General features: G+C 35.3%; 1 protein-coding gene across 1 annotated transcript; it reads right to left on the bottom strand.

Moving 5' to 3' along the window:
* Positions 1-26983: 26983 nt before the first annotated feature.
* Positions 26984-62299, bottom strand: LOC131038504 (uncharacterized). Its single transcript, XM_057970952.2, has 14 exons — positions 61844-62299; positions 60299-60436; positions 59656-59737; positions 59076-59152; positions 51036-51142; positions 43828-43954; positions 42136-42252; positions 41938-42029; positions 40475-40541; positions 39208-39286; positions 38978-39069; positions 35535-35678; positions 27560-27651; positions 26984-27415 (listed from the first exon to the last, which is right to left on the bottom strand). The coding sequence occupies exons 1-13, from the start codon at positions 62126-62128 to the stop codon at positions 27625-27627; spliced, it is 1434 nt and encodes a 477-aa protein (XP_057826935.2). The 5' UTR covers positions 62129-62299; the 3' UTR covers positions 26984-27415; positions 27560-27624.
* Between the last annotated feature and the right edge of the window lie 9790 nt (positions 62300-72089).

The following is a 72089-nucleotide window of genomic DNA, read 5'->3' as shown; positions in this document are numbered from 1 at the left end:
GATATATTGGGTCAAGTATGAAAAAAAAAATGCTACATTAGCTAGCCGATGGGCTATTCCCTGTGGGGAAGCTCCCCACCGAAAATATGTCTCACATTGCAATAGTCTATTGTTGAGAACTTTCATGTCGAAATAAATTTGTCAATAATAAACTTGTCACAGAAAGCATAGTGCATCGGTGATAAATATATCCACTGCCTTATTCACTGATAAAAGCAGCGATTGTATGAAGATAAAAGAAACTAACAAAATTCACTTTTTTTTTAATTATTGTGAGTCGATTGACACACAAGAAGTTGTCTGCCACATATGAAAATTGGATCTTCCCATATCATTTTGAATTTTGCCCTAGAGAAATCATGGAACTTATATAAGAAATAGTTTACAGTGAGATTTTGACTCATGGGGGACAAAACTCTTGGCAACCTATTTGTGGTTACAAATTCAACTCTGAACTAGCAAAACTGACTAGGTTTAGCACTCAATTTAGATATCATCTTTCATGGAGATTAATAGTTGTATTCTTTGAATATAAAGACTTACATCCATCATTATCAACATATTTAAACATAATATTTTGTCAAACATGAATGTTTAGTGATTTTAATAAGTAGGTTAAGATATTTAATTCTATTTTAATCTTAATTATAGATTAATTTCTAGCCCCTTGGATCATTGATGTAATGTGATTGTGCGTATTTAAATTTTTAACTAGCAATTAATTATTATGTAAGTTTAGATTCAAGTTAAGGGTTCTCATTAGCTCACAAGAACAGTTCAACCACTAAATGTTTTTCATTTGTACTATATAAGGCCCACCAATCATTTCAAATAGTTATTGTTCACTTGTGACCTTCAATTATTGATTTTCCTTAAACTAGATGTTCACACTCCTCAAGAAAATAAGCTTGCACATTGACAAACTCAAGTAGGAGGTGACTTGCATAAGAATATACAAAGAGACTCATGCATGGCCATCAAGAATTACCTCATGGAAAAAACATGTAATTGGCACCTTATAAACTTTATGATTCAAATTTTTGGTCAATAATTTGACACATGCCATAGTTAGGTTTCTCCTTTGTAACTGCCTTGACTAGATGGGACCCACCAAAGTCATATTCAACATTACAAGCGTGTAGAGATACTACATACAAAAGGTAGTTATTTAATGCACACAAATGGAATCGATGTATGGGCTAATCACCCAACTAAAAGATATAAATTAGTTAATTTAGTCTTATTTTCTTATTCTTTAAACACTTTAGTAGGATGTCAAATATTTACAATGCCAATGAATTATGAAATAATCAAATTAAAAATATACTTATAATTTAAAGGTAGAATCTAAAGAATATTTATGAGAAGGAATATTTATATTTGAACTTGTTAGAATCTCATTTAAAGTTCATTGAAAATCACTTGAACAAGCAATGCATAGAGACCCCTAAGTTGTTTTAGTGTAGCTAAAACATTGTAGCATAGGCCTTGGGTAAAGAAATTCTTTATATAGAGGATATAATTTTATTTATAAACTTAATATATCATTTCAACCAACAACAAATATATAATCCAAAGTTTATATTAAAGTAGTTAAAAAGAATGGGCATGAAGATGGGGAGTCCAATAAAGGCTTTCTTCATTCTAACTTTAAAAGATATAAATTTAGAATTGAACACCTTATTAATTTGAAATGTAATTTAATAGCTTTAATTATTTTTACAATACTTTAATGAGAGTAAGACATTGTAAGTATTAAAAGAATAAATTTAGAATTCAGCATGTAATTTGTTCAAAGTCATGAGAAAATTATTTTATTACAATATGTAGATTATCATCTTTATGAATTAAATTAAAATCATCAATTTGATGTAAATATTAAATAATATATACCAAATTTTAATAAATAAGATTAGAAAAAAGTCTACAATATATATTTTAGAACAAATAAAAATATATAAAAAATAAAATCAAATTGATATTATATTTATTTTTTTATTATTTGTTATTACAAATTTATATTATATTTGAATTATGAAAAAAATCACAAATTGATATTTATTATAAATTTATGATTGATATTTATTATATTTATTATATATTTATCAAAAAAAATCAAATTGCTAAAGTCTAAAAAAAATTTGTCAATGTTAGGAGATTAGTTGAGTTCCTCTTTAATTGTGGAATTAAAATATATAGAAAATATTGCAAGGGTTGGGTGTAAAGTGAATGGATTGAATTATGTTATTATTTAAAGAATTTAATATATTAAATGAGTAGTAATTGTAATGCCCCGCCAAGAAACCCTAAAGGATACAACTAAAAACACTCGAATAAAGTGCAAAATGTTTTTTTAAACAATATAACATTGCAATAGAAGCTGCACAAGTGGAAGACTTAACTCAAACTCCTAAAGGGTTTCCTAACGTGAATTACTTCATTAAACTAATCCTTACATAAGATCAATTAATCCATTTAAGAAATACATTTAACCATTAGAATCTTAATTACACTAATCAATGATTGTTTCATACTTTGCATGAGATAACACTAACATTTCCATACTTCATTTATGATTAAACATTCAATTACATTGCATTAATGAACTTAATTAAAGATATAAATCCTAACATCTAACTCACATCATTATACATTGCTTTTACATTGCAAGGATAACATAGTATTACAATTGCACTTAATACACCAAGTCTCATAAAAATTACATAATGGTTACATCAAATTACAATTGTCGTGAAGGCATACATATAGCATATGATACAACCGAAGAAACCACGGCCGAAAAACAATGCCCTAATGTCGGATGCCATTGTCGTCCTGCCTCCTAGTCAATCTCTTGGTGATGTTGTCGTCCTGCCTGTGGCTCCCATTCGCTCCCCTAGTGTCGGAGGTGTTGAATCCCCTCGGTGTATTGTGAATGGGGGATCTGTGGGGGCTTCTATTTGTGCCAAGGCGGGTGGTTTGGCTTCTCCTCCCACTTCGAATGCTTGATTGTTGCCTTCTACGCAGACTATTCCCTCTTCGGGGGTGGGTGTTGTGTCTGCTCTGCCTCCTGGGGGTACCTATGCTGGGGTGAAGAAGAAGTTTGCCCCTGTGGCTGAACATTTTCCTATCTGCAGGTCCATTGCCCTGGAGGCAGATACTGAGGCTGAGATTGATCATGCTCTTATCGTTAATGCTGCGAACGGTGGTGTTTCGGTGTCTTCAGCACCCTCTGCTGCATATTGGGTCGCTCATGACTTGGTGCCTAAGACTGTTCCCGTGTGCAACCCCTTGGCTTTCAGGGTGTCTGCTGACACTGAAAAGGAGATCATCCACAACTCCTCTTTGTCTAAGTCTCATGGACTGATTTGCAGGTTTCGGGGCTTTTGGCCAAGCCTTCCTTAGCTGCACACTTGGATTTCCCAAAGTTGGTAACCGATCTTAAAGGGTACATTAAACATTTATCCTTTAGCCAAGGGCTTTTTCATTGCTAATTTTGAACAGGCGGAGGATAGATTGAAAATTTTATGTAACAATCCTTTCAGCTGGGAGGATAAATTTGTTTTGATGGTTAAGCTCTGGTTCTTAGATTTTAACCTATCTATTGATTAATTTAATAAGATTCCTATTTGGGTTAGGCTCCCTAACCTTCCCCTTTATCTATGGACGGACTCTCTGCTAGAGAAAGTGGGGGAGGCTTTAGGAGACTTCTTAATGATTGATAAGGATTCTAATGATATATATCATTCTACTTATGCTCAAATTTTGGTTAACACTGATGTTTCTAAAGGGCTCCCAACTGAGATAAAGATTGACTCTTCTTTGGGATCTTGGGTCCAACCGCTTGACTTTGAAGGTATCCCCTTCAGATGTCAAAATTGCTTCCAGACTGGGCATGTTGCTGCACGGTGTGAGTCAGAGAAAAAGAAAAAAAATAAGTTTCTTGGTGGAAGGGTGCCTCTTCTAAACACTACTTTGTTTGAAAGAAAAGCTTCTCCCAGGTAGTTGTGCAGGTTCCTCAGGCCGATTTGGGGATGGTATTGCGCCTCTAGCTACTGCCCCTAGTTCTGGTGTTGCTTTGCCTCAGGTGTGTGTGGATGCTTGTGGTGGCATCCTGGCTGATCGTTTGAAGGATGTTGGATCTTCTTCTTTGGTGGATAACCTTCCCACTTTCCAAATTGTTGTTGGATCTTTGTCTGATCCTTCTGATTCTCATATTTATGTTGTCCCTGCCTCTTCGAATGTTGTCTCTGTTCCTCCTGGTGGTGGGAGGTCCTTTATTTTGGACTCATCTTCTTGGCAAAGGACTGCTACTAGGGTTGAGGAGGGATGGATTATCGTTAAAAGTAAGAAATCTAAATTGTCCCAGTCCTCTTTTGATATGACCCTTAGATCCCACAAAAGTAGATCAAATTCTTGATCCGTCCTGGTAGGGTTGGGGTTGCTTGTTGGTCTTTGGTTTTTGCAGCCCGTTGGTTCTTGTTGGGGGTCCTTCTTGTGTTGCCCCCCATCTTTTGTATGGTTTTTCCATGTCTTATTTGTGTTCTGTTTCATTGGGTGGACTTTTAGGCTTATCTTAAGGTTCGAGTTTCAGGTCCTTCCAAAACTTGTTTTGTATGGGGTTTCAGATCCCTTCAAACCTTGTTTTCCCTTAATCAAAAACATATGATACAACCGACCACACAAGGTCCAAGAGATACAAATATGATCCAAGGGAAACAAAGAGTATCCAAGGGAAACAAAGAGGATCCAACTGGCACAATGGAATGAAATGAATCCAAGAGAAACATCTAGAGCATCTGCAAAGCTAATCCCTCGCGAGAAAGAACGAACAAAATATCCAATGGAAAGTGGCACTACCACCCAACCATGTGGCCCAAAAAGGAACCACCCCTCTGTGCTAGGAGATAGTAATAAGGCCCTCAAGCAAACCACAATAAAGCATCACATGGTCTAACATGGACATCAAGTACTCACATAAGGCATAAGCATACAAATAAGACTCCCACAAGAGTGCTCCAAGTAAAGTCAACACAAGACTACTCACTAGTGTACATAAGGGAAGAGTGTCATCGCATAGCTAGTATGGGATATCTTGGCAAGCCTCCATAGGCCCTGGCCCCCATCCTGGGTTATCCTGGTAGCCTCTCCCGAACTCCCAGCCCCCATCCATGACTCATGCAGACCCAAGAAACCTTTCGTGAAGACAAGGTAGTTGGTTTGTCATTTCAGGTCTTCCCACTGCATCCTAAGTCTATACTAGCACTCAACCATGAGTGGGGCACAATTAATCCTGATTAATGTTTGAAACCCAACCCCGGTTTATTAATTAAGTTACCACTTATTACTCAACTTCCAAGGGGTTATCCTGGCAGCCACTTTGGGGCCCGACCCCCACTTGGAAGCCACTCTTCCTTATGACACTACACAACCTCCAAAGAACCCCAAGGCAAAACACAAAAGCCAACTAACACAAGGAGTTCAAAAACAAAACTAAAGAACAACTTGGTAATACAAACCTTCTACCAAGGTTAAACCAACTAGAGGTGTGAAACAAACAACTGGTCTATTCACAAGGCAAGACCACAACCCAAAATAAAGCAAGTACAGCCACAATCAAAACTTAACCAAATCAACTTGCATGATAGACTCGCATTCAACAACATACCAACATAACACGAGAATGACTCTTTCAAATCAACACCAAAATCCATCAATCAGAGTAAATATTCAAAAGGGTACACTTGCACTCTAAACACATCCATGTTAAGGAATCATAACAATCACTCAAAATATAATTAAAAGTTAATGTTATCTAATTGCAGCTCTTTCAATAAACTGACTCCTTCATGATAAGAAAATCCACAATACAGAATAACGCATAAAAAGGGTCTAAGTATACATACACCCAAATAGACTTGCACAATGCTTGATTTAAAAACCATACACCCTTTAAAAACAACTCGTATACTAAATAAGCCATCATTTAAAACAAATATAAATCTTTTCAATTAAAGCCAATTTGGCTATAAACAAATTCCATTTGCATTCAAAGTTCTAATTAAGAAAAATAACAATAAAATATATTCGAAAACTAAAATCATTATTTAAGTCCAAATAGATCTTTCCAATTAAAAATCATATTAACTAAATTTAATTGATGGTTATCCATATAACCTTTATTTTCACAAAATAAAATGCGATTACATCCAATCAATCTTTAACATTTAATTCAATATTTCTAATTCCAAAATACATTTTATACACACACACACATATATATAATTATTTATTTAATTTAAAATCTGATACTCATTTTAAAAATCAATATTCCACTAAACACCATGTTAAATTAAAAATAAACCTATATATATATAATTGATTTATTAATATATATATATACATTGGCTGCCTAAAAAATTAATTTTTTTCACCGCAAAGAGAACGGACAGCAAACAAAGTACCCTTGGCCATACTCCCCACAACGTGGAGGAAGGAGCCCCCACGGCAGTGGAGAGCTCCCCCCCATGGTGTGGGGTGAGGAGCCTCCACATGTCGCGGAGAGCTTCCCCCCCACGGCTGTGGTGAGGGGACACCACAATGTGGTGGCTCTCCCCACCATTGTGGGTTAAGAGGCATCAGGACTGTGGTGCCCTCTCTCCACAACGTGGGGTTTGGGCTCCACTCCCCCCAGCCCCATGTTTTCAATTTTTTTATAATTTTTTTTAATAAAACCCTCTCTGTGAAATTCGATAGAGGTATATTTTTTCTTATAATTTTTTTTTCAAAATGAAGTTTCCAGCAGCAACAAAAACAGTCCTTTGCCCAGAAATGGGGTATGGACATTTGGCAACAAATTGAATGGTAAAAACATTCATATTATTTATTTAACAGTCTGCATCAAAGATTCAGATACAAAATTTTGAAGATATTTCACAGTCCAATATTTATTCCCAAACATAAAATTGAGAAATTTCAAAACCCCATGATCCAATTTTACCCAAAAAGGAAAGGAATCAACTTCTTCCAATTTCACTAAATTTAGATTGAAACCCAGCTATAAGAGAATTCTCAACAACAAATTATTTCAACTAGAGGGTATGTCCACAAAGATGGTGGTTAGAAAAGTGGACACCACCCAAAAAAAACATGAAAAAACAAGCAGGGCGTACGCGGTTATAAAATTTGAAATCACCCCGTATGCGCTTAAGTCTATTGTTCCTTAACCTAAAAAAGGTAGCGCGTATGTGCTACTTTTAGGAAAGTGAGTGCATATGCACTCATAAGCCCTAAAGAACTGCGTACATGGTACTTGTCAAAAAAAAAAAATTTAAAAACTGGGTCTTATTTTCTCGTGACCACAACATTTTTTTCTCCATTTCCTCCACGAAACTACAAATGGGTTGCCTCATTTCTCCTCCAGACGCTATGGATCAAGGTTATTTTTTCTTAATTTTTGTCTTTCTTTCCCGTTTATTCAATTTATTTTACGTTTTGAATTTAATTTCGTTAATTTTGATTAGGTTTTTTTTTTTTGTTTCAAAAACTAGATACTGATAATCCACAACAAGAACAACAAACTGCACCTCCTGAAAACCCTAAAGAAAACCCATAAGATACACCCTCAGTTCCTCCTTTTGACCGCACACCTGAAACAGAGAAGCAATTGATTAATCAGTTAGGGCAAAACACATCTAAAATAAATAGACTGATTAATAAATTGAAAACATATGAGCTTGAGCAACATAAATCCCTCGCCACTAGCCTAGAAACATTAGCTAGTGGTGCCACAGTCGTTTCCACACAAATTACAAAATGGGGAAACTTTAGGGATAGGTGTCGTCAATACTATGTTGATGGGTTATCATACAAGGGAGTGAAAAACAAAAATATTAGTAAACAACAAATATGTGCCCTTTTTGTGGATCATAAAACCAGTGAATCGTTACCTCTTAATGCAAAGAGGTTTCCCATACATTGGTGTACCAATGTGCAGATGAAGAATCTTTTTGGCAGAGGTGGTGGATGGTCTTTGATGATCCACCTTGTAATAATTATGAGGTGCCATTGTATTTTTTGACAAAAGTATACTGTGATTTTGTCCTCAATGTCCGGCTAAACTATTTTGACATAAGAGAGTTCCATGGTAGAGGTGGCGACTCTGCCCAAGATAGACCTGGAGCCCATAGGCGAGTAGCCCCAAAGAGTCATCGCCCCTAGCACCCAAACCCAAGGTGCATCAAGTTGTCCCAGTAGAGCTGAAAGAGTTGATGGAGCTATAGACTCTTCAGGCGGCCACAGCATTGACTAGTGTCATCATCCAACATGGGACGTTGTTAGCACACCCTATTGTACTGGATGATGAGCCATTAATTGCTCCAGGTGGCGACAAAGAGGCCATTCAGCATATGTGTGTCAATTGCTCAGGGATGGAAGGCGTGGCCATTGCAGATGGATCCACAACTCATTCATGCACGATTTGCAGAAGTAGATGTCAGGCCCGCATGGCTAAGGATTTGGCACTGACAGAGGAGTTGATGGACATGGTGTTTGCCCATCAGCAATAGACACAGCTGTGTTGATTTGAATTCATAGCATTTTATTTATCAGTCACTTTAAATTTGTAATTACATAAATGAATTTTCATTTATACATTGATTTAAATTGAGACAAATAATATGCATTTCAAGATGCAGCAGCGGTATCCCATAATCCTCTCGCAGTTACTACAGCTGCAACTTCGATGTCTGAGATATAAATTTTGTAACATGTTAAAATAGAATAGTACACTTTCAATTCAAAAAAATTACAAGATATACTAACTATCTTTAATGCTTGGTCCAATTTTTGGTTTGTAGGTGTTGAAAGGGGACCAAATATCCCAGATTGATGACATCGCGCTCTCAGAGATCGAATTTGGCCTACAAGGCTATACAATATCATATTTTGTACAACCCTTTTTTATGTATTGTTTTGATGGAATATGCAAGTCATTTCATTTTAGATTTTTTAAATTATGTTTAATATATTATTTGTACTAATATCTCATGTTAATTTTGTTTTTTTAGGGTACCCCCTCCGCCACTAGGCCTCATCCTAAGAAAAAGAATTCCTCGAAGATGCCAAAATGTGGGAAGAAGGTAATTGAACACATTTTTAGTTGTACAATTGTTTGAAAATGTTGAAATCAAGTCTTAGTTGGCGTTTGTAGATTGATTGGCGTTTTTTGTCTATTTTACATGTACAGCAACCATTGAGCTATGTGGATTTGTTGAATGTACCTGATTCGCTCGTGGATCAAGAGAGGGTGGAGGTATGTATCTCTACTTTATTTTCTTGATTTCATGATTATATGTACGTGTACATGTGAACTTGTGATAAATTATAATCTTATAATTTTTTCATACAAGAAATATCCATAGTTGCTTCATCAATGGTGAGCCCTCCTCCGTGCATTGGAGAAGCATCTTAGGATCCTGACACTTTTGTTTGATATATTACATTAATTGTTTTTAAGGTACAATACTTATCATTATATTAATTGTATTTAATCTTTAATCATTTTTTCTATAGGTAATAGCAGCAGTTTTTCCATCGATAGTGAGCCATCCTCAGTCCATTGGAGAAGCATCTCAGGCACCGGTACGTCATTGTTCTCTATATTATAGCTTTTGAGTGTTGTATTAATTTTATATTTAATCTACAATAGACCCCTTCGCAGTTCGGCCATACCGTGGATCCTTTTAAGTTTGTCTTCAAGAAAACTCCTAAGAGTGACAAGGAGAGGACAACGAAGACATTAGCTCCAAGATCAGCCGATAAGGTAATCTACATTTCAATTGCAAAGGAATTATAGTTAAATGCATAGTTATGTTGTTAATTGTGAACTATTTTCTACAAAAGAATTCTAACTTGGCTTTTGAATTGTGGTTTTGCAGCCATCTACAAAGTCGCGTACTGCATCGAAGAGGCTCGATTTTGATGATCTACCACAAGTTTAGGATCATATAGTGTTAGTTGTGGCCATAGAATGACCAATACATGTAGATATATTCTACGTTTTTATTGTATATCAATTCAGACATGGCATATGCCACATTTTTGTAATACTTCTATTGACTTCACAGACATGCCTTTATGTGTGTGTGTGTGTGTGTGTGTGTGTGTGTGTGTGTGTGTGTGTGTGTGTGTGTGTGTGTTGATATTTGATCCAATAAATGTGTACTGAGTTAATTATTGTGTATTCGTTGTATTTCGTGGCTGTCCTTTTATAAAGTTAATTGATCATTTGCCTATGTAATCAACAATATGAATATAAACAACAAAAATCTATGATATAAAACATTGCAATCATGGAATGTGATTTGATAAAATTTCTAAAATGTTGAATTAACCCTACAAAACTCATTGTATTCAGTTCATTATTGTGTATTCGCTATATTTGGTTGTTGCCCTTTTATAAATTTATATGAATATTTGCCTATGTAATCAACAATATGAATATAAACAACAAAAATCGACAATATGAATATAAACAACAATATGTGTGTGGTGCGAGAGTAGCCTCATGCTCGCAATGATCAAATTTTGGTACTCGTGTGAACAAACCGACGTGACGAGTGTGTCTGGGTGAGAAGGTTTACGCTAGGCATTCTCCTCTCATGAATCCCAATGTTGGAACGTCGAGAATCATACCCTACCAATGCGATCTCTCAAGTGCCCTAAGTCCAAAAAATTGTCAAACTTTGACAGACAGTTTCTTCCAATCCAGGACACATATGACCGATCCGTTTGAACCTGTGAGGTCGTGTGAGGCTCCTCTACAATGGCCTATCTCGGTTTTTGATGACTCGGAGCCATTTTCAATTGGTTCATCGTGTGCACAAGCTGACATCACGAGCACGTCCGGGTGGGCATGTTTACACTAGGCATACTCCTCTCGTGCATCTCAAAGCGTCGAAACGTCGAGAGTCATACCCTACCGGCGCAATCTATCAAGTGCCCAAAGTCCAAAAAATTGTCAAACTTTGACGGACTGTTTCCTACAATCCAGGACACATATGATCGATCTGTTTGAACTTGTGGGGTCATGTGAGGGTCCTCTACAATGGCCTATCTCAGTTTTTGATGACTCAGAGCCATTTTCAATTGATAGCATTTTTTCGCCTGTTGCAAAAACCGTCGGTTTCATGCAATGCAAAGTTGCAAGATAGGCTAGAATTGATTCAGTTCGTCATGTGCACAAACCGACATCATGAGCACGTCCAGGTGGGCAATTTTACGCTAGGCATGCTCCTCTCGTGCATCCCAAAGCGTCGAAACATCAAGTCATACCCTATCGGCACGATCTCTCAAGTGCCCTTAGTCCAAAAAATTATCAAAATTTGACAGACTGTTTCTTCCAATCTAGGACACATGTGATCAATCTGTTTGAACTTGTGTGGTCGCGTGAGGCTTCTCTACAATGGCCTATCTCAGTTTTTTACGATGGGGCCATTTTCAATTGGTAGCATTTTTTTGCCTATTACAAAAATCGCCAATTGCATGCAATGCAAAGTTGCAAGATAGGCTATAATTGATTTGGTTCATCATGTGCACAAACCGACATCACGAGCGCATCCAGGTGGGTAGGTTTACTCTAGGCACGCTCCTCTCATGCATCCCAAAGCACCGGAAGGTTTTCAAAATAGTTTTGTCATATTATTTTAATCATTCTCCTACAAGTTCGTTCATTCATTTTATCGGGCATTGGCTTCAATATATTTTCATCAATGTCAATTAGATACTTTGGTTTCCTACGAATGATTCTAGGAGGTGTTAACATCGATACATTGTGTACATTCAATTCATCAAATAGAGAAGGTGTATGTTCATCATTTAATTGATTATTCAATGTGGTATCTTCTTCAATTGCATTAGGTTCATATGGTAAATCAAATGTCTCTTCTTCAATTGCATTAGGTGCATTATGTTCGTTTGGTAAATCGAATTGAGATGTTGAGGATGACATACCTTTTTCTCTCATTGTTCTTATGTCACGTAATATCTTCATATGATGCCTTTGTCTTTCCTTTTCAGCCTCTCGTTGTTCCATCATTCCTCGCTTGTTCTTTCCCATGGTTGATATCGGTTGTCCTAAATAGAATCATATTACATATATATGTAAACAAAAGTTCACAAACAAACAAATAACCATAAATATACATCTTATCATTATTTTTTTTAAATCAAAACTATTAAATAATCACAATAATATTGACAAAACTAATAAGAACAACAATTCAATCATTTGAAATCATGCAAAAACAAAAAATTCACTTACTTTTATATATAAAACAGTGATAGAAGTGCAGACACAGTTGCAGTGGGGCCTTCAACGACCTCAAAAACTTCTTTTGAGGTCATTGAGGCTCTTGGGAAAATAAAATTATGTCTAAGTACCCCGTACGCGGTATATTAATAATCGTGTGCGTGCTATTAGTCCCTAAAATGTTGGCAAGCCCAACGGTTTTTTTTTTCACCCTGTACGCGCTTAGAACTCATAATACGCTCCTACGCTTAAAAATGTTATGGCAGGGCAGTGAACTAATAGGCTCAATACCCCATACGCGCTATTTGTAGTAAAGAAAATGTGAAGGAAGAGGGAGGGAGAGAGGGAGAGATAGAGGAAGGGAGATATAGAGAGAGAGGGAGGGGAGAGAGAGAGAGAGAGAGAGAGAGAGAGAGAGAGAGAGAGAGAGAGAGAGAGAGGCACCTTGTACGCACTTGAGAGGGGGAGAGAGGGAGACAATACACATACATACACATATGTGTGTATATATATACTTAATATAATATAAAATATATTATATATTATTATTATATATATATATATATAATATATTATATATAAATTATATATTATATGTATATACACATTATATATACAATATCATATTATACACACTCCCAAAATTTAAATAAATGTAGCGCGTACGCGCTGTTTATAGTTAAGATACAGTGTATGCGTTTTTTTATACCATAGATACCCCGTACGTGCATTTGACTATTTAGGCTTGGAAATAGGTCTAGATGACAAAGCTACGATTTGGAAGTTTGATTTCCCTCCATTTCCCTCCTTTTTGACGTGTTTTATTTTATCAACTTGGTTTCTCGACTTTGTCATCATCAAGTTTACACTTCATCAAGTGGGTATTTCTAAAATTGCCACCATATTTTCACCTATCTTCTGAGCTTTCTAACCATATAATTTTTAAAAAATTTGAACAACAATAACATATTATTATTGAATTTTTTTTACCAATGTCTCCATAGTTCTCAAGAACATACGTGCACCATTTTTTTAATAACGTTTGATATACTTATCCAAATTTAAAAAACTTTATATATTATTGTAGTGCACTTGATTCTTTACAATTTAAAAAAAAATGTATTTTCGATTTTTTTAGTGCAACTTATGCTTCGCGCATGAACAAGTACCTAATTTTCAGGATGTGCTCGATTGGAAAAATCATTAAAAAAAAAATACAAAATTACAAAAAAAATGCACATCTTCTAGTGCTCACTCTTAACTATCTTTCTGCCAAAGAATTTGTCAAAATACTAAATCTAACTATGACTTTTTTTATGCACACGTCAGACACTATGTTATGTTTTTCAGAAAAAAATCAAGGTCTGTTTTTCATGCGTGAAGGATTTGACCCCCTTAATCTTATCCAGTTTTGAAAAAGTTTAGTAGTTTGGAAACTATATTCATAGTGATGCAATATTTGTTCTTTTATTATCTTCATATCTTGAGTGGATGACTTTCAAATTTTGCCTCCAAGTTCAAGTTCACCTGATTTCAGAAGAAGAGAAAAAGTGTCCATTTATACCCCCTTCTTTACCGCCATCTTTGTGCACTTACCCTAGACAAAGGAAGAAACAAAACAATCACACAATCTCAGAAAATTTTAAAAAACAGAACAAAGCAGAAGAATCAAACATCCAACCTGCAAATGTTTTCCTGGAAGAAATTTGAGGAAGAGTTATCCCAATCCTCCCAAAAATGCCAGAGTTTCCACCAAAACCCCAATAACCAACCAAGAGAAAGAATTTCTCCCGAATGAGGAAAAGAATCCCCCTTTTTTTTTTAATTCCAATTATATAAAAATTTCACCCAAAAATCTCTTTTAGGGCACAAATTCCCTTTTCTATGAAAATTGAAAATCTAATTTTTTTTTTAAACATTTACATTTTTCATTTAAAACATTTGTATGACATACTTAAAAATTTTATCATTCTTTTTAAAACACCAAAAGTCGTTAAATAATTTAATTACTAAAAAGTAAAAATTAACTTTCTTTCTTTTTTTTTTTAAAAACAAATACTCAAGACAAAATATGAAGTTCCACTAATAATTCAACAATCACTTTAACTAAACAACTAAAAATAATTGATTATCTAATTAACCACAAAAGTGCTCTTAATTTAATTTATTCTCAATTCAGTTTAATAAAGACAACACACATTAATTATTAATAATCATACGATATTAATAATTAATTACTCACTAACTAACACAAAAAGAGAATAATTAAATTCACAAAACACATAACACGCAAAACTCAATTTAAACAAAATAAGGACATGACCCACATACCAACGTCAAAAAAGTGGCCTACTTGGCGATCCAACAGAATTGGCAAAAGACTGATGATGCTCACAATCGAGCAAGGCTAGGGGTGACATTTAGGGCCTTAGAACTATCTCCTTCACTTCCATCGGGTTAATTAGGTACGCTCAGACTTGTGGAGCCAGGGGGAATCGGTACCTTATACTTGCAATTCCTGCATCACCAAACCATGCATACATATATATACAAACATGGTAAATACACCGATGAAGGAAAATCGTGACTTTCCGTGTCTCACCGAAGTGAGTGACAGAAAATCATCTCCTTGCACCCCATACACTTTTGACACATGCATGACGACATATACATAGAGCAACTCACACGTGAAGTAAATGTGTTAGTCCATCGTTAGTAACACATAAAAAAACTTAACATTACATCATTTATAAAATACAATGCATAAGCAGAATTAACATCTACTCATTCAAAGAAATAGCGCCTAATCAACATCTACTCCTCAATAAGCAATAATGCATAATCATATTCACCAAATCACACTCCAAAGCATCATATCAGAATAACATATCACAATCATAATGGATCAACTATCCATGTAAGCCACTAAAAAGTCAACCATGGTCAACGAGGTAAAAAAGGGTTTGATTAGGGTAGGGTACTACAGTAATTAAATAATATTAAAATTAAGGGTCAGTAATTTTTATTTTTCAAATAAGCATTTACATTTGTAGTAAAGGTGTATGTCTTATATTCAATTAAATATGTGAAATCTGATTAGTATAGCTTCACAATACAAGAAATAATAAACTTAGGAGAATCATTTAAGCCATATAATGAAGCTATCACATGTAAAGAAAAATTATTTATTCAATGGCCCTTTTTTAAATTGTTACAAAATATATTTGGACTCAACCTTGCATAATGTGTAATTTCACTTTGTTGTTTGCTTGGATGGTTCTTACTTCCATTATGTTGTTTTTTGAAAATTGAGGGATAGTGATATTCTAAAATACCTACAAAGGATGGTCATTATATCTCAAGAACACTTCTCCTAGATCAATCCTCAATAAATTGTGTTAGTTGTTTGGTTTCAATCCTTATTGGCTAAATATTACAAGGTTGCAAAATATAAAATTTGATCTCTGAGTGATATTGGATGCCCTAAAATCTCATTTATTGGGGATAGATTGAAGCAACAACTGTGGGGAGATTCATTATATTAAAATTTTCATGCAAACTCTTACCATTTTTCCTCAATGACATTGATGACACTATAGTAAAAATTGTGCAGAGCCTTGAGGTAAGGAACTTTCCATGGTTAGCGAGGCAAGCCACTTGCCATAGTTTCAATTAGATTTATATTTTTAGAATTTGTGCAACAATTGCAAGGAGATTGGTTTTTGTTCAACTCATTTAATGATGAGGATTTAGCCACCTTGAATAAGGCATCTGACAATAGTGACTATAGTCGTATGGAGGAGAATAGATATATATGGGCTTCTATAGTCTAGGAGCCATAGTGGTGAATTGCAATTTCAACTTTTGTTTTGCATTCTTAAAGCCTTAAGTTGTAACCCTACTTGATTGACAATTTGATACTTATCTTGAATTTTAAGAGCAATTAAGAACAATACAAAAATTCTTTATTCATATCTTATGTTTGTTTTTCTTCCTATGTATAATATTTGGTGTGAAATAACAATCGCAATTTTCCCAATATTTTTATGTACTTTTTAGCATCTTTTATTTGTCGGGTTTTGCTCATACTTTTCCCCTTTTATATGAACCTTTTGGCATCTTTTATTTTCTTGATTTTGCTCATGCTTTCCCCCTTTTAAATCGAAGCAATTGAATTATTTATACTATAAATTTACCAGGTCAATGCTTTTTTTAATGGAATGCCAATATGGTTGTATTAAAAAATTAGGAGGCATCATATACAATGTTACTACTTGCAATTTTTAAAAGATAGTTCAAGTTAATATGGTTATATAGTTATTTTTGTAAATGGAAAGCTAATATGGTTATATCGGCACATTCGGAGGCACCATATACAATATTACTATTTATTTATAGAGAATACAGAGTAAGATTGTAGTGCACTTAACAAATTTAGATAAAGATGATTATAGACAATTGAAGTCATATATCTCATTTGTGTGTAACAACTATTTAGTTTAGTGCAACACTAGTTCCAATATGGTCTTGTACCTCTCATCGAACATCAAAAGTGCATTAGTTGCTCAACCAATTGTGTCAAAAAGATTTTTTAGTGAGTCGACACCATAATTACTAATATCTCTACAACTTCACCCCCACTCCAAAGCTCTAGACTACTATTATTACTAACATTAATATTATTATTGATCCTCCAATATAAGCTTGACCGTGTAGATTTTAGAAATTAAAATTTCTTGAAAATTTCTTGAAAATTTTATATAAATTACTATCGATATAACCATTGCACCTCTTTCCTATGCAAGCAGTAGTTATTATATTCTAACAAATTTTATGAAAAAAATCAATTTCTTATCACCTAAGTACGTTTATGGCCGAAGCTATTCTTGCTCAGACCTTTAGTACAGCGTGATAGCGATGTGTTAGTCAATCGCAGCCATTTATTGCAAAATCGACAGTGTAAAACGTGCGACCCGTACTACCGTTTTGGAGCCAGAATAGACGCATCCTATGTTTATGACAGATGTCAGAAGAAATCAATAAATTAATTAAAAGGCCCATTTACTCACTGACCAAGCACAAGTACAACAATGCTTGGCTCATGTCTGATTCAGATATGCTTGCACACAGCCTGAAGAAACGCTAATTTTGGCCAAAGAGAGTTTACATGAAATCCAACACAGTTTTTTAAAGAAACTCAATTTCTTACAACCTAAATAAAAATAATTGGCCGAGTTACTTTCACAGTACAACCCCAAATACAACAATGTTTGCATACATATTGTAATTATCAAACTTGTTTTTACTTGTATTGTATATAATCGACGAGTATAATTTTAGATCACTTATTGTCGTCCTTTGATGTTACATTTCTTGTTGGGGAGCCTTATTTAATAGCTCTTTCTCACCCTGCCCCATTGCTCCCAATAAGAACATAACTCTAGTAAGCTCTTAAGAGGATAGCATCTTCAATGGTTGAAATTTCCCAACTCCTCTTTCGTTTCCTATTTTGACATTATCTTTTTAGAGTACCTAGAGAATTTTGTTGTGGATTTCTATCAAGCTTCACAGAATCGAGCATATATTGAGAAGAATACCCGTTGATTTTTGGTACTAATCACAGAACTTAAAGCTTAAAAAATAATGTAATCCTATGGTCTTTCCGAACTATCCTCGGAGATTTCGCTAAGATTTTAAGTAGGTGAAAAATAAAATTTAGTAGTCACTTATAATATTTACCACATCCTCAAAGTTTAGCAGCCAGCCACCTATAACTTTTTCCCTGAACATAGGAGAATGAAGAAGATGTGGCATGTCGTCCCAAACATCACCACAACAAAAATCAGGGAGAATGGGATCTCAGTAACTCTACAATTGTTGCTCTGCAAAGTCAAAACTCAGCCCCAGAAAGAGAAGTATCTTTTATTGCTCTCTCTCTCTATCTACACAGATTATTTGCACAGAAGCAGATGCATACTACGAGCTTCTTCATTACTATGGGAGTCACATTGGCCTTGAAAGTTAGGAGTTGATTCTAAAAGGAATGCCTAGCTTCCTCTTAAAAAACACGAGCTCGGCCCTTCTGGCCTTGGACACTCCTCGATGAGCAGTATCAATTTTCTCAGAGTTCTCCATTGACAACATCACTGCATTTCAAGGCCAAACAAAGATATTCAATCAGACCTTTCTCCTTGGCTTTTAAGCTCTTTGGGGTTCTTGTTCCCCCTTGGTTGTTTGTATTAATATAATTTCTTTCCTTCTAACGGTAGCTGCATTTGGGTTTGGGGTCGGATTCACAAATTTAACAAAAACAATTTGAGGGTTGGGTTGTTTTCATTTTGTCACTACATATTATATTGAGGAATTCAATCTTACATTTGATTTTTTTCAAAAATACATATATAAAGGCTTGTATCTCATGTAGAGTCGAAATTAGTATTGGTCAATTAAAAACTAACTTTCATCAACTCCAATGTGAAACAAGGTTGTAGAAAAGGTTGAAAGAAACTTCGGAAAGAAAGGAGGTGTATTTTTTGCACTTTCAGGACAATTGAATCTAAAAGACACTTCATTTTGGAGATTGATGCTTTCAAAGACATTAGAAGCAATTATGTCTTGACAACTGATTCTTGGTTATGTCCCCACTTTGAAATATAATTTAATGATAAATAATAATAATAAAATTAATATACAAAGGAATAAAAATTAAAAAATTAAATTAAAATATAATCAAATATTAATACACTTATTTAGTACTGATTAATCATCCATTTATTTCTATCAGCAATATAATATGAATTGAATTAGTTAAGCAATGTAATATTAATTGAATTAATTAAGCAATATAATATTAATTAAATTAATTGATTAAGCAATATATTTATCTAATATTAAAAGATTGTCTAATTTATCCTTCTTATTTTATGGGACATCACCATTGTCAATTTATCTGTTAAGTCTTGGACAACTTTCTTTAACCCTCTCACTGAACCGCTTAATGTGTGTCCAGTCTGGGTTCACCTTCCAAATCTCCCTCTTCATTTTTGGGAGCATTCTTGCTATGAGGCTATTGGTAACTCTATTGGCCATTTCTTGAAGGTTGATGATGCTACGTCTTCAATGGATCATACAACCTTTGCCCGCATCTTAGTTGATATCGACATCTCCTTGCCTCTTCTAGGAGATGTGGTTCTCATGTTAAGGATTGACCTTGGACGCAACTGTTGGATTTTGAGGGCCTCCCCTTTCGCTGCCGAAAAAAAAAATTTCTACAGGTCACCTTGCTTCACACTTCTCCATTTCATGCCACAAAGGTGTTGCTACTTGGTAGAAAGATGCTACTGTTGATCATCTGACCATCCATGTTGTTGATCCTAGTTCAAATACCTCCTTTTAGGAGGTTGAAGTGCCTCTTACTGTTGATGATGTTGCGGTCGATGCCCCTAACTTGCAGCTCCACTTTACACCTACTGGTTCTGCTCCTCATGTCGCTCTGTAGCAACTTGTTGTTCTACAATAGACCCCTTTTGTTCTACAGCAGCCTGTTGTTCAACAATAGACCCCTCCTATTCTATTGTTGCCCCACAGCAACCTTGTATTGGCTCTACTGATTGTTTCCATATGGGATTTGTACCGCCTGGTCATTCCCTTAATGGCCCCAATGACAGTATCCCCTAGACTATTTTTTGTCGTAGGCGAAAGGGGAAGTCCTCCCCACCCCCCCAAGGCTTGGGTGTCCTTACCCCTCCTTCAGTTGGGTCTGAGTTGTTGAAAGTTGGACAGGTCTTTTCTTTTGTCCAACCTTGCTTGTACAAGGCTTGCTTTGATGTGTTGTTTTTACTGCTTGCGAGCTTTCCTTTTTGATACTCTCTAACTATGTAAAGGATCGACGCCCTAGTTAACATTGTTTTTTAATCAAAAATCATTGTCACTTAAAATTATATTAACTAATAATGCAATCGTTAATTGAACAACTACGACAATTATTCATTAATTAATCATTCATAATATATCATTTGTAATATTTAACAAGACAAATCTAATATGCAACTGGTCAAACAAATGAAGAGACTTGATTATGATTAAGAGGTTGTGGTTCTTTGTCTTCGGACATGTAGTGTCACGGTTAAAACACTTTGTTGGTGAAGCGGCCACCAAGGTTCAAACCCCTACTGGGCCATTGTGCTCGCAAACCTTGTGTCTTTGTTGGGTCGTTGTACTCGCGGGTTTGAACAAGTGAAGTGAAGTGTGGGGATGAGGTCCCCCAGTTGTGGCCTCACTGGTTCATAGCTCCGGGTCAAAAGTGTTTCACGTGGAGCAAGAAGGCGTGTCATGCCAGCGTCGCTAGTCACGTTAAAAAGTTTACCATGCATTATTTAAAAAAAAAAAAAAAGAGGTTGTGGTTCTACTCAGAATTAGTACCTGCATTAAAAAATGCAAAAAACAAAGGCACCATTCGCAAAAGGACAAAGGAAGAGGCATGTCCTTCCCTTTCCACTCAACAACACAAATATTTAAGGCAGCAAATCACTATGACTGGGAGAGGGGGGAAAAAGAAATAAAACATCACGACGAAAATAAAAGAGCTTCGGAAGGAAGAAAGGAACCCATGTTGCTAGGCATAGAATTGAAGAAGTAAAGAAGTCAATGATAAATAATATTTAGTAAGTAAATAATAAATAATATTCAGTAAGAAGTAATAAATAATAATATGGTATCGTTTTTTATTAAGTGAAAAAAAGGTTTTGAAGGGGCCCGAAACCCTTTACAAAACAAACAAGGGATAGAACTTGACCGCTTAGCCAAGAGGAGAGAGTCACAACCAAAAAAAACAAGGACTGCCTCAAAAGATAGCAGGTAACCCAACCAAAGACAGGGCCAAGCAGGCCAGCCCAAACATCAAACTACGAGGGCCCTCAAGATTTGCAATTGGACTTGTGAGAAAGAAGAGTCATATCAAAAGAAGGCTTGGACGTCTTTGAGTGGCTCCCCTTAACAGTTATCCACCCTTCAACTTTGGCTGCCTCAACTGACCAATCCGGAGGGCCCAACACCGATCTTTCTGGATTGGAAGAAAGAGCGTCATAAGAGGGAACAGCAACCATTGTGGACACAAGACCGCAACCAGCAGGTGGGGCAAAATTTGTGTCTAACACACTGAAATTGGCGAGGTAAGAGACAACAATCCATTTTCAGTAGAGGGGACAGCAGCATCTTTAATCTTAGAAGCATCCTTAGTGGCAACCGAAGAATCTTTCATCGTCAATAAAGAATCTAATCCATCCAAAGTAGAAACCCTAGCAACCAACGATTCTTTAGAAGTGTCAAGAGATTTCCTAATCGTATAATGTGGGTAAGAGGCCCCCGACCACCATGAGGCCATAGAATTTTTCTTCTCAAGCCCACAATTCCCTGTCGCATGGCCACTTTTGAAGCATCTACGACACCTGAAAGGAATACCCTCATAATCCAAGGTATTGTTAATAATGCAATAAGATAAATATAATAGGATGTTTTTTATTAAGTAAAAATGGGTTTTGAAGGACTCAAAACCCTTCACAAAACAAGTTTTAAAAGGGCTCCCGCAACCCACAACTTGAGATATTCAATAAGGTTCACAAAACGAAACAGGACCAAGATAAAACGGAACAACACAAGGAAAGGGTAGAGACCCCGAAAAGAAAAGTTGCCTGGAAGTAAAACCAAACCATGAGCCAACTACAGGCAGACCAGCAGCAAAGAGAAAAAGGCAACAAATTTCCAACTGCCCATAGGGGTAAAGACAACCCCATAGCTTAGGATTTCCCTTTAGAACCCATCTTGTGGGATCAAAGGGTCATATCAAAAGAAGGCGATGGCCGCTTAGAATGTTTTCCTTTAACCTTAATCCAATCGTCTTCAACTTTAGCAGCCTCATCTTGCCACTCAAACGAATCTAATGCTGGAAACCCAGCAACCATGGAGTGACTCACATACAACGCAGCTCTAGCAAGACCAGCAGGGCAAGGGCCAGAATCAGCCCTGGTAACAGAACCAAGCAAAGAGACCACTCAAGCAACCTCCCCAGAAACAGGAACAACCTTAGCAGACCTATCAAAATCAGAGACAGCAGGGGAACAAACAGCAGCAGTGCCAGAGATATTCCCCAACTCCATCGAAGGAACAACAGGAAGGATAGGAGGAAGCGAACCAACCTCAACAACCACACCAACAGGAGACAAATCTACCTGAGAGGGGGCCACACACTAAGGCACAATAAACGTAGCAACCCCACCATCGAAAATAAGAGCCGATTGAGAAGAAGTCGCAGAGCAGAGAGGGTCCTATGCAACCCCCTGGGAGAAACTTTGAAGGGAGACAAAATTCTTAACAACCGTATAATGATGGGTAGTAGCATCTTTCCACCATGAAGCCGAAGATTTCTTTTTCCAAATTCCACATTGAGCAGCCACATGTCCTATTATAAAGCATCGTCAACATCTAAAGGGAATACCTTCATAATCCAAGGATTGAATCCAAGAGCCTTTGGAAGATTTGATTGAGATCTTCGTCGAAAACCCCTTAGACACATCCATATCAACCAAAATGCGGGCATAAGTGGAGTGGAAAATATCTGATGATTCATTATCCACCATCAGAAAAACCCCAAGAGAGTTACCAACTTCTACAAGAAGAGAGTCAACCCAAAGGTGAAGAGGGAGGTAGGGTAACTAAGCCCAAATCGGAAGAGTCTTGAAAGAATCAGAAGAATGGTTGAAATCATATTGCCATGGCTTGACCATAAGCATAAATCTATCCTTCTAACTAAAGAAGTGATCACATAAAATTTTGTTCCTATCCTCAATATCTTCAAATTTAGCAATGAAAAAACCTTTTGCCATAGGATAAATGTGCACTGTACCCGCCAAAAGAGGTTCCCAATGTTGCAGGATCCGGTCATATAGCTCCGGGAGACTGAGCCAGATGCCTTTGAATCGACATATCAAAGCATGCTTGGAGAAAATAGAAGAGTTGTGATCTATCTCCATCTCAATCTCTGCATCCAGCAAAATGGAAATGGGATTTGAGACCGGAAAAGGCCTAAGCTCATAAGACTACATCTTCTTAGCACCATTAGCATCCCTTGAAGCATTCGCAATGACCACACTAGGACGCTTTCCCCCAACCGATGTTCCCGATGAGGCCAAAACATCCCCATCCGCCTTAGCAAAATGAGAGGCCCGAACATGAGACCCACCAATCTCGATCCCCTTGGTCGTCGACAACAAGCGAACAGCATCCACGGTCGCACCAGAAACGGTCGCATTCACCTTAGCCGTCAAAGTGGGCGACAGGCGAACAGCATCCACGGCCGCACCAGAAACGGTCTCATTCCCCTTGGCCGTCAAAGTGGGCAACGGGCGAACAACATCCACGGCCACACCAGAAACGACAGGCCCAGCCAAGGAAACCCTAGGTTCATCGCAAACACACGGCATCGTTCCCCTTGGCCGATAAGTGAAAAAAAATTAGGATGTTATTAATAAGAATAATATAATATAATATAATATAAATGTAATATGATATCTTGATATAATATAATAATATGGTATTGTTAATAATGCAATAAGATAAATGTAATAGTGTTGTTAATTATAAGAATAATATAATATAATATAAATGTAACATGATATCTTGATATAATATAATAATATGTTATTGTTAATAAAACAGTAAGATAAATGTAATAGGATGTTATTAATAAGAATAATGTAATATAATATAAATGTCAAGATATCTTGATATATGTTCACAACATAATAAGCTTAGAAATAACTAATATTCGGGTCTGGTAACACCATTAGAACTGCACGTGTTTGAATTAGTCTCATACAATTAAGTTTTATACAAATTGACAATGAATATCAAATTGAAACTCTTTGCAATATAAAAACATTATTTATCTATTTTCATATAAAATGTATGTAATCTATCGTTGCATCTTGTAGGGGAAGGTTAGAGGTGTAATATAGTGGTAACAAGGGGCTCACCAAGGGTCATAAGTACTCTAGGAGTCAAGGAACCAACTTGCACTCTCTATGCCAAATTCACAAGGTGAAGTGTGCATGGATAACGGATGTGAAGGGCAAGCAACGTGGGCCGCCAAGTCTCGCAAGGAGGTTAGAAGCAACATTCCTTGGGCTTGGTAGACAATGGACCCGTGCAACCCCACTCATGTTTCATATACCAACTTTTGCTTGCTTGCATTAGGATGGATTAGGACTGGTGTTGATTAATCATGTATGTAGGTGTTTGCCTTACATTTTGGTTGTAGATTATCCTTACAAGACTCCACTCATCTCACATACGGTAAGTCTCAAATCTTAATTTATGTACTTATAGTTTTTTTATTATAATCATATTGTTAATATTGAGATAACAATTGGCTTTGTAATAACATTAAGTAAGAGTTATTATTAAAAGTTTTAAGTACAGTAATTGTCTCCTAGTTAATAGTCATATATATATTAAAATTATACATTAAGAAAGAGTTCTTATTAAAAGTTAAGTATAGTAATTCTCTCCTAGTTAATAGTCATATATGTATTAAAATTATGTATTAACTATTGTTTAAAAGGTCTATAACTAGTAAGGGACATTACGTTCTTGGAATAGTTGAGAGATTGGGTGAGCTCATCATCTTGTATAGAAAATAAAACTGAACTGCAAAAGTTGAAGATGACAAGGCTTACTGTCCCAAAGACTATTTAATATTTAATCTTGTTGAATTAAAAGTTTATATTCTTCTATGGATTGTTTTAAGTTTCTCTATACAAAAAAATATAAAGATTTTAAAATTATAATAAATATAAATTATAAAATTATGGTCAGAATATTATGTTAATCTATAACTATTAAAATAGAAATTATTAAAACTCGAATATGTTACTCATGTTTACCAATTAGAATATTATTTTATTCAAATAAAAATTAAATCATGTCATGATGAATAAAAAATGGATAAATACCATATGAATAAGACATTTTCTAAAACAAAAGACGCAATTATTCTGGCTCCAAAATATGATTATAAAATATGTTATTGACTTTTAAGAAAAAACACAGCTGTTGTTTGCACATTCAACGTATTACTGACTTTCCGTGATACAACAATTACCGTTTTGGAACCAGAATAGCTCCGGACCAAAACAAAATCGCAACTGTCGTTCTATACGAGGATTTCCCATGTAGGCCGCATGCGAATCAAGTGCTTTATTTAGGACGCACGGCTACTGCAGTTCTATTACATTCCTACATACCTAAAATCCCAGATGGGATGAAGATCCCTAAATATTCCTTGCAGGACTTTTAATTTGAGGGCAGATGGAAGTGGTGGCACGGTTATGGGGAATGGAACCACCTGTACACACCCTCCCCAGGCCATCAACATTTGTTTGGCCTATGCCATGCAGTCTACCATCAATCTCAAGCACGTATAGAGCTGAACAGTTTTAGGGCTAGAATAATGATTAAAATTTTGATTAAAAAAAGTACTTTTCTGCACGGGTTCATTTTGAGTACCATCGGTTTCTACTGGATTCCCTACGGCTACAAGGAGGTTCATTCAGGACAAACCCAGTCACATGCACGCGCCCTGACAGAATCCCCTAGTGAATTATCCCCGAATCCAGACCGGGTACAAACTGGACATAAATCTAGTCATGGGAGGGGATGAATCGGTGACATAACGATGTTTGAAGAAAGGAGATTTTTCAAAGTGCCATTTGCATTTCATTGATAATTTCTCCACATTTGTGTGATAACCAGAGTCAAAACTCAAACCAAGCGCGTAACTGAATTATGTGCCCCCTATTTCCCACCAACATGACAAGAAAGGAGGTGAAGAAATTCCTCATATCCTACCACTATGTTCTTCCACAACCGTTTCAAAATCCCTCAATGCTACTACTTTCAACCACTTGCCCTGGTAAGTGAATCTGATCGATGAATGAGATCTGTTTCTGGGAGAGCTTTCTTTTTTACCTCTTTAGCTATGGATTAATTTCTCAACTGGCCCCATTGCTCATGACGCCTCATTCAAATGCTCGTGGCAAGAACGGAACTGTGGTAAACTCTTAAAAGAGCCGTGCATCTTCACTGGTTGAAATATCCCATCTATTTAGTTTCCTATTTTGACAACATTCTTATGGTGCATCTTGATGCCTTTGGAATTCCTAATTTGGCAATTTTCATTGTAGTTATTCTACTGGTATTATAATATTATTTAAAATCGTGCCATTGGCTTCTGACACCCTGCAAAGATTTTATATCGAGCTTCCAAGAAACTAGAATTTCTAAAAACCCCTTTTATGGGGGGCGTAATACACAACATCAAAAGAATTAAAATATATAGTCCTCTGAACCATCTTCGGAGATTTCATCACAATTTAACTTGGTGAGATATGCGTCGTAAATTCCATATCGTGAATTTTCATTAGTTATCTATATTTTTCTTACAGATTTGACATGTCATCCTGACAGTACGAGGGTGGAGAAGATATGATATGTCATCCCTAACATCACTATATATGATATGTCATCACCAGCATAAATCAAACAGAAAGGAATTTATAGCCCTATCAAAACTGTTGTAAGACTAAATGAAATTCAAATTTCTGCTGACAATAATGCTACTTCACAAGAAAAGCAAAAAATCTATCTATACACGTATATGTATGCGTAAAAATAACAATGTTTCTATTACAAAGATCAATCAGATGCATATATGAGCCTCTCATGATTCTGTACTTTAAATATCCTTAATATTCTGGATGAATTTTCGTACTCCAGAAACCAAAAGAAAGGAAAACCGTGAAATAAATGAGCCAGCTTTGCCATTCATAATCTGAATCCTCGTTACAGATTCTCCATTGACTTTCACTGCATCTCTTCAATGCCCCACCCTCCTACAGATACTCCGTAACAACCATTAAATCAGACTCTCCATGCCCTGCTCTAATTTACCTTATGCACCACATCTGTTATCTCGCATCTGCTTTTTTTATTCTTTTAGTTAATGTTGTTAAACATTAAAAATAATTGTTCACATTTAAGTTCTTCCAATCACTGCACAAGGGAATGAAAGCTACAAATTAGTTACTAACTGTAGCAGCACAGTAGTCACACGCTCTGGAAATGTAGACGAAAACAATGAATGTTTCTCTCAGCATTGTTGCCAAGAAATTTTTTAAAGTCAAAGAGAAAACATACCAGCAGATATTGTTTTCAGAATCGAATTCTGAAATCATTGCATAAAGTATCATCAATTCCAGTGCCTAGCGCTTGATCCCCAGTAAATTTATCTGGTAGCACGACAGGGATTCTTATCATCAAAATTCACTAAAAACACCCTATTGTCAAAAAAATGATCTCAAAAAGCAATCCCGATACTCTGCAGGTATAAATCAGAAACCCATTCAAGATGTAAAAATTATATAGATACATCACAAAATCGAAAAGAGCACAATATATAATCCTTTTCTGATATTTTTCTCAACAGCGTGAGAATTCATGAAAGCAAGGGGCACCATATTACTTAGTTCTAAAAGAAATGAAACAAAACTAATCAGTTGACATAAGGTATTTCTGCGGAATGTAGTCATCTGCACAGTTCAAAGAATATTTCAACAGTGAAAGAGGAGGAGATACAGTATTTATTGTAAAAACAAAAAATTGTGGTGGAGGTATTAGCCAGGTCATTCATATGCTCATAAAAAATAAAAAATAAAAGCACAAGCTCAAAGCTCAAGAAAAGATGCTAAAAAGCTCAATCATCTTTCAATTTAAAAGTTCTTAAATGCAGGAGTTAGGGACTGCTATGTAATGGTCGGCTATTAGTGATATAGACTTAACATTTAAAAAGTTTCAAAAACATATTTTAAAATTAAAACTAACGATATTCATTCTAAGATGAGTATTAGCAATGCAAAAGACCAACATCCAACCGAAATCAGCGAACAAATCCATTTTCAAGAGCCGTGCAAAAGGATACATATAGCGGAAGAGATTTAAGCAGGCAGATGACATATCTTGCAATTAGAACATGCATGTATTTTGCTAAGTTACCAGTTTCGGTTCGCCAGTTCAGTTATAAAGAAAAGACGAGTATATGTGTGTGTGCGAGAGAGAATATAACCTTTTTAATATATATATAATTATATATTTCGAATAAATTTAAACTACTATCTGTTAATATTAATAAAAAATTAAAATTAAGTTTAATGTTAATATTCAGACTATTTTCTTATTTCCGCCCTTTCGTCAAAGGCACACACAATTCGGCATAGTTCAGCGAAAAAATAGCAATGTGAAGGGTAGCACTAGTTATCGCGTGTTGTGATTCTGCTGGTATGGGATCACCAATCTCAAGCACTGCTACATCGAGGAAATTTCAGAATCGCGTGCCATCAAGAGTGGTGATGCTGGCGGATGCGTATTACGTGTCACTTTCACGATGGTTAATTAATATCTGCCAAGGCTCCGTAGCACAATGGTGCGAGCTGGTCAAAACCATGTTGTATTGGTGTGGAAGATTATAGACACATTTCAATTTACAGAGGCTTCATTTTATATTCCCGCGGGATTTTTAGGGAATGATTTGCACGTTCTGCCTAACGAAATGCAACCCAGAATTCTTCACTCCTTTCGCTCCTTACAAATGTTTAAAAAGAAGAAGAGATTTTTAAATGTTTTTAAAAGACGATTTACACAGCAGCAGAGGAAAATGTCTAAAATTTGTAACGGGTTCACTTGCGTTTGTCATAAGACACCCACGATGCTTTCCAAGGACCCAAAAGGGAACCCCCGCGAATCAAACCTAGATCCGTATCTGGGCAGGATCGGACCCAAATCTGCAAGTTCAGCGGGGTATTGTGTAATGCCTCTCATGTTTGCAATTTGATAGTTTTGCTTTGGACTTGGATTTGTGTATCGAGGCACTTATTACTATGCTAATTATGTCGGACTATGCTTTCCTACTTTATAAATTATGCATATATGTATGTATAATGTTTGCTTTTATATTTCACGATGGTGCAGATGGTGCATCTCGCTCAGGAAGTTCTATTGTGCTCCGGCTATCATATACATGTTGCACGTATGCTAGATGTGGGTATACTAGGTGGGAATTTTTTCCACCTGATTTACAGGTCTGTGTTATCCCCAATGGTGGCTATATGGAAAATGTCACACTAGGCCATCCCTTCTTGCCATACACAGTCATGCTCGATCCTAGTGCAATTTATATCGTGCTGAACCTGTGCTAACCCAAAATCAAATCAGCAGTGATTCCAAAATCGGTATTTGTCATAAAATGTCAGTGAATGCATGATTTAAATGATTTCTTAAATTCTGTGTCAAAATAATTCTCTGAAATGCATATATATGTGTGATTGAATTGTCAATTAAATTGTGAATTGAATGAAATAGAATGTTTGTATGAATTTTAAATTATGGAAGGGTGCATTTGGGATAGATAGATTGAAGTGAAATTTAAATTGAATTTAAAATTGTAAAATATTGAAAAAGAGAAAAGACTCGGCTATTTTGCTCATTGTTCATTTTGGAAGGATTTTGCTTTCCAAAACCCTCTCCAAGCTAAATTTGAAAATTTGAATTGTGGGCCCAATCTTTGAGTAGAAAGGAGTGGGATTTGAATTGGATTGTGTAGGAATGGGAAAGGAACTGCTGGTGTTGCATGGATTCTTCCTCTCTCCTTGTGTTTTCCAAGCTTTGTGTGATTGTGTGTCAAAAAATTTGAGGTAAGTTGCTCATTTCCCCTCCTTTGTTTCTGCCTTCTGTTTTTGAATGACATACCATTAGGGGAGCATAGGACATTCCCAACGCATTTTAAATTTTGTAATTTGAGTCGGAATTAGATATTGTTTACATTTGTCAATTTTATCCATTTTGTGCCGCCCTCGTAATGTCCAATTATTGAAATATGCACAGAAAATGAAATCGATGATTTGCAATGGCTACCAGAAAATGAAATTGATGATTCGCAATGGCTGTTGTTGACTTTTACAGCCAAATGGCACTTTTCTTTTTATTTAATTTTCATTTTTACGAAAATGCAAAAATTTAATGTATTTAAATTTTTTTCATTGAATTTGTTGGTTTTTGAAAGAAAATGTTGCAAAATTTGAATGTGAGAGTTGATTTCGATATTCTTTGGATGGGGAAAAATGTCTCCATGATTTTTTGAGTCAATTCCAATTGAGACTATATTGAAAATTTTGTTGAGTCAAACTTATGCATTGTTTGACGTGCCACACTTGATTTTAGTACGTAGGTGTTAGTAATACCGGAGTGGCTTCCAACGTTTGCTCAGCCCAAAGTGGCCCAATGGATATCTCATTGGAAAGTTTCACAAATATGTTATAATTAATAAAACACATGGGTGAAAAAAAAAACCAAGAGAACGGTACCTAGAACATACTTGAGTGCTTGTAAAGGCTTGGTATGAGTGTAGAAGACATGTCCTGTCGAGAAGCATTGGGTCTTGTATGATCAAGTATCCTCATCTCGTGAGAGGTGCACTCAATTTCACTTAGCCAATACCTTAGAGTCTTAGACTATAGCAATGGCACTCCCTACTCACTCTCCAAAATCTAGTCCTTGTGTAATTGAGTAATACCTATGAGATCTTGTACATCCTTCTCATGATGTCACTAATTGACCTGATATGCTTTGTATGCCGCATGCACTGTGTTTGATGTGAGTCCAAGCCTACACCCCCTTGTGTATTGTGTGTATGTTTGGGCCTTTGTAACCATTTCCTAGCATGATGAGGTGAACCTAGGCATTTCACATGGTTGGGTGGTGTAGAATCCGTCATTGGGGACCAAAGGATCATGGACGGAATTCAAAGATGGTCCCAAGATAGGTAAAGCCTTTGTCATGCTTTATTTCCTTTTGTTCAAATGTTGTAAAGTTCATGAAAGGACATTTACAAAAATACTGGAATGGTTTGTAATGTTCCACGTTGGGGTCAAGCACATGTATCTCTTGTATGTCTTCTATGCATTTTTTTTGTGACTTTAAAGTTTAAAGTGAATTTAGGCATTCTTTATTTGGGCTTTTGAAATGAACATTGTGTTAAGAAAATGGTAAAGTAGTGTTGGTAAAACCCTCAATAGTTAGTGAGCTCTTTGGTGTCCCTTCTATGAAGCCAACTCGCCTCAAGATCATTTAGGGGTCCCTTGCATGCTCTTGGAGTCAACACGAGGTGTGGAGTACATGGGTTAGAGCCTTGGGGACTTCATCAAGTCCTTGTGAATCTTCTCCTTTGCTTGTTGAGGTGTCTTGTGACCAAGTATCTAGTATCTCTAGGAAACTTGTGTTGTTTCGAACATTTCAGAGTCCAATTTTGTTTGTGGGCTCTCCTAGGTAGTTCCCTAGAGTTTGGCATGTCCTAGGAACCAATCCCTACCTTGGATTGCTCACTGGCCAAAACTCCAATGCTAAAATTGGACTTACAACACCTAGGAAAGACTACAGCACTAGCTCAAGATAGGGGATATCTTCCATTTCATTCATCAAATATCTTCCATCCTACCTACTACCACCCATCTTGAGCAAGAATGCACCTACACTGTCTATTTTAATCTATTACATTGTTGTGGATTAGGGTTTCACTCTATTGTTCATTAATAGGAGATTTCCACTATTTCCAAACACTCGGAGGCTATTAGAGCTCCCTAAAGGGCAAACTCTGCCAATCTAACCCATTTTGAGCAGAATTGTGTGTTCTTCAAGAATATAAAAATGTTTTCATATGGCATGTGTATACGATCTTTGTGGATGTATGTAGATCTTCAAGGAACTCTACTCAACTAGGGTTTCTTTAACTCCACTTGCTAATATGATTGTAATGTGAAATTGGTGAATGTAACAACATTCTAAATATTACAAACCTTGTGATGGCCCTTTGCACATTTCAAATAGGTTTATTCAGAATGTATATGGATGAAATAGTTCTATCAATTTAAGTCATTATTCTGGTGTACATGAATGCATAGTTGTTTTCCTTGTTTTATATTTTGTTGTTCAATCTAATCACTGACTCTGTACCCAATAGATAGACACCGGTATATAACTGTTTTGACCAATCCCACACATTTTAAAACAAATCAAAACATTAATGAGTAATTTAGAGATAGGACCATCTTTTGTGCATTCATGATCTTGTATTACAACTAGGGAATCAATCTTGAGAGAACTTTGAATGGTTTTATTTCATGTGGGTTACGTTTGCACAATCTATAATGTCCCTTTTCTGAATCACTTTATATTTTGCCCTAAATTCACAAATCCAAAATGAAACAAAGAGTATGATATAGTTAGAGACTAAGTCACAATGTTCGAATTCGAGCTCGAATTCGCCAACAATAAAATTCGAATAAAATTCGTCACTAAATTCGATTTATATAAATTTGACTTTTTAGAGAATATAAATAATATATCTAAAAAATATCAAAATAAACAATATATAATTTTAATTTATATATTTTAATTTAAATTTGTCAAATTTTATATATAAATAATTAAAAATTTAAATTAAATATTCTTAAATATTTAATTTTTAATATATTAAATGTTAAATCTGGCAACTTTTATAATAAATGTTAATATATTAGTTAACATTATTATTAGTGCACATTTATATTAGATGTTTCATATTAGTTAACGATTTAACATTTATATCAGGCAACAACATTAACAATATATCGGGCAACTTCTTATATGGGATGTTTAATATTATGAAATGTTTAATATTAGTTAAAATTTATATCGCACAACAAGTTTTATATTTCAATCTGGGAACTTTATGCTTTTTAATTTTTACGTTTATAACCAATGTCTCTCGACACAACCATCTACAAACCCTACTAGCGGCAAGGCATAACATTGACCAGCAGCCCTTCCACGGCCTTCATACCTCCCGACAGCATTAGTGAACTGGTCATTTGCCGACGACAAAAACCTCTGCTTGATATCCTGCGAATTTCAAACGAATTTTTTGCGAGTTTCGTACGCTGTTTATAAGTTCGCCAAATTTCGAACCTGAAGCCGAAAATTAAGCGAATGCGGTGACTATGGTTAGAAATATAATCCTCACCCAAAATAAAGATGAGATAAGTCTGTTTTTGGAAACCTGCAACCAAGTTAGATATTAATGGAGGTTAAACCATAATGGGAGTTGAGATGGGAGACACAATAAGGTGCCCTAAATATCCCCTACCCTAGGCCCAAGAGCGAAAACTCTGTCCCCCTTGGCTTCATGTGGCCCTTTGCCATCTTCATGAGGTGGTGTACCTAGTGAGGCCTGCACAGCCATTCCCCTTCATCGTGCCATTCTTCTCACCCTCTTATGATTGAGGATCCGTCTAGTTCACCTCAACAATTGATCAATACAGGGTTCATACAGGTAACTGCAATGGGGTGCCCTTAAAATGACCCTCTACCCTGGGCCCAAGAGTGGAAATTCTGTCCGTCTTGGCCCCATGTGGCCTTTCTGCCATCCAGATGGAGTGGTGTGCCTAGTGAGGGATCCATAGCCGTTCCCCCTCCTTGCATTCCCTTCCTTACCCTATAATGACCAATTATTGCAAATTGGAAATCATATAATTGTTCATAGTAGGTATGTATTTAACACAACAAGATTTTAATTTGTTTTTAAATGCCAAACAAGTTGGCCCTCATGTAAATCTATTTGTTAAAGCTGCAATTTGCCTTGGGTCGGCCCTATAATGTGGCAATATATATTTTATTTATACTTTGCTTTGTTCATTCTATATTGTCTTCTCCTCCCTAGGGTCGGCCCATGCATTCATTTATTCGCCTATACTTGATTACATAAAGCAGCAGCTAGGGTTTTTGAATGCTGCAACTAGGGTTTTAGGACAGGGCATGACAAAATCACATCAACTATAAAGAGGTTACTGCAACTAGGCTTTCTTGACCTGGTGACAATAGTTGGGGTCAAGAATGCAATTGGGTTTAGTTGTTGTTATTTTTTATTGTCCACTTTATTTGATTTAATGCCTATTCAGGTATACCTCTAGGAACATCCCACTTGAGCCTACGCTGAGCTCAAAGCTTAGGAGAGAAAACGTACTCATAGAATTGACCTTCAACCCTCCATGGTCTATAATGACAATTTTAAAAATTTTACTTTCATATGATGACCACCCCCTGGCCTTCAAAGTACAAATTTGTTCTAGAAAATGAAGCAGCTGTTTTGGGACCCAACACTCCCTACATTATTGATGAAGCATCACCAGATTGCAGCAACAAAAATATATATCGTAGCACAGAATTATAAAACAGACTTGAAAAATTATTTCAAAAAATATCATATACCACATGGAGCTTTCGGGAATTAAGAATTATACAGGGAGCAAGTGATATTTTATGAAGGTAATTTAATATTTTAAAAATCTTGCGTAAGTGTTTGGAAGAAGCTACCTTCCGCAAGCTTTGGAGTGGCGGACCACTCCACCTAGCTGCCAAAAAAATGTAAATTTACTTGTTTCCATTTCCTTGGTTTGTCAAAGGCTTAACGTTCTCAATCCAACTGTCATTTTTAAAGCCGGAAAGGAACATGATAAATGCATAAGGCAATAAAGCTCAACACTCATCAGATTATAATAAATACAGACAATCTCGGCAACAAATAAACAAGATATAGATCATATACTTTTAAAATATACTAGGAAAACTGCAAAGTTCTCTTACTAATGAAATATCTCTCAATATTCTAATCAGAGCATGTGTTTAGAAAATATTTGGAACAAAAAATTACAGTAACCAAGTGCACTAATATTGTTTTCTTTGAACATTTATAGAGATCTGAAATGGAAGGTTGTGAAGCAAAACACTGTTACTAGTGAAGCAATTATTATACAACTTTGCACATAATGAACACGAGGGGCAATATTTGGTTCTCATTTCTGCAATGTGTTCAATCCAAACTCAGCTCTCTTCCAGGAGCAACCATGTTTCACTAATCCTGATATAATTTGGTCACTATATTTCATTCTAGACGTGTGAAACCAGGCTAAATGAGTGATTGAATTTATTTTGACTATTAAAATCCAAATTCTAATTATTAAGAATGATTGAATTATATCTGAAATAAAGCATTCTAATGCACAAAAGGGAAAGGTTAATAGAGACGCACAATATTGTATTCAGGATATCTCCAATAGAATCCTTGTAGTGCTGCAGCAAAGACATTGCATGCAGCCAGGACATATATAATCAACGCATTCATCCCCATCCATTCCAGTATTTTTGTAACACATCTATATCCATATACGTCAACCTGCATAATAAACCAAAAGAATCATTGGTATTAGTAATCATTCTCTATAATAGATTGTAAAACAGAAACAATGAAATTAACCTTTTAAATAGCTCATACGTTAGCATTCAATAGTCTGTTTAGGATTTTGCAATAGGTTTGTGTAGAATTTTATAAATAAATAAAAAGTACAAGTTGTACCAGTTTCTGATGTGAATACTTTTACATACTTTCCTGTCAAAGACGAGTGTCTTCTAGAGATGTGACAACACAAGATGCAAAGTTTTCTTGCAATAGGCTACACATTGGCCACTCAAACTCCACTAAAGAATTGTTTGACATGCATGGTCAAGACGCATTGATGCAGCAATCATAGACTTTTTTTATACAAATGGAATGCAATTTAATGTTGCTTCCTCACCTTATTACAATGCGATGGTCCAAACTATTAAATAATTGACAAACATTTTAGAAACCATCTGGGTATGCGAAGCATTGCACAATTCTAATCAATAAGGAAAAGTGCGGCTAGAGCAACAAACTACACAAATGAAAACGAGCAATGTCTACAAAAGGATGCATATTGTGATGGATGGGCGGATAGATGCTAAAAAACATCCACTTCTTAATATCATAGAAACATGCAACAAAGGCCCTTATTTTGTTTAAGGCAGTAGATTGTTCAAGGCAAGAGAAAACATGGAGTTCCTTCAAAACCAATGATGTGATGTCATGGAGGTGGAGGCATTGCATTTAGTCCAAATTGTTATAAATGCTGCCCATGTTTGTAAATGGCCAAGCTTGCTGGTGCAAAAGTTGTACACAAAATTATATTTTGGACACCATGTTGTGTGTGTTTATTGAATAATGCACCCAGAGATATTGCAAGTTTCAATGGATCTCGATTCTAATTGAAATGGCTACAAAAGTACAAATGTTCATATGTAATCATCACCACAAACAAGTCATTCATCAACAACATAGGAAGGTGGAACTCCTGAAACCTACTAAATTACTAATACATGGTTTACTTCTTATTTTATACTTCTTGACCATCGTTATGTGGTCAAAGGAGCTTTGTGTTCCAAAGTAGTCAATAATGCATGAGCAACTTGGAGACAATCTACATCAAATAATTCAGTTGAGGTGAAAGGGCTAGTCCTTGACAAGTGTTTATGGGTTAATATTAAATTTTTTGTTGCTTTTATCCAAGCCCATTTTATGAGGTGATAAAAATTGCAGATTCAGGCAAGCCACATTTGGGAGAAACTCATGGAGAAACAAATTCTGTGTGTGAAAGAATTAAGAAAATAACAGATGTTAGAGATTTGTTATTTAGTATGAACTCTTGAGTTACGAGTCTTGAAAGTTGACAATATCTTTAATATTAGTCTTTGTGTTCTATTTAAAAATTAATTTATAATTATCAAGGTTGCACCAAGACAGAGGTGCTTGGAGACTCCAGAGACTGGTACCAGTATTGGTATGGCTAATTTTCAAAAATAGGAGACACTGGTACTTGGAGATGCCAAAAAATTTTAATTATTTAATAATTTATAAATAATAAAACTTAATTATATATTTTTATGGTTTATTTGGTGGTTTTTTAAAATCTCATCTCAAGTATAACTACATACTAATATAGTTTAATTTAAAAAAATTGTAATCCACAATTACTATGAGTTATTTTATGGTTTATTTTGTGGTTTTTTATAATCTCAAGTATATCTACATACTAATATAGTTTAATTTTATAATTTTATAATCTACAATTACTATGAGTTACTAAAAAATATTCTATACGCAATCATTAATTTAATTTAATAATTTTGTACTCCACAATTATTCTATACAAAAAAATAAGTCACTAAATAATAACAGACTTGTAAAAAATTAAAAATACAAATATTGTCGTTAATTTAAAACGAAGTGGCTTTTGATTTTTCATTTTTGCTTTTAAATTGTGTTGCATCTTCTGAAAACCCGGAAATAAAACCCTCGTATAGTGTGGTCTTTCCTCTCCCATGGCGTTTCTGGCTTCCCTAACAAAGTTCACTGTTTAGATTTTTACCATTTTTTTTTTGGCAAAAACGGCAACAGGACATCTCCAACGATCAAAGACGCCCCTCCGCTTGCATCTCCAAGATGGGAGACGTGTCCCAGTCACTGAGACTCATCTCTGTGCAACCTAGATAATTATTATAGACTATAGTGATCAACTTGAAACTTTAATGTTTTGAATTTTAATTGTTCACGAGTTCAGATATTATATCATGAAATTGAATGTTAAAGAAATATCAAACAATTAATCTTCTTCTTTTCCTCTTGTTGAACTTGACATTTATTCAAAATTTCGATATTTTATTATTTGTAATTTTATTAATTATATATTTCACTTTTTTTATTTTTTTATTTTAGCAAATTGCATATCTATAAAAATTTTGGCATCTTTGAGTACCTGTCTCCTAATTGTTCAAAAGATGACATACCAGTATCAACACCCAAATGTTAAAGATAATGATTTATACTATTGCATCTGCCATCTACACATATAAAATCAACAGAGAACATCATATCATTCTTCATCAAGCGCATTAATGTCATTTTGTGTCTACATGTATGCGAGTGTATGACAAAACACTCAAGAGGAACTATGGAAGCTCCTGCTGTACCATACCAGTTCAGTCCATGCCTCCAGATATTCTTGACCAAGCATGATCTCAGTATCTATGCTAGTGTTTCACAGATGGTTATGAAAAAAGCCTTGATCAACATCACCAAAACAGGGAAAGCGGGGCATGCCAACAATGGTTTGCTCTCTTAAGGAACAATAAGGGATGCAGATTAATGGTGCCTGCCAACAAGGAATGAAGACCACCAAACTTACATGTCTAGCAATAACCAGTTAGAAATCTGTCAATATCCTGTTATTTTTTTGTCCTCACTTCATCAGTGAATGTTTGTCTATGATGATTTGGACCGATCACTTCGATTTTTCTATGGTTCATATAAATAGCCTTATCGGTCTTAAGGTGTAAAGATGTAAGAAGAAATTCTGATAGTGCTGACATGCACTCTAAAATTATATGTGGAAAAATAGATATGGTTGAGTACTGTGATCTTTCAGATAAGACTTGAGACTTCAATGTGAATATTAATATTTTCTAAACATAATATAAATAATTTTTTCAGCTGGCAAATACAAAACCCATTGCTTTAATGTTTACCCACGGCTGTTGAAAGCCAAAGTTTTGTTAAGTTATACACATCTTATTGTATTTAAAAGTAATGGGGCATAGAGAAGAGAATGCAGAACTCACAAACAAGTAGGTCCCAGCAAGAAGGAGGCCTGCTGTGCCTGAAGTCACACACATATAGCTGAACGTATAGAGAGACTTGTTCAAGTGCATTCCTGTTGCAACTAAATAGCATCATAAACTGCATACTACTACTACCTATGCCCTATTTTCTACATGCACAATGAAACTAAATTCTGAACATGAATTATGTTTAAATTCACCTGAAAAAATTCTAGTAGCAATGCACTTACCTAAGGCATCCAACAAACAACCAAACATTATGAGTCCTAAGGAAGGAACAATCCACTGCACCATTCGCTCTTTGTGGCCCTGCATTCAGTTGAAAATCTCAGAGCAATAAATTTTTCATAACTTGCACAAAAGCAATTTTGAATTTTCAGTACATTTGTTTATAAACTTTCTCAAAATGGATAGACGATTAATGTATTTGCTCTTGATAAAGTGCAGAATTAGATAGAATGCAGAGTTAGTCTCCCTACAGTTATTGTCAAGTCTCACATATGGAAAGCTAATACTGAGGTTTATTCACAAGTTATCCTGAATGCTTTTAAAATGGCTTAGTTTGTGTTTGAATAACATAACATAAATGTAAACTTTGATAATGTTTGAAATGTTGACAGTGTATTTTCTGTCTGTTCCATCTAATCTGAATCAGAACTTGCAAAATTCTCTAAGCTGTCCATATCAAAGCTGCAACCCAAATTCCTCAAACAAAATGTACTTAGCAGAAAAGAACTGGGATGCTGTTGACATCCACAAGCTTGAGTAGTCTTAAATCTGCAGAAATCAAGGGATGTTGTTTTTGGGTCTCTGCAATCTATCCCAAAGTTTTGTTTCCCTTAATCCCTAGTTTGGTTTGCACTATTGCTTCATGATTTTTCTCCCCCATAATTTTTATTGACCTTTTCATGTTTTCTTCAATTGGACCTTTTTCATTCTTTGTCAGTTTACCTGAATTTACCCTAAACAAAACTTTGAAATTGCACTTGGTGTCACCATCAAAATAGAAACCTAAAAAGGGATCTAAGTTTTGATTTCAATAGATTTAACTATGAGCAATTTCACAAATTGAAAAGTGGTTTTTGCATTTTTAAGAATCAGAAGTTCTTTTCTGCAACAGATTTCTGTCTCTGGACAGACTTTCTTGAAACGTATATTGCAGGCATAGGGGGCAAGGAGTGAGGTATTGAGGTAAATATAATGTATGTCAAGGACAGACCTCTTGAAATGAGTGATTTCTTATTTCTGATGCTTTTGGGTTGTGAGAATATACCAGGAAATAGTGACGAAATACAGATGTAAGTTTTTCAAATTTGTGAAGAAGGCTTTATCATGTGAATATAATTTTGACTCCATAAAATGTTAACTACCAGAGAGGCAAACCATGTCGCAATCGAAATTCATAAAACTTTATTGGATTAGCTATTTAAGTTTGATATCAAACAAGAGTCAAAAGATACAAGTGGTTGGGCTGAAAACCTGAAACATTGACCATACCTTGAAATGGACAAGAACATGGCCAAAATGCAATCCAACAAAACATGTAACAGCTGCCATTATAGAGCTGCAAAGAAGGAATATCAAACCATCAGCTAAACTTAATATCTAATTAAAAGATTCTAGAGATGATTCAATGGCGACAAACAGCATTGCCTTTTACAAAATGAAAAATAGTTTACGAAAAATGTTGAGAAATAAAGTATAGATAGCCAAATCCTGTTGCACATTAAATCAATATTTGTGAAGCTAACACAACTTAGTTAATCCCATTTTTATAAGATTGTGGGTATAAATTTGTTAGCAAGTATCAAAAACTACTAAGCTGGAAAAAAAATTAGGAGAACAGAAAACAGCTACAATAGATGATATTGTCCACAAAAAACTAGTGTGTTTCATTTAAAAGCATTTGTAATAAGTCCTTTGTGTTACATGAATAATATCAACAACAAAAGGTAGCAGCAGTCAACATGGACATTAAAGAACACATATGATAGTTATCATTAAGCTGAGCCTTGAAGTGTTGACTTCACATTCAAAAATCAGATTTCATTCACGAGGACTCTTTTAACCTCTAAGGTTCAAGGGAGTAGGGTTCAACCTCTCCATGTTTCAAGCTTACACTATATTTTCCTGTGTCATGCCACATTCCATTACAACTCTATCTACTGGAAATCAATTCTATGATGTATTAAGTGCAGAATATTGTCTTAAGCAAACTGATCCAGGAAAATCCAACAAAATCAAGATTTTAAAATGTTAAAACTTTTTTTTGTTATAGAAAAATCAGATCCATCAATAAAACCACACAGCACAAAAGCTTAGACATCCTAAGAGAGACAAACAAGGTAGTTAGAATAATATTAAATTGAAGATCTGATATCCCAAGGATATTAAAGGCTCAAGGAGTATTTAGTCGGACAAATCAACTGAAATAAGCAAAGCATCTAGATTAACGATTCAGAATATGACATCCTAAAATTAAATAAAAATTAGATTTTCACCACTTGTTTACCCACTCAATTCTATTAACAGAATTGTAAAATATCCTCTAACAAATAGTAACTGTGCACTGCACAGGTTGTGCATCAACCTATGGACATGTCTAAATTTCACACTGTCCCTCAGGTGACTTAAATCTCCCAGTCATATGAAACAATATATCTGAAATCAATAAGATATGACATGGTCGAAATTTCACACTGTCCCTCAGGTGACTTAAATCTCCCAGTCATATGAAACAATATATCTGAAATCAATAAGATATGACATGTCACTAGTCGCACCTTTTCATCTCTAGTACATATTCCTAACCTTGATATTTGATATTTCTTACTCTGGAATCAAAATCTTCTAGAATGAATCAAAATATAAAAATATGCATACCAACACATAGCACGCTTCCTATTTTTAAAAATAAAATTGATTTAATCCGTATACACAATTATTGCAAAAATAGAGACCTCAGAATTCCTTCAGGATCAAAAGGAGCCTGGCACCATGAAGGAGCATTTGGTGGAAGCGGACCAGATTCAGGTGAGGTGACACTGCATTCCTACACAAATGGAAAGTAATTAGGATTCTTCAAAAAAGTGAAATTTTGGTCTCCTAATACATACTGTATAACAAGAAAGAATAAGCTGCTAGAAGATTTGTGTTACCTTTGTACGCCTATATACTGGACGCTGATAGATATGTCTAATGCCTACAACATAACGATCAATCATACCAACAGCATTACAAGCTGGTCCCACATCACCCCTTATACCACACTTCACCTGAATATTAAGCAAAGAAGAACTTTTAAACGTGTAAACCATAAGTCATAATAAGTAAAAGAAGAGGCAATATAAACATGGGTGCCAGAATTAGCATTTATTTTTAACATTAATCTGTCTGTTTCACATCACAGACAAACAAAAGGGGAACATATAAGCCGAAAGCTGAAAAGGACCAAACCACCAGTTGGTTTCATAAGCAGACCATCACTATCCTACAAAGGACAAGCTGCAATTTGATAAAATAAAAGATGTGGTTAACAAAGTAAATATCAAGAGCAATGACCCCATAAAATAAGGGGAAAAAGTTGATGGTGTAACATCCAAACCATTTAAATATACAACCAAGTAAAACATCAAGTTTAACCTCCAGATTTTCAGATTGACAAGACAAAAATTTATGTTGTTTCTGTTATGAAACATAAAGATCTTTGTATATTTGATGTCGTGAAATAAATCTTTACTGCACCCAAAATGAGAAGATGAATGGTTCTGCAAACATTAAATATTCAATATGTGCATTCCCTGTACAGATCCAACCATCATTCACCTACATTAGGTTAAATCCATAGATTTTTCTTTCATTCACCTGCCAAGATTAAATTACTTACACCCTCAAGTATTGTAAAAGTAATGTCAGAACTTCTCTCGACTCCTGCATTTTCCATTCTCCATGTAAGATATAAGATATGTGCTCAACAAATTTTATCATGAGTCAGTTCATCAATTTTCCAACTTAAACAGAAAAGAAATTGTCTTTTAAACAGCAATAAGTTATCTCGATTTCACAAACTAATTTGTCCTCTTATTAATTTATCAATTATTGCATGTATATCAAAGTACTCCTGGCTTTCTATTAGATAAATAAATGAACAAAAATATGTTTTAAGATCATTGACAGTATGAAGACCAAGTAATCTTGATAAAACCTTGTTTTAGGAAATGAGATACAGACTCTTCCTGAGTCAAAGTCTGTCTAGCTCTTAAATGCAGAATCCAGAGCAGACTCCACCAAAAACTTCATCATTGGGAGTGTCCATACCAGTCTTCTGGTTTACAACCCATTGCCATGAACTAAATTGTGTTTCATAAACATCTTGAAACAACAATCATATAGGATAGCAACCTCTGTATGAGCCTCCATACAAGCACAGCAAGACCCACAGGATTTAAAAAACCAGCAAAGCTTCTCGTAGTCCTGAGCTTCTCAATTGCTATATGCTATGTCTTTTCTGAGAAATGCGAGCTGCGCTGAAATGATTATTGATTTTCTATCCCTAGTCCCTTGTTTAATATATCTATATATAACTGAAATCAATGTTCTGTTTGTCGTTAATCTGTTAAGTAATCTTTAATAAACATTCTTACTGAATAAAGAATATAATTTCTAATTAACAGAAAACTAGTTATCATACCATTTTCTTATGCATCATTACACACATAAAATTCTCTAATGCATCACTTTTTTCAAGTACGTACGAAAAAATTCCATAGACTAACATGGTGACATACCCCTTGGATTTGCAAAGAATCACTTATATAAACCAGGATACACTGTAGAAAAAAGGCACTTACAGTAAATGTTTCATATCCTGGATCCAATGGAGAAGATTTTATTACTGGCACTTCATATTGCCAATCAGGAACATATATCCCATACAATAACCCCATGTAAAGCAGAGTTAATATCAAAGCGACTAACCTACACAACATAAAAGAATTATATCAGTAATGGAAATTATAAGTACTAAGTAAAAACTATTGAAGCACTGAAGCTATTTTCTATCTTTGCTCAACATGCTTCTACATTATCCACTTCTGCAAACTTTTCCACAATATTCCACATGATGCAAAATTCAAATATTAACTAACATAACCATGAAGAAACATAAGGTTGAATGTATCATCACTTATTCCCAACCTTGAAACTTTTTGCATGCAATATGTATTTGATCTTGTACCAGGTATATTGTCACTGGAAAAAGCTGCAATTTCCATTCTATTCAATTACAAATGGGGAAACAGGATTGTAATGAATGATGTTCAGCCAGTTTTCAAAACATTTAGGAGACGGGAACAACAATCAAGACAAAAGAGTAAAGGTAGCTGCTTAGATTTCAATTATCCAGATAAAGCTGTAGGTCAGCAAGAAGAAACACTCCTTTGACATTGATTTGGCATTGGACCAAAGCAGATAGGTACAATTTTTGTGGTAAAATAGGAGTCCACATATGGATAATATTGAAATATGAAGAAAAGAAATCAGCAACACCTACTCGTATTCTCCTCCTCAAAAGGCATGAAATCAACAATTGAGAGTTTCGTTAATATTTAAAATTTAGAAAAAAAAATCATAAAAGATTTGGTAGAATATTTCAAGTCCAGATAAGGTGCAAGTACAAAGTTGTTGACTTTTTACCTGTAGGCACACAAGCAGATAAATTTGTTTTCCCTCTTTTGTGGGGAGAGGACCTCTTGAAGGGTCTTAAAGGTTACACTCCTTTGTGATTCTTTTGTATTCCATGGAGTTATATAGAATACACAGTTCCAACAAATAGAATATATTGGTACTGAACAGGAAGAATCCCATGGGGCAATGGCAGTGCTTATCAAGTTAAACTTCCATGGATCAACTGGGCTTCCTAGATCATCCTATTTGCTGCAGGAGTGCAATAATAAGCTACTTCCCCTTAACGTGATCTGGAATGAGAATTATTTCTAACCCTCCTCAAGCCACATTTATGTGCTCAAGATTCCTAGTCTGCCTCTGATACATGCCAAATTTCCATGGAACATCTAGGGCTTGAACCTCAGACCTCCCATTTGCTGTTGGGATGCTTTATCACTGAATCACGCATCCTCTAGGTGGTCCAGAAAGTGAATTGCTTCCAACATATCAGGCACTCCCACAACAAATATCTTTTCAATTGCCATTCAAGACTTACGCATCGTCTTGTGCAAATGATATTAAACATTGATGAGGTCAAGGAAAAGAATAATGGTTTGGAAGAAAGGTTAGAAGAAAAAAATAAATAAAGATGAAAGAAATCTTAAAATTAAAAGAAGAAAATGAGCAGTTGGTAGCATACAATGAATGTGTAAGGTCAAAACCATTGGTACAATGTGATGATTCAAGTGGCTCAAAAGATTTATGTTCTTCATTTGATAATTGTGATTTTGATGAAGTTGTTTGTAAGCAAGGTGATAATATGTTTGAGTATGCGAATCTTCAAAGATGTGATTATGCAACTGTTGCTAGTTGTTTTGAAGATGACGTTGGTTTAAATATCATGAAAAGAATGGGATATAAAGGTCAGGGATTAGGAAATAATGAACATGGAATGAGAGAGCCAATTGAGCCAACAATGAGGCCAAAGTATGAAGGCCTAGGATATGTCAAAGGTAAAGGAAATGTTACAGATAATAATGTTCCAGATGCTAGATCAATTCAATGATCTCACTGAAACAAGAAAGGGCATATAAAGGACAAGCTTTGGGATTTACATCCCTATACCCTATGCGGATTGACGAATCATTGTGAGAAAACATGTTGGAACAAGGAATTGAAAAATGAATCTATATCAGGGTGACTGAAAATGTTGTGGATGGAGTTATGGATCGAGTTGGCACAAAATAACAGGTAAGATCAAAAAACTATTCAAGCACAATTGTTCCTATATGAAAAAGAAATCATTGTCTTGCCAGATGTCTACAAAAAAAAAAGTTGGAGGAAAGCGATTTCTATGATTTGTTTTGATGATGTCGATGCACTTGTTTTTGCAAAAGGGTTATTTATTGGTATGTGTATAACAGATTCAAGTGGAAATTTCACAGATATGAATGGTGTATGATTCAGATAATTTGCAGATTTGTTGATTTTGTGGCATTGTTGCTGATAGCTTTTGGCATTGTTTGGTCCTAAAAGTTGCAGATTTGTGGTTGGACTGTAAGATAGGTCCCATATTATTGATATTCAATTTGATGAAGATTTTGAGATTGCAGGTTCTACAGTTATGGGAATTGCAGCTAAAGAAGAGATGGCCATGTATGGTCCTGATTGGAGTGAGCACTAGCAAAGTCACTCACGATGGTCAATTGTAGGTTGATCATTCTTGATTTCAGATTGAATGCATTGATGCTGGAAGAATGCTGATAGTGCTGCAGCACATCTTTTGGGTTTTTTTTTTTCCAAAATGCTCATTATGGGAGAGAAAAAAGGATTGAATAATGACCATTTTTAATCAATGTACATTATGGGGGAGAATGAAAGATAATAAGCATTGATTAATATATTTAGTTATTAGTTTATAGGTGGTTGGAGATTTCAATTATATTTCTGTATCTAGATTTCAATTATATTACTGTATCTATATATATGGAAATGTATTATGAGTTTGTAACAGTGAATGAATGAAACGAAATTATTTTAAGTTTGATATATTCTCTGTATTATGTATGTATTATGAGTTTGTAACAGTGAATGAATGAAACGAAATTATTTTAAGTTTGATATATTCTCTGTATTATATATTATGTGTATTTTTCAGTTTTATATTTGTTTGTATATTCCTTCATAAATTTGAAATGGCATGTACCAAGATTTGGCTAAGTACCTCCTTTGGAAGACGAAAAGGTGAAAGAAGGGTTTATGAAAGCCCTTCAAAAGATGTACAACACTAAGGAGACATCCAAACTTCAAGAGCAGTGTATTGTTTTTGTCGATCTTCATGATCCAACATTCGAGAAACCAAAGGCTAGGATAGATAGGGCATCATTGATTCAAAATGACCCTATCAGATAGTGGAAATGGCATGGCAAGAATACCATGAAGTCAAGGACACTTGTCACTCACCTTCTTTCACAAGTCAATTCCTTTGCTAAAAAGAGGAATTGATCCACATGTAGCTTCCTTCAAGCTCACCTCACCTCTCAACAATTGGAGAATTTTGTGGTCATGCATAGTACATTGAGACTTCAGAATCAATAGACTCCTACGCATTGTCCAACTCAAGCCACACATTGCAATGCCACACAAATTGATGAGAAGGCAGAGTAGGCGCTGGTTGGGGTTATAGTGGATGAAGTAGTCCCTCATTTCAGGAGTGATTCAAACTCACTCTAATTTTGATCCAATGTTAGCAAATGGAGATTAAAGCACAGTGGCAGATTTTATATGTTTTGTCATTTTGTAGTTATGACTTGTAGCACAAATGCAGTGGTTAGCTGATGATGATTAAGCACAATGGCTACTTTTCTATGTTTTTGTCATTTCATTGCTGTAACTTTAAGCCTTTGAACATTTTGTTGTAATATAAAATAGTTCTACAATGTATATGATGAATGTCTTCTATATGAATAAATAAAATTTCCTATATTTTTTAGATCTTCCTTTTTTCTATTCTCACTTCCTTAAAAAATGGCCTCCTACGCCCTACCATCAAAGAACGCCATATAGCATAAGTTCACCCCTATTTAGTCACAAGAATTTTCATTTTCAATTACCATCTATAATACCCTTTAAAACCTATTCATTTTTGCATTGAGAAGAAGTATTGCCCTTTACCAAAAGCCTTTTGTGTGATTTAAACAAGTACAAGTTATTAAATTGAATATAAGTAGCACACTTTGCTAAAAGTGTTCAATGCAATTTGAATGTGTATTGGTAAGGAAAGCCTTGTATGTTCCTTCACATATTCTATACAATCTTGCGTTTCACTAAGGTAAGATTGTCCCCCAAAACTCCTCTAGGTTGTTGGTATCAAAGCTATGTTTTTACATGCATGTAAAAGTGTGTGTACAAGAGCAAAAGGAAGGTCGTCCCTTAGTTTAACTAATGAGTACTTTTGAGAACATTGTAGTAAGAGCAAGATAGCCAATGGTCAGAAACATACACCTAAGATCCATATAGATGTTCAAAGAATAATTCAAGATGTAGTACCAAGAACTCTTCAAACAGTTCTACAAAATTGTGGTTCAACTTAGACCAATGATGCAACACACCCCCAAATAGCATGATCCTGCACAACATCAAAGCCCTTCTAGAGTACAAGTCAATATGGATATCGCAATGTGTGAAGGTAAGATTAATGCTACAACATTGGATGATTGCACCAAACAACTTAAGGCATGCTTAGCTAGCAGACACTCAACCCACAACCAAGAGGGATCTTGATCCAATATGAACTTGGAATTCCTTTGCCAACACTTTGCAAGAGGAATACTACCACCTCAAACACTATGAGGACAAGTACAAGAAGTTTCAACACTTGCGATAGAATAAGGAGAACTCAAATTTCAAGAGTACACTGTTGCATAATGTCATGTTGACTTTTTAATAAAATTCATGTTGAGGATTGAAAGCCCTTTTTCCCTTATTCTTGGTCTCATTTCCATAACTTTGGTCACATTTTTTCTCTTGTATTGAGGATTTGTGTTTGGGTTTCTATATGTGGGCCTTTTGTTGGGGTTTCAAACTTTTTCCCACCAAACTGGCATCTCCTCACCTTGCTGACCTCCCACTTTCCTACCTTTTTATTTTATTCACCTCACCTACCTCTCTACATGGCTTGACCACTAATAATGCCCCATTTTAAGTCATTGCTCTAGGAAGGGGTAGCTTTCCCCTCCCCAAACAAATGCTATTTTCATTTTAAAAGACAGATTTGACTATAATTGTGGTGTGCATGGTGTTAAACAGCTATATTTAATTTAATGTGATGATTGGAGCCCATGAACCTTGGATCATTTAATGTCAAATTGATATATTATTCAATTACACAGCAACCAACTGATATCCTGACAAAAGTACTTTGAAAAAACAAATTTGAAAAATTTGGAAGCATGCTTGATCTTAGTATAATACCAAGACAACAACGGCACAAGAAAGCAAGTACACAAAGCTACACAAACATCGCGGCAGCAACAATCAATTAACAAGGTACTATAATAGTACAATGATATCTTTGAGGGGCAAAAAGATCTTCCCACACTAAATGGTAAAACAAGGTTGATTTGGTTTCCAAACCCCCTCTTTTGAATAGCCCACCATATCACAAATCTATTTGGAAGAATGATGAAGTTTGATGCCAAATCCAGGAGCTAATTGATCAAGACAAGATCAAACCAAGCTCTTCTACATGGGACAACCAGATAGTCCTTGTGCCAAAGGAAGATGGCACTTGGCACATCGACATTGACTATCACCTTCTCAAACATAAACAATTGCTTGGACTAGTTCCAAGGTGCCCAATAATTCACTAAGATCAACCCAAGTTAGGACATCATTAGGTACCAATCCATCCTAAAGACATACAGAAAAGGGCATTCAAAACAAAGGAGAGATTGTATGTGTGCATGGTTATGCCTTACAGCCTACCAATGTACCAACAACATACATTCAATGCACCAAATAAATTGTATGATGCATCTCATATCTTTCATCAATTCCATCATTGTCTACTTGGATGAAACCCTCATCTTCAACAAGACTTGGAGGAGCATGTTACATCCTAGACATTGCACCAAAACAAGTTGCAAGCCGACTTAAGCAAGTACACCTTCAGCACCACACAAATCCACTATCTATGCTAAATAAATGATCGAATAGGCATCCACGTAGACCCCAAGAAGCTCCAAGTGATTTGAGACTAGCCAACTTCACACAACATTGATTTGTGCAACTTTCTCAAACTCACAATATTTTACTACACATTTGTTCTTGAATTTTTGCACATCACTTAGTTGTTCAATTAAATTGTGAACACCATGGCACCATTCATTTGTATAACTACACAACAATGCACATTAAAAGAGCTCAAGCAATGCCTCTACACAACACATGTTTTGGTAATCCTAACATTGCATACCCCTTTGAATTTTACACTAATGCATATTGATATAACTATGCACTTGATGCAACATTCACACATAGGCATTTGACCACATATCACTCATAAACATCCAATGACACAATTTGGTGCCACTTGACCTATGAGAAAGAATTGTAACCCATTGTCCAAGCATCAACCAATGGTGCCACTACATTCTAGGTAAGGAGACATTCATTGAGATCATAAGCCACTTCGGTTTTTTATGACACAGAAAGATTCAGAATATTTGTCCCAAGAAATGTAGGATATATTTGCAGCAAGTCCAAGAAGGGGAAAGACAATAAGGTACTAAATTGCTCAACCTCCCACCAGTTCAAGAGCTCATCATAGTGTTGGCTCCCACATATGGCCACAACTTCTCTGATTGAGATTTCATGCAAACCTACACAAACTTCATGCAAACCTAAACCACAATTGTGCAAAGGTAAAAAAGTTGATGTATTCTATATGTCCAACGAGGCAGACTATCATCATACCTCACAAATTTCAAAGCCAACAATGACAAAGAAGAAGTTTCCTCTGTTGCACGGAGGATAAGCACTTTGTAGGATGAAGGCTGCACTTACTTCCCTCTCATGTCAGTTCTAAATGTATAATGTGGAATTCTAAAAACCATATTCCCATTACCAATTTATATGCGTTAACTTGAAATTTGATCAGAAAAAGTGCACAATGACAAGAAAATATACTCTGAATTCATTGTAACATTTTAAAGTAAATAAATAAATTGAAATATACACACAGACTAAGAACACAATCTATGATGATTTTCTCATTTACGATGCTTATAAACAAAGTATCTTGAAAAAATGTGATGCCCCATCTATTTCATCTTGTTACTCATATCTTCCTTAATCTCTTACATATTTGCAGAACAGATATAGAAAAACTGACCACTGCATGTAGTATTTCTTCATAAGCCCCAAAGAAGAATCCATATCACAATTGCTTCTTAGCCAAATTTCAGACAATGCTGCAATTATATATCCAAATGCTATTCTCTGCATGGCAACAAAAATGTCAGGCAGTATTTTAAATATAAAAAAAATTAAAAATAAGGAGCTTACGTAAGGTTTCATCCGCCTATGAAAAGATACATGTCCCCATATTTAACAGTTTATCCAATAAACTTAATTTCAAAAGAAAAATCTAATGCTTTTATGCCTTTTAAAGTTCTTTTCTTCCCTGCTATTGTTCTATTGTACTATTCTCAAATCCCATCAACCTAGTTCGATCACTTTTGGACATCAATAAATTTCTTTCTTTCTCTCTTCTAGACTTCCCATGCTGATGAACAAATGATTAATAATATATTTTGCTGCTATTAAATTCGTATGAAATCATCAATCCTGACAAATATATGGCTGTAACTTGTCATTTAAAATCTCTAAAATTTGTTGCCTTCCCATAACTTGCAACTTCATACACTCCAGCCATCGATTAAGCATGTACTAGAGAATCGCTAAAACACATGATGTAGGTAAACAGCCATATTAAACCAGGCTATAATTCAATTGTTTATTCCTCGCACTTCAATAAAATCTAGAAACACTGCATTACAGTCAATTTGCCTACATAAATCAAAACTGGAAACATATTCTTGTATATGACATTTAAGACCTCCTATCAAGGAAAAATGATCTCATTATGGAAGCATGAGATTGTATCTCTTGCCTTCTAAAGGATGATCCTACAGCACCATAAGATTAAAAATTACTTAGTTGAAATCAAAAGTTTTTACTTATGATCCATAAATGGATCTAATTTTGTTTTTGACTCCATGACAAAGTGATCACAGTTAGTTGACATTTGTGTTGCAAACTCAAAAACAAGTCTTCAATGCAATCAAAACCTGAATATTTGTTCATATTTAAGTGATCACGGTTATTGACATTTGTATTGCAAACTCAAAAACAAGACTTCAATGGAATCAAAACCTGAATGTTCGTTCATATTTGGATTCCTCTCAAATACTTATGACATTTTAGCAAAAGGTACCTTGCTTTGAGTCTGTATGCAACAGTTGCAGCTTTTAATAGTTGGACAAAAACTGCATGAAAGTGGTGATTTCAAAAGTGGCAGCCATGAAACACCCCTGCTAGAAAGAGATTGTCACTGCAACAAAGAAAACATCTCTTGGCATTCCAACTTATTGGTTTTTTCAACATCTGGTGACTATTAGACTATTGTTCAAGCTTATAAAGCTACACATGCCATTATAAATGGCATTCTAAACATCAATTGGAGAGAATCAAAAAGCTTATGATGAGAATTGAGTTGAAATTCTCAAGAATTCCATAGTTCCTAGTGAGCAGTTTGCCATAGTAAGCTACTTTGACTAGTAAGAAAACTGTGTTAGAGGTCTTTGGTTAGGACTAAAGCCACTGAGATTCAGGTTGGTTATCATACAAGTGACCTAGCACTATATTTGTCATTGAAGTTGTGGATTCTAAGTGAGTTATAGCTCACATTTTGCTGGAGTTTTCTCCCACGCAGAGATTTCTCTAGGTTAATGTCTTCTTATGGTGTTTTCTCTCATCTAAACATTGCAAGTTAATATAATTAATGAACGAGTTTACAACATTTATTTGAATCAAATGTGGATATTTGTGCATAGTTTTCAAACTTGTGGAGTACCCAACAAGTTAACAAGTACACAGAACCTTTTTTTCCCGGACAAGTTTCTGCAAGTCAAACTTGCCACTCATTCCAGCAGAGTTCTTGGTAAGTTTCACTGCTGATCTCACATAAGTATTCAACAAGTCTGACACTGAAACTTTCCATATGCAGACTGTACACTGAAATGCAGGAAAAACAAAGAATTTACATGGAAAAACAGTCATCTGGAGTTTTAGTTGACAGTGCTAGATGATGCATTGGTTTTAGATAGCATGTACTTTAACTAGACAGGCTCTTAGGTGTGCTGTTTGCAGGGGCATTGTTATTGCAAGCAAATGGTGAGGCCCATTTGCAGGCAGCATTGGCCTTCAAAGGTTGTGGGAAGACTACAAGGTGCAAGTAAAATTCTTACACACTTTCAAGTAGTTGGTGCTTGAACTTGGCATACCTTTGCACAGAGGCCACAACATGCCTCTAAAGGTTTGAAATCACCTTTGAAACATTTCTAAAAAAATTTATTAAACCTTTTTTAATTACTTTTTGGAAACTGCCTCCTCTAATTGACTGTTTGGTCACATGTTGCATGAGCTAGCCCCTAAGTGCTTAAGTTTTTAGCCCCTACTTGCATAGAATTTGTTTGTTTTTTCTAATTTTTCTTAAATCGCTGGCTTTTAGTGAGTTTTTTCCGAGTTGAATATTTTTGGTCTGTTATGTCTGAGTCAAGTCTAAGTTGCAACCTATTGTTTAGCATATGGAATAATCATCTGAGCTTACAGATCAACTTATAACATAGGAGGAATGCAATTAAGATCAGATCTAAGAGAGCTAATTTATTCAAATACCACACTAGACCGAACTAAATGTTACCAACCAAAATAACCAATAACATAGTAACAGGACCTCTCTCACAAGGGGCATCCACAGCATTTGAAAAAAACCCTTTAAAGTTGACAATGAACCGTAAGAACCAATTTATATCTTTTCTGTGCAGCCTTTCAGCTTCCACTTCGTATACAAGAAAGCTTTTTCAAATGGTTTCTTTAAATAAAGACAGAAATAAATAATATAAAAAATTGTGAGGCCACAAGCATATACAGCTCTATGAGAACACTGATCAAATAAATGATGAAATTATTCAACAAACTAAATGCAAAGTTGATAAAGTTTCAAATACTTTAAAAGCATTAATAATAATTGATCATAAACCAATAAACTTCTTTGAAGATCCTTATTAAATTAAAACCATTGAAGAGGTCAAGTATATGTCGTTTTGTTTCCAGACTCAAAAATTGGACAGTTTAGATTCCAAGCTGTTTGGGTTGGTTCCAAAAAAAAATGTCTATGAGAATTATCCATCAGAACAAGCCGAACTGGCTGGTCGTTCCAATACTACTTACAAATATCTAGTATCATTTCTCTGAGGAGTCTTGTCAACTAATCAGCCTTTCATTCCCTAAAATCTTAAAAAAAAGAATGGTAACTTTTAACTCCCAAGTATGGGTCTGGACTCTGCATCAGCACAAAGAGCAAAAATAGTAAAATAAATACCAACACCCTCAAAGTATTAAAAACTATGAAATCCTGATTAAGATTACTAGTAGAAAATTTAAAATCCATGGGAAAACACAAGTCCATCACTACTAGGAATTCTTCAGAGGGAAAAAGGAAATTGAAATTACAGACTTGTCAAACAGAACGAAAAGTGCCTGCAGATTTCTTAAGCCTTTTTGAACCATAATCAAAAAATATGTTAAGGCCTTAAATTTCAAACAAAACAAAAATTACATATTTTCAATAAAAATAACACAATAGTCTTGAAAAACACAGTGGAAATATCTACACAGTTCTGAAAAAACTCTTATAGCATTTAAAATCCAAGTTCAAACAAAACTAAAATTACATATTTTCAATAAAAATACCACAATAGTCTTGAAAAATACAGTGAACATGTCTACACAGTTCTGAAAAAACTCTTCTAGCATTTAAAATACAAGTACTTAGTGAAAAATAAACATCTTTAAGATGAGTCAATGAAATGGCTCATTCAACATAGAAAATCAGAACACTATCTTCATACATGGACCAAAGAGGCTTAAATGGCCCCAAAAGAAGTTCTCATCATTATAAGTTGCAATTACCATATATCAAACTATAAACAATTTAAAGGGCAGACACAGAATCTACTTAACTGCAACCCTATTGTAACATAAGAGTAAAGTTTGATAACTAAAAGGATGAAACTATGAACCTAAAATTCAACTACTAAAGGCATTCAGAAAAACTGGGACTGCTGAATGCTGCTAATAAGTCTGAAACCTATAATTAAGAGGACTGAATTATGTAGCTCCACTAAACCCTGAACTTGAATTTTTGTTTTTCTCAGACTGAAAAATAAAACAAAATTTTATATTACTCAAAAAATATTAAGAAAGTCTATATAAAAGAAAACCTTACAGAGAAGGCATAGATGTCAGATCAGACAATCCAAAGTAGCATGGATACCATCTAAGCCAAACACAGTATTCAGAATTGTGCACAAAGAGCTTATTTCTTCCAAACATAACTCACCCTACTCACTACCTGACTCAGAGCATAAATTAACATTTTTCCCAGTCGAACTATTTTGCCTCTTGCATGTGCAATAATTTATATGGTTCCCACACATGCAAGAGGCAAAATAGTTTAAATGGGAGGGCTAGTGAGGCAGGTTTTGGGCGACGATCCCCAGGCATTGCTGCGTTGCCTGCTTCCAGCACTGTGAAGTTATGTGGGCAGCCTGTTGGGATCAATGCTACTAATCCACCGTTAGATCTTGCTGGGAATGGAGACAAGCATCTCCCTAAATCACAGTCTTTGTTGGCCCATCCTGCTAAAAATGTCCGGAAAGTTGAATTGGGGGAGGAAGCTTTACAAGAGATGAATGAAAATGTGAATTTTTTTGCCAAACATGGATTGATTGGGAGATTTAAGGGATACTGGCCGAGTCTAGCAAACCTTCATCAATGGATCTCAAGCACTTAGCACTGCAATCTGACTGGTGATATTCAGAATTACCCCTGTGCACGGGGTTTCTTTGTTGTGGGTTTTAACAAAGTCAAAGATTGCCGCACTGTTTAGTGTGATTACCAATAGAATTGCGACAAGCATTTGCTAAGTTGAAACCCTGGCACCCCTTATTCGATCCAACTACTGAATCTTTCTCTATGACTCCTGTTTGGGTAAGATTGCCAAATCTTCCTCTGCAGTTTTGGTTTGAGTCTTGTTTTGAAACCATTGGGAATTCTTTGGGGAAATTTTTGTTGGTTGATGAGGGGCTCTTCTGAGTTTTCCCACACCACCTATGCTCACATTTTGGTTGAGATCAACATAACCAAGGATCTTGTTGGATAATTTTGCCATTGATGTCCTCTGTCCTGAATGGTAGCATCTTTCCTGTCAACAGGCTCAGAGTTACAGCCCGATTAGTGTCTATTACTTGCATTAATTGCCAAAACCAAAGAAGTAATAATGGATTGCAGAAATTAATACACATTTGTGTTACCTTGATACACTATTGCGATTGGAGTCTACTATTTCAGTTTGGATTCTAACATATTCTGTGTTGGTACCACGAGTTTCAAATCAGATTCTGGTTGTGTTGATCTTCAGCGCATGACTTTAAAAAGCATACATATGGTTAGACATTTGTATTTAAAGACACAAGTCAGTTATAATGTGGTTGATAAGTGTGACGTATTAAAAAGAAATATTATTCTGTTGCACCACAAAGGAGATATTATTCAAGTTAAGAAGTTATGATATGAGTGACAAAAGAAATAAATAAAAGTCTGAGAGATAGAAGGCATATACAGAGGTCTGAATATTTTTGTTCAGAAACCATTATTTGCTGAAGGTTTGAATTCAACATCCTTCTAAGGGAGAGAGAACGATTGGGTTTAAAGGTGATTGACAGGAAGCATAGTCTAAGAGATATATCTGGATTATAAAATGTATTGGAAGAAGTCTCTGTGATGTATGAATTCATTTCAGGTATAACACAGTTTGCAGATTTATTTTAATGATAAGTCAGAGATACAGTTTGCTGATTTAATGTGTTGATAAGTTTCAAGTTATATATAACACAGATTGCAGACATCATTGTTTTACAAAGACTATATACTTATCTCACCTTCAAATATGTGTAGTTCACAGTTCAGATTTGCAGGACTTGTTCCAATAAGCAGTATTTCATTTGAAGGAGTTTCATTTATAGATTTCTGTATATCTGAAAGGCAGTGCTACACAGTGTCTCTAAGATTGTTAACATTCAGATTGTCAAAATCTGTTCTTTTGTTTCTGCTGTTATATTTGTGTTGATATTTGAAGTGAAATATCAGTAATATTTTGAATTGGTACTCTGAGAAATCTGAGTTGGTGCTCAGATCATTGAACAGTTCGTTTTTGGTTGAGTTGGTGCTCAATAGAGAAGGGGTTTGCTGACTCCTTAGGGTTGGTGCCCTTAAAGATTGTAATTGTTTTATCTGTGAGGCTTGATTAGGACAGTAGATCCTAGCAGCATTACTCACCGTGGTTTTTCACATCTTGGGTTTCCACATCAAATCTTGTGCAGGTGTTTAATGTGTGATTGCTTTGCATTATGGTTTCAGTTTCAGTTTAAAAGCAATTTTATAAAAGGATTTAATTGGATAAAATTGTAAGTTTTATTTACTACTGATTATATTATACTTCGATATTCCAGCTATATGACTTAATGGAAGTTATGAGTTAGTTTGCAGTTACACATTTATTTCTCCCTCTTCTACCCATAAATTCTCTAGCAACAGGCCTTATTATTACTTTAGATAGAAAAAACAATTCACTCAAGTTATCAATATATATATCTATGGAGAGAGAGAGAGAGAGAGAGAGAGAGAGAGAGAGAGAGAGAGAGAGAGAGAGAGAGAGAGAGAGAGGCACAACAGGTTTGGGTCTAGTGATAGAAATGAGAATTTTCACACCATAGACCCCGGTTCAAATCCCACTAGGGAAGGGCAACCCTTGTAGCGGCCATGGGGGCATCTGGAGATTGGGATCCCACTTATGGCAATGCATGGAGCAAAGCCTACCCCTATGTATTGCTATCCGGGCACCTTGAGGTAATGTCAAGAGTATCCATACTAAGGAACCAAGCCCACCCCCATGTTTTCTATGAGATACCCCTAAATTTACCCCAAGATTTTTCCTAAGACGCTTGGATTTAGCAGAGAAAAATGAAGAGTTACACACCATAGACCCAAGTACAGATCCCACTGAGTGGGGCAACACTTGTAGTGGCCATAAGGACTCCTAGAGGTGGGGCTCACAGTCACACTCATGGCAATGCATGGACCAAAGCCCACCCCTATGTATCACCATGGAAGCACCAAGTGTGACTATATTAAGGAAGCAAGCCCACCCTCATTTCTGCTATGATCCCCAACAATTTACCTCTAAAATTGTATTCCCCATTCATGGATCTTGTGGGATTAAACCCTCTCTGTTTTTCATGTTATCTCAAAGCCAAGTTACAATTAAGTTTTATATAGAACATAAGTGGTTATTCATGATGATGCACTTGATATGACAGTCCTACAAGTGTAGCTGTAGGATTATTCCATGGTTTCCTTCCCAACAATCCAACTTGAGAACATCAAATTGTCCTCACACTAGCTATAGATCAATCAGTCAAGAAATATCAAAGAAAAAAACGCACTTTCCACAGTTTCATAAAACATAAGTTAATCCTTCTTGCCATCTTTGAACCCTTGTAAAAACAAAATATATGCATGATTTGCTACAATGAAGTTTTATAGATAAAACAGATGATTCATAATAACACAGTGGATATCACAATCCTACAAATGAAGCTATCAGATTACTTCACTGCCCTCCAATTCAACTTAGGAACATCAAATTGTCTTCCCACTGACTATGAATACATTACATTTGCACAAAAAATTGCGGCCCCAATGCAATGTTTAACAGAAATCATTCCCAAAAATTTAGAACTATGTCTGAACTCAGATATACTTGGTATCCCAGCCTACACAGAGCTTTTGAGGCTTCTCAATTAGACCGAGAACCTTGAAGGAGCCTGTCTGATATAAATTACGTAAACTAGCAATGCATGTTAAGTAATTGATATGAAGGACAGAGAAAATCAAATAACCTAAAAGCAACCTCTATTCTGTTTTGTTATGTAAACATGTCATGTAGCAACCTCTGTAAAATATCAGAATTGAAAATTCAAACTAACTAAAACAAGAAAAGCAATTCAATGGAAGGCTACCATAAGACCTGCAGTATGCCAAGCCAACGCATTTGCTCAATGTTGACTCCATATGTCAAATCGTTGATTCCATGAAAGTATCCACCTGGGCCCCAAAATAACCAGTGGACAGCTCAGTACAGGATCTTTGCTATAGTGCCTTTAGATATGACAACCAAACAAAATAGAATTTCTCTAAGGATTGCAAAACTTTGAATAAATAACTAAAATGAATTGACTTACGTGTATAAATCCTTAACAGGAAATAGATTTATAAGAAAATAGCAACCATATATTTTTCCCACTTATGTGAGCATAGCTAGATAAGCTGATCAGTGATAACCCCTCATTATGTTCTTAAGAGAATTAAAAATAAATCCATCTATTTGAAATACACAAGATTTTATACCAGCAAATATATGCATATAATATCAATTTTTAAGAGTTCTTGCAAGAGATGATTCTCTCCCAAAGGATTGCTTAACTTTCAGATTTTTGTCAAAGTTATTAGATTGTCAAGCTAATAGTACCTTAAAGATAACATTCTTGCAAATGGAATTAAAATCAATTCCACTTTCAAGAGAAAAATGCGGAGACGTGAGAGAGTACCTTGAAGCACAATTCCCACTATCAAAAGCTTGAGGGCCCTTAAAATGGCTTTCTGTGTACCGGAAACTCTGTTAGGTACTTTCTGCATGATATGGAATCCAAAACGGAACTTATCCATTAGTCATATTATTTTATAACCCACAGATTTAAACAATATAGCATTACTTTCACTTGTGAGGTAAAGTTTTTTTCTAAGAATCGAACACATAGACACTCATGATGATTTTACAGTTTACCTATTGATTAAGATGGTGCAGTCAAACTACACAATACTCCGTTATGAAAGTAAGCATTGCAAAGCAACAAGGCAAAAAAAATATTAAACAAGTCAATTTTAGCATTTGCACATTCTATACTCCTTGAATTCAGACTGATGCAAATTTACAATAACATAATTCCCTCTAAAAATTATATCACATGTGCTTGCATTCAAAGCTACACGTTTTTACTCTTTCAACTCCTATGAGAGAGAAAACACCAGTCAGTACATAATGTGAGCTCTCTAGGCTTTTAACTATAATCATGAAGCACGCTCATTCATTCCCAACTTAAAATTCAAATCTCGGATTTAAGAATTCATCATGGACCAACATCTCCATCAATTAATGAGATATATATGGATAATCCAATTCAAAACAAATACCTTATACACAAGTCCAAGAGAAACACCAACAATGAAGAGAAAAAACGGCATTACAAAGTCTGCAAGTGTAACACCATTCCAAGGAGAGTGACTGATAGCAGGTACAATCCCACCAACATCATCAACTAATATCATGAGCTGCAAAAGCACAACGAGAAAATTAGGCAGCAAAGATGTTTAACAGACACTAGTAAAATTGCAAATAGTCCAAACTGAAATAACTTATAATACAGAACTGCCCATGTGATTGAGTAGGTCTCAAATTCATTTCCAATCTGTGAACGCAAGAAAAATTAATTTAACACTCATATTCCTTTACAATATAAAGCAGAAATGAGAGTTTTGAAACAGATGACTGGCAGCTAATTGGGACTCAATTCCTTCTGTCCCTCCTTTTTCATTTTCTCAATACAAAACAGTAGATTGATAATCAAACTCCTATCTATCTGAACTACAGTCATGACACACCGAATTCTTCAGAGATATATAAACCTGCCATAGGAGCTTGAAACATATAACAGTGTCTCACATTCGTGCATATTGCTTATTGTGGTCAAAACTTATGATGTTTTCAGTACCGTCATATTCACAAATATCAAAGTGATTTTTTTGTTAGAGTTCTACATTTTGTGCATGTTTTCCATTTAAGCTTATTTAAGATATAGCATGCTGAATGTCTAATTTCTTTTTTGGATCCTGCATATCATGTACTATTGCATAGAAATCTTTAATACTTCACCCAGATGCCTCATTCTCCATCCACACCCTAATTGTTTCTGAAGGAAACTTCCCACCTAAAACTTCAGTTTCTCCAAATTAAAAGCCAGGAAAGACTCTTTACTTCTCCATCAATCATAATTTTAAAATGAGAGGCTGCCGCTGTGGAACACACCAATCAAAAAACGAAATTTGCAGCAATCGTGAATCATGCAAGCTATCCAAAGTAAAATTTCGATCTCAAAGGAAGAATAAATGAAAATATCTTCCAAAACTTCAAAACACAAATGTTATGATCGGGCACAAAAATTCCGGTACAAGAAACTATGTGGTTACGATTGTTTCTTATGTGTGCAACTATTATTGCAGCTATCAAGCTAACCCTGATGCCGAATGGACTTATTTGTCTAGGTACTTTAAAAATTCAGATTTTCACAATCAGGCATAAATCATATATCTGGATACCACTGTAATATTTCCAATTCCGATGTTTTGAGTCTCCTTCAAGATGCCTTTTCAAGAACAAGAAAATTACAACAGGAGATGTACGCACTTGAATAGGTAGCTGTCGTACACATTAACAGAAACTATAAAAAGGGGGTAGAAAACGTAAATATCAGAAGGGGTTAGGAAACCGAAATTCTCCAATTATGCAATACAAACTTACACAAACTCAAAATATCTACTTTCCGTGTATTAATGATGTAATACTGAGTGAGATTTGAGATGTTGAATAAAAAAGCCTGCACAGTTTTTCCAAAATCATCTCACTCAAACCTAAAAGCACGTACAGTAGAATTAGCGAAAAGGGATGAGTTTGAGCTGTACCGCAACCGTAAGGCCACGAAAGACATCAAGTGAGGCGAGGCGCTTGTTCTGTCCCGCTCCCTTGGCCTTGCTGGCGACGCTCTCTTCTCCACAAGAATGGCGTTTGACGAGCTCCACCCCATTGACTCCGTACCCTTCCTCCGTCGACAAACCATTGCCAATACTCTTATTGCTCTCTGCAATACCCTTCTCTTCGTCCCCCCTCAACAACTCGTACGCCCCCATTGATTCCCAGACGCGCTTCACTCTTCCCCACCCCACAGCAAGCAGCGTCTTCATATACATTTTCACATTCTAAACAGATTACAGAATGTGAAAGTCAGATCAGATCAGATCGGAACAGATCGGCAGACCCCAAGACGGGCAATGCACAACCGGAGAGAGGGTTTCTAGTTGCTCGCTCTTCCCCATTCAAGGGAAGGAAAGCTCTTTAAACCGTCTTTGCCTGATTCCCCTCTGCGCAAAAGCATGGTAGAGCCAACACAAAAAGTAAATAATTTTTATTTATTTAAGAATTAAATCAAATTCAACAAAAACTCTAAAAATAAAAATTGAGAGTCGATGCGTACATGCCGTGCTTAATGACCGTACATTTAATTAAAAAAATTAGAAAATCGATTAAAAAATCAACAAACCGGCATGCGGAGGCACACTCCGGCAATCTGATAAGAATAGAATAAAATAAAACAGAAGATTTTTAACGTCCACAAACCGACTTCCACCGTGGATTTCAATTTCCGGTGACGTCGTCTTTCTCCGACCACGCACTTGCATGAACATTGTGACACGTGGAGGGTCGTCAATGGTAGGTCGGTAGGATATTTGTTATACGTTTTTGTCGCGTTGAGGAAGCAAAGCATGGGCAATGGCATAGGCATAGGCATCGGAATCCTTTTCAAGGAAGGAAGATTTGCTTTAATACGTCATCACCCATCAAAGGACTTGAACTAAAAGATGACAGTGCCTTGGAATACCCGCCTTATTATTATTGCTCATGCCAAACGTAAACTTGTACACTCCATCTCCAAATATCAACAATTGGTCACCTTAAATTTGAGGGACCACATTAACATTCATCGACAAGTTATATGTCCATCAATGACTCCTAATTTGTAATGATTTTAGGTGTTCAGTTTATAACATTCTCCACTGGTTAAAAATGGATGGTAGAAAGTTATAATCTTTGACTCTATGTGGAATCTAAGTTTGAAACTAAAGATAAAAGAGAGTCTAAATAAGGTCAATTTCTATCATTTGTGAATATAAAAGTTGTTAAGTAGAGGGGAGGATTCTATTCATGTGTATTCTGATTTTGTGTTTTTCAAAATCTTATGTGGATATTTCAAATTATTCTCAATTTTGTACAGCAATTGACTTGTCAAGTCCCCTACTTAAAAAACTCGTTTTCAAGTCCGCATGACCAAGTATGATGCCACATCAACATGCGTTTTTGTGAAAGTGTCCAAAATGGTCTCAAATTGTGATAAGACCAAATAGTATGCACTAAGTCATCTTTACTTGTGCACCAATGTGGCATCCCATAATTGGTTATTTTTTTAATTTAAAAGCTACTTTTTTGGGGATAAGCATTGGCATGATTCTAGAGCACCACTATTGGTCCCATTTTATTCAAATATCATAGCATGTATTGGACCCTTCTCGCCAATTGGTCCCTCTCCCCTGGAGACTATTGAATCAAAGATCAAAATAAAAGATAAAAATAATCTAAACATGGTCAAGCTCGAGTATCTATAAACATAAAAAGTTTATAAGCAGGGAGAGTAGCACTAAGAAGAGAAGGATCGTGGTCATCTGATTTATTTCAAACATCAATGATGATCAATAGGGTCCCAATTAATGAGAGTATCGTCATCCTCCTAGTCTTCATCTATAGATTGTTGAGCATGAACAAGAGAAATAAGCTTTAGCAAGGAAACTTGCACGAATCATAAAAATTTTGTGGTAAATAGGTATAATTTTGGTGTCTATGAGATCAAATGCAAAACAAAAAAGATAAAAAAAATAGCCTAAACATGGTCAAAATTGAAAATCTATAAACATAAAAAATTGCTAAGCAAGGAGAGTAGCACTAATAAGAGGAGGATCATGTTCATTTGGTCCTCATCCTCCTAGTCTTCATCCATAGCTTGTTGAGCACGAACAACAAAATAAGCTTCAAGCAAGGAAACTTGCTAGAATCATAAAAATTGGGTGGTAAAAAGGTATAATCTTGGTGTTTATGTGGAATCAAATCCAAGATAAATAAGGATAAAAATAGCTTAGACATGGTCAAAATTGAACATCTATAAACATAAAAAGTTGCTAAGCAAGGAGAGTAGCACTTACAAGAGGAGGATCATGTTCATTTGGTTCGCCCCAAATATTAGTGATGATCAATAGGCTCCCAATTAGTGAGAGCATCCTCCTCCTCCTAGACTTCATCTATATGTTATTGAGCATGAACAAGAGAAATAGCATGCTCCAAGCAAGCAAACTTGTTAGAATCTAGAGCTAGCCAAGAGCACTGCACCTATGAGAAAAGGTGAAAGATAGTTGAGAAGACAGACTAAACACAGGCTTCGCGATTCTTAGAACCTTGAGATTGGGATCCTCATTCTCTTCCAATGATGGGGCATGACCATGTCTCAACTTGTATCCACAAGATGGGGAAAAAAGAATTAAAACTATGACAATCCTTCGATAATCTAAACATATTAAAAAATTATATATGTATTATAAAAATTTAATGGAAACGTCTATTACTCTATAATAAAAACTTTCATTATTTAAAACTTCTAAATTTTAATATATTTTTTAATGTCTAAATATTTTAAAATTTGAAATAAAAAATAAAGTAGATGATAAAAAATAGTCATTAGATTTTAATTGTTTATTATGTCGAGACATATTATACTCACATAATGGATTGAAGAATATCAATAAAAACTCCTTTATATAATGCTACTTATATCTTCACTTCCACCTCTCAACTACCACTTACTATGAGTTTAGCTCAAATCAATTATGTCTATCTCCATCATGCAATTAGTTAACTTCGTAATTATCTAAAACTAATATTATTAATTATGGTGGAATCCATTTTTTTCTCAAGGATAAGGATAAAAACGCAAATAAAATAAAAATATAATGATATGATAGAATAATAACAATGTAGTCTTAGTAGATTTTTTTACTTTCGTAAGAGTTTAATAGAAATATAAAAATATAATAATAGTAATTTGGTATTAAAAAAAAATTAACTTTTATAAAGAGTTTAATAGAAATATGAACAATAAGAATACATTAAAACATAATAATATATCATATTTTAATATTAATTACAATATCATAATAATAAGTTAGTATTAATTACAACATAATAATTTAATAATTTAAAGTGGAATAATGAACAAATATGATATTTTCAGTGTACTTTACCTATATTCCTCTAAAGATGGGTATGCTAGTTTATTACGTTGAGGCGCACATAATGGATTGAAGAATGTTTGTCAATAAAAACTCCCTTATTGAAATTGATGACTGACTATAATTACTAGTATACCTATTTTTAGAGAAATATAGGTAAAGTATGCTAAAAGATATCATATTTGTTCATTAATCCACGTTTAAAAAAATTATATTATTATATTATAATTACTATTAAATTATTATTAAGATGTTACTATATTTTTATATTTCTATTAAACTCTTCATCAAAGCAAAAAAATAAAATTATTAAGGCTAATTATTTATTTTATTTTACCATGTCTTTATGTTATTATTATAATATTTAATTGACAAAGTTAACTATTAGTATGAAGGAGATATCTTATTATAGGGATTGATATAAGAGATTCATCCCTCGTGCCATAGTGAGGAATATTTCAATACACATTCTATGAATTTTGCCTTCATTCCTCATTCAACTCTATAACAAAGATATTAGCTTGAGGGGGAGTGGCCTTTTCATTTTTGCCATTTATCCTACATATAAAGTACCAACTTCCTAATGAGAAGCCACATCAACTAGAGTCTCACCATAATCAATCATATTATGATCACTAAAAGAGCCCATATTCCCATGATACAATAGATTTGATCATGCTACTCCTACAGTCCCAATGTATTCCATCCATTAAGAAGTTCTAATAAGGATTCTACAAACAATTATTTGATACGTTACTTGGTCCTTTCTTTTTTTTATGATTTTTGAATCTGCTGCCATTGATTTCTACCATTGTCACTTTTCCTGCGTTGACAACTAATGCTAAAAAGTAAAAATTCTTCTTAATTTTCTTCTCTTTTTATCCTTGCACCATTTGGTGTGAGATATTAGATTGCCATCCTCTACTTGTTATTGGATTCCTCCAAACTCATCTTCATATACTCTCAAATTTTTGTTCCCCATGTTTGTGCTTTCTTTTCTCCTTCTAATGTGTGCTTCTCCACTTGACATTTTCGCTAATCTACTCCTTTTCTTTGGACACTATTTGGTTCCCATCTCACTAATTTTAACCTTAAAAATGCTATTAATTTTATATTTTAATACTCGAATACATTGTCACTTATTTATGTACAAGTTGTTAATTTCACTTGCATAGACATGAAATGGTAATCGATCGATTATCAAAGGAGAGGGATACTCCTTAAATAAGCAATTACAAATGATGTTTCTAAAACAGAAATGATTAAGAACAAAAACAATAAAAGGAAGCTACTAAAACTAACTAAATGACTAACATGGCCATTAAAAGCTAAATATAATAATATTACTTTAATGCCCTCCCTTATTGGTCATTCTACTAACTATACCAAGTTGTGCCCTAAATATTACAAACTTGTTTGAGCTCAAAGACTTGGTTAGAATGTCTACAATCTGATCCTTAGTTGGAACATACTACAACATCATAGATCCATCTTCAACAAACTATCATATGAAGTGACAATGGAGCTCTACGTGCTTTGTTTACTCGTGAAATATTAGATTCTTGGAAATATTTAACACCCCTTTGTTGTCACAGAACAAGAGTGAAGGCCCTTTTTTCAAACATTTTCATGTTAGAAAGCATCCCTTAAAGCCATATTGCCTCGCATGTTGTTTTAATAGTTCATCATACTTTTCTTTGGTCAAGGAAAGAGCTACTGCCAATTGCCTCTCACTGGTCTATGTGATTGCCTGAGCCATTAAAGACGTAAGACCACACAAAGAGTGATCGGGCACACAAGCCTTAGCAACCCACACAACCTCCTCATTTATCCCAAGCCGCAAACCCCATGCCACCAACATGGAAATAATGTCCATGTTGGTGCAGTATCGAAATTCAAAAAGAAAGTATTCTTCTCCCAATAACGTTTCAATAATCTTCAAAAGGAGGTCATCGTCAAACTTAAAAATACCTCCTAGCCTCTTCTCTGAAACCTTCCCAAAGAAAGCCAGTTGTTGTTTGATCAAATGAAACAAGAAATTCACTTCCATGGATGCCTTTTGTCTGGGTTATCTTTAGCCCTTTGTCACCTTCCAAAAAGTACTTCTTAATTTTTGAGGTGAATGACACCCTTGCATCTGCTAAAAAGGCCACGACTGAAAGTTTTGTCATATTTTTTATAAATGCATCCTCATTTTAAGGATGTCTATCTCAGCCCACATAAAAGCAATAAAAACATTGTGCATTCCACCCTCGTCACGTCCCATCAAAACCCTCCACATAGGTACGCGAGCAGATAACGACAACGTACTAACATCGACCACAATAAACGCACATAAGGTGGCCAACCATGCATTGACCCAAGGAGCGAAAAAACATGTCGTTACAATCAACCAAAATATTTTTAAAAGATTATGCCAATTTATAATTTCCCTTCCATGTGTTCCCCACCATCGTCCCACCACTTCATTGTTCAGTTGTCCAACTCACACCCCGCGTTGGACAAAGCATCTGCCTCCAAATTTCCTTCTCTTCAAATATGTGAGATTTTGAAATCTTGCAAATTATTGATTTATTCCCCAATAATTTGGATCATTTTATTAATTATTCAATAATGTGAAGCCCCTTTAGTGATTGCATTTGTTACAATTTTTAAGCCACCCTCCAAATGTAATTTTGTGACCAAAAGATTCTCTACCAATGTGATTGCCAAAAGTCCAGCTTGTGCCTCAGCTTCATTGTTGGTTCCCTCTAGTAAACATTGTGCTCCTTTGGCCATAATTTGCCCATCATCATTTCTTGCAATACATCCTCCTCTAGAAACCCTAAGAGTACCTCTTAATGCCCCATCAAAAATTTTCTTTATCCACCCTGCCGCTAGTTTACTCCACTTTGTATTTTGTCGTTTGGCACAAATAGGATTGACCCTACCAAGCCCATTAATGGTCTTGAATTTCAAAAGAGGCCATCTAGATTGTAACAATTTATCCTCCATGTTGAAAAGGGACTTCTGATAATTATGAATTGATGTTGTCACATTCACTATTGTTGAAATCGCATGCTCAATCCTACTCCACACTCTCTTGCAAGACTCCTCTTTCGCTTGGAAGATACACCTATTTCTTTCTTTCCAAATCTCCCAACTCACAATTGAAGGAGCAATATACCAGATGCCTGAATACACCAATTTGGAGATATCCCCTTTCCAACTTTGAAAGAACTCAATTAATTTTGAAGGGAAAGGTAGTGCCCAATTTAGTTTATGCACTAATAGCTCCCAACAATACTAAGTGAAATCATAGTTTTGTGATAAATGATTTACATTCTCTACATCTTGTTTACACAAATAACACCAAAGGGGGCCATGAAACCCCAGTCAACAAAGTCCATCTCCTATAAGAATCTGCTCTTTCAAAGCAGGCCAAGCAAAGGTACCTCCTTTAGGCAGGCAACAATCTTTCCAACATAAATTGAAAGGCCATGAGGCATCCCCCATCTCACTTTCCAAAAGCTTGAATCCCACTTTGACTGAATACTGTCCCGTTTTCGCACCACACCACTTAATTTCATCCTTTGCATTCAAAAAGAGGGGCGTTCTAGACTGTAATGAATTTTTGTAAAGCTCCACTTGTTGTTGAGGAAGGTGTAGATCTTGCAAATCTTTCTGCTTCCATGCATCAATCCCATTATCTCTTGTCCTTTCCACATAATTTTTTCAAACTTTGTTTCCCTATCTCTCCTTTGTGACATGTTTTACCTCATACAAACCCAACACATCACCCATAATGGGAAAGGCTTCCCATAAGTCCATCCAGAAATCAACTTTATCTCCTTTCCCCAATTGCTAGGTAATGTGATTTTTAATAAGACTTCTACAAGCAATCATGAAACTCCATATTGTTGAGCCCCTTGGTAAGTTTTGAATAGAGAAAATGCACTACCTTTCATAGGAATCCAGATATTAAGTCGCCAATATCTTGACCCATTTCTGATTAGGGCTTACATACATGCTCCAAACCAGTTTACCACCCATCGCCTCATTAAGTAGGCTCCAATTTCTCAAACCCACACCCCTAGCCATTTTTGGTTTACAGACTTTATCCCATGCCAACAGTGGGAGCATAATATAATAACAATAACCCAATATGAATTAAAATATAATAATATAAGGGTTGGGGGGCTAGGTCGATTGGCGAGAGCTTCCAGTGGTGAAGCATGAGGTCACGAGGTCTAGTCTCCCCCCCAGTCCGTGTGGTACCAAAGGACATGTCATGCCAACGTCACCGGTCACGTTAAAAAGTTCATATATATATATATATATATATATATATATATATATATAATGAACAAATACATTTTTTGTTTTAATAATTATATTTATCCCTATCTTTTACATATTTTTTTGTGATCCATATCATTTCTTCTTATCCCATTAGAAATGGAAATGCCTTCCACTATCTCTTTTTATCTACAAAATGTGAAACACAAAATGAAGAATAGAGATAAGGATAATGGCTTTAGAAGTCTCCATTGATTTTTGAATGAATAATTAGTCCAATATTGAGAAAATCATGACATGGTGTCATGAATAACAAATGTTTACAAATTGTAATTGGTATTTGTATCTCAAATCAATTTTGTAACTGTGAAGATGGCTATCAGATACTACGTACTCTCCACGTGTTTTCCTTTTATGATGGATCTTATGTAGTCTTTGTCTTGTTAATTTTGTTAATAGTTATAATTTTGACATTTTCTAAATAGTTTGTGGTTAATTCTTGGTCTCTAAGTGGTGATGGTATGCGATTCAAAATCGAGGAACCCATTAAGGCATGAAGTGTTCATGTATAGTAGGATGCATAATACATTGAATTGTAATTCTTCGAAAAATTTAAGGATGGCGAAGTCTATTTTGATACGAGAGGGATTGTGGAACTTAGGTCTGTTGTATTCATGAGCCATGATAATGTAAGAATTTGGAGATAATTTAAAAGAGATGGTAAGGAATAGTCTCTCAATATGTTTCAATAATATGTTCCAAATTTGTTATTGTCTATTGCAAGAGAGAGCATTGGGTCAACTAAACCCCTACGTGTAGATGTCTACAAATTGCAGGTGTGTAAATAAACAACCATAGCATGCTAATACATTTTATTTCCTAAATTTATTCTTTAACTCAGATTGTGTCATGCCCTTCAAAATATTTCCTTTTTTTTTACTTATTTTAGATGTATTCTCCTATATGGATCAATGGAGTATAAATATAATTTTGGGTTTTCAATATAATACTACTTTTTGGGGGAATGAACAAAAAAGCTAAGTTTTATTTGAAAAGGAATTGAAGAGTTTTTAAATTTCAATAAACATTTAATAGAATAATTTAATGCTTTCCTGAGTGTCAATATTCTTTCTTTCCTTTGGGAGTGTTTCTTTATCATTTTGATTATTAATCCACGAGAAAAGAATTCTAGACAATCTTTATTCAATTTAAATTCTAAAATGGAAATATGCAGATTATTTCTTTATTGTAAGGCATGAAGTTGGAGCATAATTCTAAACAATGGTAAGAGTAGCATTTTTATAGTTAACTAATTCGTGATAGTTTTTAATAATGAATCTAGGAATGATGGACAAGAGGATGGTGTTGGCTCTAGTTCATGTAGGCTAGGGGAAACCCTAGCCATGCAGGTTGTTCTTTGCTACGCATTTTGTAGCTACTATTTTGTGTGGGGGTGCTTTTAGAGAGGTCTGGGTCAGCAACATTGGGAGGGGTTATTTTTGTAGGTTTAAAGGCATTAGATTGGTGATTGGCTAAGGGTTTTTATGGTTGGTTTGGGGGCTATGTGGGTGTCATGGGAAGATAGAGTGGTGTGGTTGGTTGGGTGTTGGCCCCTCTTGTTTGGTGAGCTTTTGAGTTGAGAAATTTTGACCTTGCTTGAGTTTTTTTCCCCTGCACTTATGGGGTATGTTGTGAGGTTGTCGATTGCATGCAGGAGCTTTGCATGGATGTGCAAAGAGATTCTTTTGGAGAAACATGCATGCCATTTAGGGATGCAGTAATAAGGAAAAATTCTTCTCCATGCATGCAGGAGAGCCCTATATTTGGCACAATTAGTATAGACATGGGAGAAAATTCTTCTCAAGCTGGAGGGTTTAGGCCATCAAAGGTAAATGGGTTCTAGGTTAGGAGGGAAAATAGTTTGATTCTTGTGATTCCTCTTGATTTCGTTGGAGAAGATATTGAATATTTATCTAATCATGCTTTGATTTGTAAATTCATGGGGATTCAAGTTTCTTTGCCTTTCTTGAGTCATGTCCTCGTCGAACATGGAATCCGAAGGGGTAAATGGAAAATGGGTATTTTTTTTGGTGGTGTTCTCGTGCATGTCAGACAAAAAATAGGGATTTTGAGGGGGGGGCTATTTTTATAATCAAGTGGGCCTCTTCATTAAGCCATGGTATGTTGGATTCAACCCTACAGAGGAAATTCCATCGAGGGTTCCAGTTTGGGTGTGGCTTCCATGGTTTCCTTTGGAATTCTGGAGAAATGATATATTCAATCTTGTTGTGGCGCAACTTGGTAAGCTAGTGGGGCCTTCACGACAAACTATGGAAAAAAAGGTAATCACCCATGCTCGTGTGTGTGTTAAAATTGATTTGATCTTACCTTTACCTTATTTTATGTAAATTTAGTTGGGGTCAAACTCATGGATCCAACAACTTGACTACAAAATTTTACCATTTCGTTGTCGGATATGTCATGAATATGGGCATTTGCAATGGATGTGCCCTAAATCTAAACCTACTGGGGCTTCTAGAAG

The sequence above is a fragment of the Cryptomeria japonica genome, chromosome 10 (assembly GCF_030272615.1).
Source record: "Cryptomeria japonica chromosome 10, Sugi_1.0, whole genome shotgun sequence".
Taxonomy (NCBI): Eukaryota; Viridiplantae; Streptophyta; class Pinopsida; order Cupressales; family Cupressaceae; genus Cryptomeria; species Cryptomeria japonica.
The sequence above is the reverse complement of the archived record's forward strand: the minus strand, read 5'-3'. Positions and strand labels throughout refer to the sequence as shown.

What these genes read in the sequence shown, in the direction of transcription:
- LOC131038504 (XM_057970952.2), bottom strand. Translation starts at nt 62,128, where the DNA reads ATGTATATGAAGACGCTGCTTGCTGTGGGGTGGGGAAGAGTGAAGCGC. An exon ending in AAGAAATACTACATGCAGTG is followed by an intron (nt 43,955 to 51,035) that starts GTCAGTTTTTCT and finishes TATGTTGTGTAG; the next exon opens with GTTAGTCGCTTTGATATTAA. An exon ending in GATATCCTGAATACAATATT is followed by an intron (nt 27,652 to 35,534) that starts GTGCGTCTCTAT and finishes TCGTGCTACCAG; the next exon opens with ATAAATTTACTGGGGATCAA.